Raw genomic sequence first — 57,823 nt, forward strand, 5'->3', positions numbered from 1 at the left:
TCTCAGAAAAAACAAAAACAAAAACAAAACAAAACAAAAGAGTCAACACATCTCAGTCTTCTGGAAGCATATACATAGAAGGGCCCCAAATTATATACAAAATGTACATTTGCATGTTTCTTTAGAAAGGAGGTCCCAAGTTTTCAACGATGGGCAAAGAGACCATGATGCCAATGGCAGCTCCTGACTTACCGGTCCCTGAGATAGAGGGCAGAGAGGAAGCATGACTCCCCTCAAGTAGTCTAACCTTCATAGCTCTGCATTCACCATCTTTCACCTCTGCCATTTGTTTCAGATACTTCCCTGGCCTTCACATTGCCCTCTTTAATCTAATTCCATTGCTTGCTCCGGAACAGGCAGCCTATTGCAGAGGTTCTAGTTCTAGGCCTAGATTAGATGGTAACAACATTATCACTAATAAACAGCTAAAATCAGAAATCTCAGCTGACAACCTGAGGAACCCAGATTTGGGCTTTTTACATTGCTGGGCCTCAGTTTCCCACGTGGAGAAGGTCTGAAATAGGATGAGGGGGGCCCTTATCAGAGTCATTTCCCTAGTTTTTTCCAGCTTCCCACTCATCATTCATATTTTGTGAAATTAAGAACCTGCCAGCAGTGGCTGGGCCTGGTGGCACAAGCCTTTAATCCCAGCACTGGGGAGGCAAAGGCAGTAGGCTGGAGGATTTCTGCATTCCAGGCCAGCATGATCTACAGAGTGAGTTCCAGGATAGCCAGGGCTACACTTAGAAACCCTGTCTCAAAAAAAGAAAAAAACAGAAAGAACAACAAAATAAACCTACCAGAGTGAGAGCAGAGATGACTAGTCCTAAACTCACTTAAGCATAGCAAGGTGGGAGCAGGCAGAACCCTAGGAGAGGTTATCCTCAAGTCCTAAACTGCTGAGTCTTTTTTTTCCCTTTGTCTTTTCTCTCTCTCTCTCTCTCTCTCTCTCTCTCTCTCTCTCTCTCTCTCTTCTTTTTTTTTTTTTTTTTTTTTTTTTTTGGTTTTTCAAGACAGGGTTTCTCTGTGTAGCTTTGGAGCCTGTCCTGTAACTCACTCTTGTAGACCAGGCTGGCCTCGAACTCACAGAGATTCTCCCACCTCTGCTTCCTGAGTGCTGGGATTACAGGCATGCGCCACCACCGCTCGGCACCGCTGAGTCTTAAATCAGGGCATCTACCTGAAGTTCATTTAGGCAGATGCCAAGCCCTGCATGATGGCTATTCTTGGTTGTCAACTTGGCTACATCTGGTATTAACTGAAACCCAAGTGGCTGGGTACACCTTTCTTAATTAAACCATGTGAAGTGAGAAGACCCACTTTTTTTTTTTTTTTTTTTTTTTTTTTTTGCGACAGGGCTTCTCTGTGTAGCTTGGCCTGTGGTGAAACTCAGTTAGTAAACCAGGCTGGCCTTGAACTTAGAGATCTGCCTGTCTTTGCTCCCACATAGTGGGATTAAAGGCTTGCACCACCACACCCAGCAGACCCACTTTTAATCTGGATCTTCTGAGGTGGGAAGACCTGCTGTTGATGGCAGCCTATGTAAAGGACATGGATGAAGGAAGCTTGCTCTCTTCCCCTGCTTGCCCTCACTCTCCTTAGCAAGTTAATTCCTTCACTGGCATTAGAGCCTACTTATTCAGGATTTGGGTATATACTGAAGACCAGCTGAGACATCAGGCCTCCTGGACTGAACAACCTACTGGATTCTTGAACTTTATGTTGATAGACAGCCATTGTTGGACTAGCTGGACCACAGCTTGTAAGCCGTTCTAATACCCCCATCTATATGTGTGTGTATAATATATAATATAATATATGTGCATATAATATGAATGTAATATTATACATACACACACACACACACACACACACACACACACACGAGAGAGAGAGAGAGAGAGAGAGAGAGAGAGAGAGAGAGATACTTTGGGTCTCAGAACTCTTGGTGTCAGGACTGCCCAGTACAATTCCAGGGTTTTTTCTTAACATAAGCCATCAAGAAAGCCCCTCATGATTCTGGAAACTAAAAATAACTCCAGATATTGTAAAAAATCTCCTCAGGACAAAACCATAAAAATTGAAAATCACTGCCACAGGTGGGGAGAGAGTTAACATGGGTCACAAGGACTGATAGATACTCTAGTCCCTTCCCCTGACTCTAGTCCAAAAGGGACATTGGGAAGTCCTTTTAAAAATACTTATTTTTACGTGTGTGTGTGTGTGTGTGTGTGTGTGTGTGTAAATGTGTGCTGGTGCCTGCAGTTGCCAGAAGAGGGCATCAGATCCCTCAGAGCTGGAGTTACAGGTGGTTGTGAGTTGTCTGATGTGAGTGTTGGGAACTGAACTCTGATCCCCTTCAAGAGCTGTGGGCTCTCTTAACAGCAGGTACTTGAGCAAGTCCTTCCTCCTCTCTGAGCTTCCTTCTTTTTTCTTTTTAAATACTGGTCTTTAGAATGGACTCTGTTTGTAAGTTGCTTAGCCTCATTCCTCACCATCTGACATTCCTGGATCTGGTTCAGAGTAGATAGGAGGTACCATCAAAGACAAAGAAGGGTGAGAAGGAGCAGATGCTGTAGAGGAGTGGACAGGCAGAGGACAGGAGGAGCATCTTAGGTACAGGGAACTACTGGAGCGGCCCCAGCTTCCTAGAGGTTCACCCCTTCCAGGCCTACGCAGCATAGATATAGACCTAGAAGGTCCAGATCCCCAAGGCCCCGCCCACCACAAGACCACGCCCACCAGTCCCCGCCCCGTCCGCTAACCCCTCCCACCAACCTGAGGCCCCGCCCCTGGCAGGGCCCTCTTCGCCTCCCGCCAGCCGTGGCTCTGGCTTTGCACCCGGCAGCGACTGAGAACTGTGGCGGCAGCAGCAGCGCAGGCGGGCGAAGCGGAGCTGTCCGGCCCGGTGGCGGGCGATGCCCCCGTGAGTCTCTGTCGCTGCCCGTCCCCGCCCCGCGTCCCTACCCCTTCGGAGTCCGCGCCCGCCAGGAGCCGGGCCGCGCCTACCGCCGGGTCCGCGGGGCGGGGTCCCGGGGCAGCACCTGCCTCGCCTTGCGGAGCCACTCCGCCAGCAGAGCCCCGCTCCCGGCGTGGACCCCGGCCCCACCTCGGGGTAAGTCAGCAGGCCTTGCGCGCCTGCGAGTGGGCGTGGGGAGAGGGCTGCGGTCAGGGGACCACGCCGGGGAGGGGGGTTCAGGCGGGCCGCCGAGCGCTACGTAGGGATGTGTGCCAGGTCTGGGGGGCGGGGGCCCGCGATGCGCACCGCCTGGGATGACTGTGGGGCGGGGGCTGAGCCGGGGAAAGCCTGGAAAATGGGGTAGGAACCCCAGAATCTGGAGTACTTTGCTGACGCTCAGGGCTCACCTGGGGCCCTGGTCTCCAACAGCATTGCTTCGCATGGCATTTTTTGGAAAGTGCTTAAAATCCCTCCTGGAAAGGCAGCCTGTCTTCCTCCCTCCTGCCTGTACCCTGGTTGGGAAGCGGCCACTTTTTCCTCCCGACGTGACACCATTGTACCCAGAGAAAACACCCCCCTCCTCAGGAAAGGAGAGAGGTGGTGCTCACGCAGTCTCAGGGTGGGAAGAGGGGGCTTCTGGGAAGCTGGGGAAAAGTGGTCAGGGGAATGAAGGGTTGCCCAGGGCTTCCGGGAAGCTTGGCAAGACCCTTCATGAGCCGTTCTGGCATCTTCTTGTTCGATTGGGAGGACAGGTCCCCCTGGCTGGCCTCCTGGCTGCCTGCATCCCAGGCCCCTATCACTTTGAACACCCCAGCCTCAAGGAGTGGGTCTCCTCCTAGTGCCTCAGAAGCTTAGGAAGGGTTCATAGCCCTTGTGGTCCCAGGCTGAGATGAGAAATGCTATACCTAAGGCCAGAGAAACAAGGGGCTCTAGCTGGCAATGCCACCACGGGCCTTCAGGGCTTGGGCCTGGGGGAATGGCTGTGTCCAACCCTGTCTCTAAGGGTGAGGTCTGTGAGTGAGAAAGACTCGGCTGCTGCTTTTCCTATTGTCCTGTTCTCTGCTGGTGATGATTTCTCACTTGGCTTTGGGGCCTGAATGGTGGAAAGAGGGTCTTTCCCCAAGAGGCTAACAAACCATTTCCACAGTTGCTTCCAGTCACCAATTAGTCCATAATCACAGTCTCGCAGCTGGCAACTGTCCCTACAGGCAAGTGAAAAGGGTAGCCTAACGGGACATTCTCAGGACAGGGGCCTGCTGGGGAGGGGTCCATGCAGCTTGTGCTTAAACAGGTATTCAGGGGTTCCCTAGAGTTCTGCAGACATCTGGCCATTTACAAGGGGTAAAGCCCAGAGCTGATTAAACTTGTCTTCAAACCCTGGCTCTGATACTTTCTGTCTTCATACCCTGGCTCTGATACTTTCTGGCAATGTGATATTAAAGAAATCACTTGCCTTCTCTGAGCCTCTTCCAGCGAAACAGACCTACGTTTTAGGAGGAGTAAATACGGTGGTAGGTTTGAACAGCTTATTCCTGTGTCTAGCCCTCATCAGCTCAGGGACTAACTACTAAACTATAAGCAACACTGTGCCAAGTACTTGCTGGGGCAGGCATGCGGGAGCCAGGAGCTGAAGACTCAGCAGGGACCTTGTTCCCTTCCTCCAGGGGATGTGGTCCCTGTTACTGTCTTAACCGTTCTCTCTCACTTCTTGCCACTCTAGTATCTGGACAGTGATTGGGTTTACTCTTTGGAGCCCAGGCCTGACACTGCAGGCTCTCGGGGCCCCTCCTCTCCCTGAGCTGAGCTCTGGGGGGGGGGGTGCTGTCAGGGGTCTGGGTGATGTCTGTCCATAGTTATAGTAGTGGCTGGCCCTTTAAGGAGTGAAGAAAACAATTATCAGGCTGGGCATTGCATCAGCTGGAGCCTGGAGGGTCCCAGGGGAGGGGGGTAGGCTGGTGGTTGATTTCATTAGTGCCCTGTGAGAACTCCCACCTGAATCTGCCCCACTCCCCAGCTGAAGCCTTTCCCCCTCAGGCAACAGCCACCCCAGGGCTCTCTGACCCTAGGAACCCTACTTTAGAGGGCTTTTCTGTGTACCCCGGTCTTGTCATGAGCCCAGGCTCGGGGGTGTAGGGAAGTGCCTCTCCCATAGCCATTTGCTGACCTGGCAGTGACTCTGCCCGCTAGCATTCTGCTGACTTGGGGTGCAGAGTGTATCTCCTTCAGCAACATTCGGATGATAAGAAATACCCCCATATGTGTTTGGCTGACATGGGGGTATTTCTTTCACAGTGGGTACAGATCACTTGGCTACTGGTCTCTTTTCACGATAGGGCTGTGTTCCACAGAGATGTCTGTGACCGGACATAGGAGCTCCATGGCCTGGGATGTGCTCTGTGGGTGAGATGGATTAGTTGTGAATGAGCGGTAAGTCACAAGGGTATGGGGCCAGAGGCAGAGAGGAGGCAAGGCACTTGGGTATCAGACAGAGCGTGGTTCATGTCCTACACCCGTGATTACTACAGGTGTCCATCTTGACTCCTTTGCCTTCGTTGGCTCTGGAAGCAAGAATGATTGTCAGGCTTAGTGGTTCCTGCCTGTATACCTCGTACTTAGGAAGGCAGGGAGTTGGGGATTTAGCTCAGTGGTAGAGAGCTTGCCTAGCAAGTGCAAGGCCCTGGGTTTGATCCTCAGCTCCACATACCAAAAAAAAAAAAAAAAAGGAAGGCAGAGGCAGTACAATTATTGCAAGCCTCGTCTACGTAGCAAGATCCAGTCAGAGTACAGAATGTGACCTTATTTCAAAAATCCAAGCCCAAACCAGGTATCCTTTGTATCCAAACTGGCCCACCCGCCCAGCAGGTACTACTGGATTAAGTGTGTAGTGGACTATGCAGGCAGCCTAGGGCAGGTGGGGCCTTCTCTGATAATTCCCATCCCTTGCAAGTTTGGACTCTTCACACTTTGAGCTCAAGATAGCTGAATAAAAGCTGAATATGACAGTATACTCTGCAATCCCAGCCAATGGCAAGTAGGTCAGGAACTCAAGGCTAACCTGAGCTATATAACAAGTTTGAGGCCAGCCTGGGCTCCATGAGACCCTGTCTCAAAAACAAAACAAAACCCCAAGACACCATTCAAGGCCATTGCATGAGGAACAAGAAAAGGAGGCAGGCAAGGAGAGGGAGCAGGGAGGGAGGGTCTGTATCGCCTCTGTTGCAGGAGGGCAATCAGTCACTCAGTACCGCTGGCACAGCAAGCTCTGGGAACCATGGAGCCCACTCTCTAGAAGGGTCATGGTCTAGAACAGGTGATTATATATGTGATGTGTGTTGAAAGTAAGGGTTCACAGACCTATCACTCAGGTTGCTCCCCTACCTTCTGGGGTTCAGGAAGGGCTTCAGGAGAGAGTGACCTCTTAGCTGAGACATGGGGGATGCCAAGTAGTCAAGGAGGCAGAGAAGCAAGAGTTTAGGGCCCCTGGTGGCGTGGGAACATCCTGGTGATATAGCCGAGGGGTATGTGGCAGGCTAGGGGACAGCCAAGCTCCACAACCCTGGGCTAGCAGTATACCAGAGATGTGGAGGCTTATTCTGAAGCCAGTGGCAACCCCTGAAAGGTTTTAAGGAGAGGAGACAGGGCCAGACGCCCAGGTATGTGTGCTGAGGCCCACAAGGGAGCCTCCTTGCGAGTGACCTTTTGCCCTCTCTTAGCCCTTCCCCTGAGTAATAGCAGAGATGGTACCCAGGGAGACCTTGTTTATGTGGCTCTTCTCAGGAGAAGGCGTCTTCAGATTCCTCTCTGTGGGCTAAGCCACATCTCAGCCCTGTTGACTGAGCTCTGGCTTTGGGGCCAGGTTTTCCCAGCCTCTGGGGGAGCCAGAGATGTAGAGCTTTGATACTAACCAGTTCTGTGTTCAAATCCTAACTCAGCAGTTCATGAGCAGAGCATGCCCGTGTCTAAACTTGAATGTTGTCAACTATAAAATGGGAAGAAGAAAGGGAAATTCTAGCTGGAGATTGTAAGGCCCTATGTCAGGTGGCCTTTTTCCTACCTCATGGGAGGGCTAGCATGGGAAGTTGGCTCGAAGTAGGGGCAGAACCCTGTGCTTAGTGGGACTCTACGCTTTAATTTTCCTCCGCCGCCACTGTCTGGAAAGAATTGTTTTGAACAAGGGCCTGGGCTTTCATTTAGCACTGGGCTTTTCGTATTATCTAGTTCATAATCCAGAAAGGGGGACAGTCTTGAAAATAGCTCCTGAGGGGAGGCCATCAAAGGTAGGGCCCTGATTATCTGTCCAAAGGTGAGTGGGGCATTAGTCACAGTAAGGCTTAGGTGGTGATTACCCTGCGGTTTCTCTGCTAAGCACTTTGCACACTCATTTTCACCAGTGAGGGGAAGATGATCATCGTCTCCATGGTATAGATGAGGGAAGCGGGGTTATTTGACCACAGCCCCACAGTTATCAAGAGAAAGGTCCAAGATTCAAAGACAGGGTGACTGGTAGCAAGACAGCAGGCGTGGGCTGGGAAGTCTTCGTGTAGGTGAGGGGCTGCCTGAGCTGAGCCTGGGAGAAAGTGGCATTCATTCCTTCATTCACTCACTCACTCACTCACTCGCTCAACTCACGGGATCTTACTGTGTAGCTCTGGCTTGCCTGGTTGCTACTTCGAGCTTGTGGCAATTCTCCTGTCTCAGCTCCTTAAGCATTGGAATTATAGACATGCAGTGTCATGCTTGGAAGGGAGAACTTGGCTTTGCCCAGAGGGATGAAGGGATACAGGGAAAGGAAAAGCTTTTATCTGGGCACAGTCTAAACCCAGGGTATGTTCCTTGGCTGGGAGAGGGAGATTCAAGGCCAGATGCCTTCAGGGTCTGAAGGGAGGATAAGCTTTGGCTTCGTGCTTCTGACTGTCTAAGCCCAGAATCTCTGCCACTCTGCCCCCAGGTCCTGCTGTTGCCATGGCTCCTCAGAGTTAAACTGACCCCTCTTCTCCCTGTACCACCCCCTTGCCCATCCTCCCAGGTTATCTCACTTACTATTCTGAATTTAGCTATCTCTTCTGGGTTCAGTACCTATCGGTCCTATCGCTTCCTAGACACAGGCTTAGGATCAAACCAAGGTCCCTAGCTCCACCCACCTGCACCTGCTCTGCTTCCAGGGTCCCTGGCTTGTCTCTATCACCGTCACCATCACCCACCCACTTGCTCAAGCTGGAAGCTGGAAATTCTCCTGGACACCTCCCTGCCTTCGCCCCCACAGCCTACAGCCAAGCCTAGGAAGCCTTGTTCTTCAGCATTCCTCTCTGGGGTCAGGTCTGTGGCCCCTCTTCCTGCCCACACCCCACTCCAGAACATGACTGTCTGTCATCCAGACACCCTTGACAGCCTTGACCTGGACCCCTTACACTCCCGTGCGTCTACATCTCATTTTGTAGATGTAGCCAGCACCATCTTCTAAAGATAAATGTTTGGTTGTGTCACTTCCCTGCTTAAAACTTCCAGGACTTCTCAGAATAAAATCCAGATTTACTGACGCAGTCTCCAAGGCCCTGTGTGATCTGGTCCTTACCTCCCTATTACATCATCTTCTACCATTCTTTCTTACCTCCCCCCCCCTCGCAGGTCATTTACACGTTGTCCCTGATGCACACCCCCTCCTGGGAGCCCTGCTGACTCCTCCTGTTCCTAGACACCAACACAAGTGTCATGTCAGCAGAGAAGTCTAAAAGCCAAGAGCTAAATACTCCACTCCTCCTCTTCCTCTCCCTCCTCCTGTGTATGTGGTATGGTTCATGCACATGAGTGTAGGGGTACACATATCCATGAGCACAATGTCTTCCTCTGCTCCTTTCCTTGTTGCCTTGACATATGGTCTCTCACTGAACCGGAAGCTCATGGTCTTGGCTCTAGGCTGGCAGGCTAGCAAGATTCTCCCATTTCTGTCCCCTCATCCTGAATTAAAACACACGCACAGTCTTACCTGGCTTTTTACAGGGGTGCTAGGATTCAAACTCAGGTCTTTATGATTACACAGAAACTGCTTAAACCAAACCCCAGCCCCAGGACCTTGTACTTCTTCATGATGCTTGGTACCCTTTACCATCATCTCTTTTCTGACCTGTGAAATGGGTCTGGAGCCTGTGTTGCCTAGCCCTGACACATAGTAGGTATACAGTGAGTTGGCTGGTGCATAAAAGAGCAGGTCCCTCATCCTGCAGCATCCTCGGTGGCCTCCTTGCCTCCAGGCCTGCCGTTTTCAGCCTTTTCTTCACACATCCCCAGAGTGATCTTTCCAAAACACAGAACTGACCCCATCACCCCCTGCTACTTAAAATACTTCAATAGCTCCCCATCGCTGACAGGAAAAGGCTTCAGCTTCTTAGCATGGTATTCAAAGCTCTTTATGATCTGTACCCAGATCTCTGTCCATCCCCAGCTCTCCTGCTTCCGCAGCACACTTTGAACACCTGGCAGTTCCTCCAGCAGGCCAGGCTGTTTTGTGCCTCTGTGTACCTACACTCGCTCTTTCCTTTGCTTGTCATGCTTCGCCCACCCCTAGCCTGCTTCTAGAGAATGTCTCTCACTCTTTAAAACCATCTCGGCCCCTACCTACACTGTGAAGCTTGTATAGGAGCCTTTGCCCATCCAGTATGGGTAGCCCACCCTGCCCTTGCCATATCAGTGCCAACTCTGCATCTCTACCTCTGGAGGTTCATCATTTTATCTCCAATCCCCAGCTCCTGTCTTAATTAGGAAAATCAAGGCAAACCAGCTTTGGTAATAAAGGTGTGTTAGGAGGAAGGTTTGTTACAGGGAGCAGGGCTGTGGGGAGAGGCGGGTGGAGGAGGACTAGTCTAGGGAGGCAGCACCTGGAAGGCCAGAGAATTTGAATCTTCATTCTCCGCACCCTGCTGGAAGCCTTTGCCTATCTGTCCCCTCCAACAGGATTCTAGTATTGTGACCCTGAATTCCAGTCACATTCAGAACTCCCATCTTGGATTTGGCAGATCTAAGCCCAAATTCCCAGGAGAAGATCTGATTGGCTCTGAGGGAATCAGGTGCCATCCTGGGCAACACACCCATAACCTGCTGGGAGGGATCATAGAGTCAGACATGAACATGGCTTCTGGAACCTACCTAGTGTGTGTGTGTGTGTGTGTGTGTGTGTGTGTGTGTGTGTGTGTGTGTGTGTGTATGTGTGTGGTGTGTGTGTGTGTGGGTGTCATTGTTAGCTGGACAAGTGCTTCAGAAGACATCTGCTCAGTATTTAAGGTGCCAGGTGGAGCAGGGAGGTGGGCGAAGTGCCAGCCTTCCATGCAGACAGCACCTGGAGAAAGGGGGCCTGGAACTGTGACTTAAAGGGGACTCTTCCTAGGGTAACAGTGGCCAGGACAGGCACTGAAGACCTGGTCACCTGTCATTCGGGACCCAAGTAGAGAGAGACCGGGTGGGATGATGAATTTCTCCACTTTTCTTTAGAATGAGGTGAGAGAGGGCCTGAGTGGTTAGAACTGCATTCCACCATATTCCCCCTCCAGTGCCAGAGATTAATTCTAGGGCATTGCACGTGCTCAGCCAGCAGTCATCCACCAGACTGCATCCTTAGTCTTGGAATTTTTGAGACACCATCTCACCATTAGCTCAAGTTGGCTTCACACTCACGTTCATCCTGCTCCTGCCTCCCGGATGCTAAGATGACAGGTATTGAACCACCACACCAACCAGAATTATCTTCCCTCTCAATGGTACTCATCCTCTAAGGCTGAAAACATCAGTGATAGCACATGCCTGTAATCCCAGCACTCGGGAGGCAGAGGCAGGTGGATCTCTGTGAGTTCAAGGCCAGCCTAGTCTATGGAGTGAGTTCCAGAACAAGGGCTACCTAAAGAAACCCTGTCCAAAAAAAAAGGTAATTTCCTTCCTCAGCAAAGAACCATCTCATGCCTGTCTCAGCAAGCAGCCAGTCATTCTTGACCTGTGTTGATTCTGTTCTTGCTTCCCTAGTAATAAATAAACCCTTTTTGCCTCTATACGAGGCACCAGGCATGTAATTCCATTTAACCCTTGTCTTAAAGGTGTGCTATTATTTTGCCCATTTTAAAAGCATAGAAACTGAGGTTCAGAGAGGTGGTGTTGATAACCCAGAAACATGCAATGGTGTAACTCCTGAATAAACTCTTCATATTGGCTTCTTACTCACCTGCCTATTTGCTCTTTGGGGCTATGAGAGCCTTATAAGCCTACACCAGGTAACCAGCCTTCTGCTTTCCCCACTGTCCAACCCAGGATCACCCAGAGTGAGGGTTCCTGCTATCTGTGTGGAAGTCAATCTCCTCCTAGTGGATCTGCCTCATAGAGCTGTGTGAACTGTGGGCAAGTCTCTTGACCTATCTGGGCCTTTTCTCATGTCAAAGAGGAAGATTACAATCCCTTCTGTGAGTTTCAGATTAGATGGAGGACTATAGAAACAGTTGTAAATAGGAAACAAACCCTGAGCAGTTTCTTTCCTTCCTTTCTCCCTCCCTCCCTCCCTCCCTCCCTCCCTCCCTCCCTCCCTCCCTCTCCTCCTCTCTCCCTCCTTTCCTTTCCTTTCCTTTTCTTTTCTTTTTTTTTTTTTTTTTTTTGGTTTTTTCGAGACAGGGTTTCTCTGTGTAGCTTTGCACCTTTCCTGGATCTCGCTTTGTAGACCAGGCTGGCCTCGAACTCACAGAGATCCACCTGCCTCTGCATCCCGAGTGCTGGGATTAAAGGCATGTGCCACCAATGCCTGGCCAGTTTCTTTTTTAAAATGTGTATTTGTGTGTGTATGTATGTATGTATGTACACGTGTGTACGTGTGTGTGTGTGTGTGTGTGTACACACGTGTGTGCATCTGTGTGTGTACATGTGGGCATGCCATAACACATGTAGAGGTCAAAGGACAACTTGAGGAAGTTCTCTCTGCCTTCCACCATATGGGTCCTGGGGATCAAACTCAGGTCACTAGGCTTGGTGGCAGGGACCTTTACCTGCTGATGAGTTATCTCATCAGCTCTGAGTGGAGCAATTCCTATGAAGTGGTTATTCCAGAATGGGTGGCTGCTGTGCTCAGCTCCTTTAAATGGAAGGCAAGGTGGGTGGGCTTCCCAGAAGGTGGAATGGCACCTTCAGTGGGACCCCAGATGGTGCTCAGGGCCTTCCAGATCTGCCATGGCGTAACATCAACTTACATAGTGAGAACTTTGGTTTCATCTCAACTCTAGCAAGTCCGGGGTCACCCCAGGGAGGACAAGTTTGTATAGTTATGGATGTCTTTCAAAACTTCCAACCCCCTGCTCCCTCTCTGCAGCAATCTCAGACTGGGCTGTGCACTCTGGTTAGCAACTCCGTGTGCTGAACTGTAACAGGAGAGCTTTGTGTTTGTGTGTTTGACAGAGGGTCTCACACTCTCCTAGGCTGATCTGGAACTTACTGTGAAACTCAGGCTGCCCTCAAACTTCTGGCATTTATGCTGTCTCAGCCTCTCCAGGGCTGGAGTTACAGTGTGAACTGCCATGTCTGTAAAATTACATTTATTTCTTTTGAGTGGGTATGTGGGTGAGTGGGCACACACCACTGTGTCTGAGTGGAAATCAGAGGACAATTTGTGGGAGTCGATTCTCTTCTACCCACCATGTGAGTCCCCAAAATTGAACTTCAGTCATCAGGGTTGGAGGCAATCCCCTTGACCCACTGAGCCATCCCACCAGCTTATAACTTTGTTGTTTTACTGTACTTATTTTTACAGTCTTTTTCTATTTATTAAAAGTGATATTGACATTCTATTTATAGTTGCAAGAGAATTGCTATTTAAAATAGTTCATTTAAGTTTTGAAAGTGTCAATTAAAGAAAATAATGTACAGGAGACTGGAATTTGGCAGAAACCATCAATGTGGCTCACTAATGTGTGGACAATGCAAAAATTATGGCTGGGAATGTCAGAGATGTGACCCTATACCTACCTAATCTTGAAGTTGCCTCTTCATCTACCTAAAAAATTAAAGTTTCTCCCTGCTATATTGGCCTGCTCTCCTTTGCTGGTTCTATGCTCAGGCTCTCCTCTTTTTCCTCCACACCTCCCCTTCCTCAGTTTGTTTCATTTTGTGGTGCTGAGGATCAAGCACAGGGCCTCACAGCCTGTGTTTCTCAGTCGGCCACCAGCCTGGCTTGGGCTGGTCTTTGTTTTGTTTTGTTTTGCTTTGAGACTCTTGCAAACAGGAGAATTCGTGTGTGGTCCCCACAATCTGTTTGAGAGGGGCTGTGGTGTTGAGATGTCTGGATGGAGGCAGGAGATGCTCTCACTCCAGGCCAGGACTTGAGATGTAGTGTGGAAGGACAGACCTCAGACCTGATGGTCCTCCTGTCTTCATACACAACACAGACTTCAGAGCTCCCTAGAAGCCTGGGGCCCCAGGCGGCCCGAGGCTTTGGGAGTTGTGGGTAAGGGAAGCAGTCCTTGGAGCTTTGTGTCCTAGAGCTTGGGGCCCTAGAACAACAGAGCTAAGGGGCTTTGGACTCTCTAGGGTCCCCGTTTCCCAACTCCCTCCTCTAACCACCTCTTTGTGCCTCTGTTTGTCCCTAAGGCCTGGGCAGCAGCTACCTCAGAGGCTAGGTTTCTCCACAGGGCTCAAATCCAGAACAGACATGGCAGAAAAGGAGGGAAGGAGAGAGATCTGTTTGTCTCCTGCATAGTCACATTCACAGTATGTGCACATTGCCCTGGGCACCAGGAAATTGGGAGCCTGGGCAGAGTGTGGGTGTGTGCTGTGTATCCATAGTGAGAGAGGGTCACTGCCAAGACGTATTATGTGTGTATGTTAATATAGTGTGTCTGCAGCTCACTGACCCCTCATGTGATATGTCTCAGGTTCTCTGAGGGAGTTTTCATGAAGCATTTGAGTGTGTGTGTGTGTGTGTGTGTGTGTGTGTGTGTGTTGGGGAGATCTCATGTGTGCAATGTATATGTGGGTCTGTGGTCATTGCATCTCTATAATGTGTGTCTGTTCATGTATGTGCACTGTGCATGCTCATACTTCATGCCTGAGTGCCCTGTTCAGGTTGCTTGGTGTCTGTGTGTGTGGCCTTCTGTGTTCAGTGTGTCTCTAGTTCTGGGCGAAGGTGTATCACTAGCCTGGAAGAGACCTAGGGATGGAGGAATGGATGCCATTCCTGTCTGTGTCCAGGTCAGCTGAAGCTGTGCTGGATATGAAAGGAAGGTCCCCTGGGCGGGCAGTGGGCACGGCAGCGGCGCCTTCCGGCTTGGCTCAGGGCTGGTAATTGGAGCCCCTTCCCTTCATGAAATATTGATTGGCCTGGAAGGCAGCCCTGACCAGGGGAGGGGCCGGCAGGCATGAGCACCGGCCGCTGTCCTTGGTGCTGTCGATGCTGCCAGCTGTCTTGAGCTCAAGTGAGAGGCTCTGAGCCTAACACCATTAACAGGTCCCCACTGGCAGGATGAGTTTACCTGTCCCTGCCCGGACACTCTGAGAGTTTCTTCACTCCATCTAGGAAGGGGCAGCAGGGGAAGCAGGTGGGTGTCCTACTGAAATCCAGTCTCTCAGGGCTGGGGTGACCACAAAGCTCTGGGTTTGCCTGGGTTGGTCCTAGTTTACAAATTTGTCTACAGTCCTCATAGGTCTGTTAGTAGTGCTCCTACTCACTCTCCCAGGGGGCCTGGTGGATAATAAATGATGTTCTTACCTGCTGTAAGATTGATCCAAAGACCTATTCCCCTGTATCTCTGCTCTGCATGGGGGTTCTGTAGCCATGTGGTATGCTTTACATGTGTTTGGGATGCAGTAATTGTTCTTCCTGTCCCGGGCTGAGCTGGACTAAATGTTTGGGAGCCCCATGGACTTTGGGATCCTACTGCAGCCCAGGCCTTCACCTGGAGTATCCAGACCCTTCTCATCAATCTAAATTCTACCTTTCCTACCTGATATGTTGGTACCCAACTGTAATCCCAGGGGGTCAGGTGAGTTTGAGACCAGCCTGGTCTACATAGCAAAAGCCTATCCATCCAATCAATCCATCAATTAGTGCTCCTTTGTTTGTTTTGTTTTTATTGAGATAGGGTTTCTCTGTATAGCTTTGGTGCCTGTCCTGGATTTTGCTCTGTAGACCAGGCTGGCCTCAAACTCACAGAGATCTACTTGGCTATGCCTCCCGAGTGCTGGGATTAAAGGTGTGCGCCACCACTGCCTCCCAACTAGTGCTCATTTTGTTTGTTTGTTTGTTTGTTTGGTTGGTTGGTTGGTTTTGGTTTTGGAGCCTGTCCTGGAACTTGCTTTGTAGACCAGGCTGGCCTCGAACTCACAGAGATCCACCTATCTCTGCACACCCCACCCCACTCCCGCCCCCAGTGCTGGGATTACCGCCCGGCAAGTGCTCGTTTTGTCCTGCTCCTGGGGAAGACCTCCCTGTGGTCCACAGTGAGGTGAAATGTGATTGTCCATATGTATTCTTATAGCATCCTCTCTTAGGGTCTTCTACTTTTTTTTTTTTTTTTGAGACAAGGATTCACAGCCAAGTGTTGTGGTGCATGTCTTTAATCCCAGCACCCAGGAGGCAGAGGCAGGTGGATCTCCAAGTTCTAGGCCACTCCTGATTTACAGGGCAAGTTCCAGGACAGCCAGAGATAAATAAAACAAAGAACAAGCAAATAACAACAACAACAACAAAAAGACCTGGGCTCTGTAGCCCAGGTTAGCCTTGAACTCATGGAGTTCCTTGAACCTAAGGCTCCCAAATGTTGGAATTACAGGCCTGAAACACCATGCCAGCTCCTCCTCTTAGAACTGCCCATTCTCCCGTGTGCAAGTCCCTTTCTCCTGCCAGTCACTGTGGGTGTTACACCTCTTGCCCTGGGCTCGCCTATACTATCCTTGGAATGTCCCACATCTTTCTACACCTCTCTTCTCTGGGAACACACCCATTCCTGCCTACTCCTGTAGGTCTCCTGAGCTCAGGGGATCTGCTTCCTGCCCAGTGGCTCCACCTATAGACTGCAGGGCTAGTTAGACTCCTTGTGACTAACATGGGTACTCATTTTCCTCCTTGGCCAGGTTTGTCTTCAAGGACCCCTCAGGCTCTGTTGATGGCATCTCACATTCCTGTCTTCCTTCTAAATCAGCTTGGATTCCATTTACTCCTTTCTCCCAAATTTGTCTCTTCATCCCCTCTAGGGAGTCCCGAACCACATCCCTTCCCTCTTCTTACATGCAGGACAGCTGTGCAGCCCTCCCAACATGTATGGAGCAGCCGTTCCAACCTCTATCAGCTTCTTTCTGATTCTGCATGCAGTGCTGGATTGACCTGGAAAGCACCATGCCTAAACCTTGTTAGATTTCACTCCTGCGGGATTAAAGACAGGCCTCTTAGCTCTGCGGGCAGGGACGCTCGTTGACGGCCTGTAACCTCTCTCCAGTCCCTCTTCCACAGCTGCACTTGCCTTCTGCTCCTCTGCCGTGCTCTGTTCGTGAGCCTCACAACAGGCTGTTCTGGAGACCTTCCTAGTGGTCCCCACTGCTTCCCCATCCAGTGGCCTCCATCCCCCATTCCCACCTTTCTTCCACTCAGCACCACTCTGTACTTCTTCCTGATGCCATCTCTGGTGCCCCACAGCCTATGGTGTTCTTTCTTTTTACACAACAGAGTGTTTTCCCTTGGCATTCTCAGATCCATGAGTGGTCCATGGGCCAACAGCAAGGACATCATCTGGGAGCTGGTGGAAAACAGACAGACAAACAACCAGAACCCCAGGCTCCACCGGGGAGCCCTAGGGTCAGAATTGCACTTCAGCATGATCCCTAGGTGGTTTGTGTGCACATCAGAGTTGGAGGAGTGCTGGGCAGTGTGTTCACTGTGTACCCTGCTTGTTTTGGTACACAGCCTTTTGCCAGGATGTGGGGGCTAATCTGAGATGCCAAGTTTAGCACCATCAAGTGATGGCTGCCATGTTGGCCAGATTCCACAGTCTATGGTGGAGGAGTAGATAGTGGAGATGGCCAAGAAGATTGTGTACCCTTCCCACCTCCCGGGCCCCAGAGCTCAGACTCTGTAACTCCAATGCAGAAAGTGCTCTGGAAACCCAAGGAGGAATCAATTAATCAATAGAAAGCAGTCATCAAGCATGTGGCAGAGTTTGTCCCTGCTCACAGAACACACACGGTGGAAATGTCTGTTATTTTAGCATATGTTTTAGAAAGGAAAATATTTATTTTTTCCCTTTATTATAGCATTAATACAGTTTCTAAAGTAGTAGCTTTAGAAAACACAATATGTCCCATGAAGAAAATAAAACTGACTCATGGTTCCTCTCTCCATTGGTGTTCATTTGGTACTTTGGGTTGCCATTCATTCTCTCAATAAATATTTACAGAGCCCTGCTACATTGCCAGACCCATGCCAGGTACCAGGGATTTAAAGTGAAGAACACAGTTCCTATTTTTAAGCAGCTCACAGCCTGGGGCTGGGTGTGGGAGACAGGCACTGCACAAGTTACAAACGGCAGTTTGTTCATGTCCCAGGGCTGCTGGAACGAAGTACCACAAAAGAGGTGGCTCAGAGAAGTCTGAATCTGTTCTCCCAAAGCTCTGGAGGTTGGAAGTTTGAAATCAAGGAGTCTGGAAGGATTGACTTCTGTGCGATCCTCGGTGATCCTCGGCAGTCCTCAGCAGTCCTCGGCTTGGTGCTCCAGTCTGGACTTGCATACCGTCTTCCCTTTTCTCTAGTCAGTGCTGTCTTCCTGAAGGGACACTAATTGGCATAGGGACAACTTCGACCCCCCACCTTTCGGGATGACTTTAATCACATTTGCAAAGGTCACATTTTCAATGAAGGCCGCACTGTAGATACAGGGTATCAGGACTTTACCCCATAACACTCAAGGACAGTACAGAGTTCTGGAGGAGCAAGAGAGGAGACTTTCTTTGCCCAGGAAGATTGTCAGGAAATGACCTTCACAGGGGTACTGAGAAGAACTGGAGTCAGGGAGGCCAAGGTGGAGGGATAGACAAGCATTCAGTCCTTGGAGCGTGGCAGAAGGGGCAAGCTGTCCCAGCTAGACAGGAGACACGGTGGCACTTGTGAGGAATGAAAAGGTGGGCAAGAAGCCAGGGCATTGTGGGACCTAGGGGAGGAAGTCCATCAAGGACTGGAGGCCAGGTGAAGCAAAGGAGGTGGCAAGCGGCGTGCAAGGGGGTGGGGGCAATTTCATCCTGGGTAAAGCCCGGCTCTCCCTGGGACTGATTATCCTGGACCTTGGGTTTCTCTAAGTCGCTGGTTCTGAGGGAATACAGAGCCATGTCCTCAGGAGTCTCTGGCTGGGAGAAGAAACGTGTTAGCTCTGTACCCAGAAGAAAGCAGGAGATGGGCCTTTCATTCCGTAAGTCTTCTCTGCACAGGAGACAGGGCTCCTCTAGCCCAGAGTCTGCTGGCCTGAGGGAATGCTGAGTCTGGGACATTGGCCGGGATATGATCACAGCACCTGCATTACTGTGAGGGCTGTGACGAGGGCTGTGACCCAGACGATGGCAGAAGACAGATCACTCAGGAACGTATTTTCAGTGTTCTTCTCTTGTCAGGGACTATCTGGAGCCTGGTGCCTTCCTTCATAGGACCCAGCCTAACTGGGTCTCAGCTCATCCCTTGCCACACCCTTAGAGGGTTGTTCCTTTGCTGCGTGTGATGGGAGAGGGCCCACCTTGCCCAAAACTGCTGTAACCGCCTTGCCTGGGCTGGGTGGGCCAGCTTGGGTGGAGAAGTGGGTCAGCTGGTAGCCATGGTGACAGCAGCTGCTCCCTGCCAGCCTTCCCATCTCTTCACCACAAACCTCACTGGATGAGCTTCTTTGTATGGTCCAGCAGAGATGGGAGCCAAGAGGATGGGGCTAGGGTGTGGAGTGTGTGAGTGTGTATGTGTTCCAGCTCACACAAGGGTCTGCTCCAAGCTGGCGTGTGAGCCCCAGCCTAGGGAGCCAGGCTCCAGGTAAGACTCCTCTCCCTTTCCTGCCAGTAGGAGCAAGGGGCTTCACGATTGCTCCTCTGGCTGGGCAGGGCCAACGGGAGGAGACATTGCATGTGACCGCGTGAAGCTGTGTGGCCGCATCTGTGTGTCTTTGTGTGGGTGAACATGTGCATATCTGTGAACTCATGTGCTTGTGTCTTTAAAATGTGGGTAGCGGCTTTGTGGGTCTGTGTGATGTGATCACATTTGAAATTATGTGCTCTGTCTCTTGCTCTGTCTCTGTCTGTCTGCCTGCCTCTCTGTCTCTGTCTCTGTGTCTCTGTCTGTCTCTGTCTCTGTCTCTCTCTCTCTGTGTGTGTGTGTGTGTGTGTGTGTGTGTGTGTGTGTGTGTGTGTGTGTGTTGGGGGGTATTGTCTGGAAAGATAAGAGGTCTCCACATTAGGAGAGTAGGTGAGATATCATGCTCCACTCCCCACACTGGCAGCCTCTGTTGTCTTGGCCTAGCCTGCCTCCCTCACCACATACCAACCCCTGCCACCCTCTCACCTCTCCCTAAGTAGAGGAAGAAGAGGCTAGACTTAAGGGCTCTACCAGGGTTTGAGACAGGGTTCTCGGGTGCCAGACCCAGCATCCAGCCAGGGCTCCAGAGTGGTACTGAGGCAGCCTTCCCAGCTACCTCCCATCACAATTGAGAGGTGCATTCTTACCCCACACACCTAGAGCAGTGGTGGTACATGGAGCTGCCCCTGAACAGGCTGCTTATGGTGGGCAGGAGCTGATGTCTGGGAAAGTGTCTACCTCGTACCAGGCACCATCATTCACAGTAAGTAGGTAATTGTCTAACTGGGCAGTGAGCACGTACCGATCTTGTTTTGTAATCGTTTACCTAATACTCCTAATGCACACGTGGTCATCCCAGTTTAGGAAAGAAGAGCCATGTGCTGGGGGTTGTGGGTAGAAGCCTTCTAACTCTGCTCAGGAGTGGCAGGCCTGGGTGTCACACGGCCCGCTCCAGAGCACATGCTCCCCCCTCCCCCGTGCATCTGCTCCTGTTGACCCATATGATCCATAGGCAGCTGGGAAAGCTGGCCATCAGACTCTTTGTTGTTGGTGTAATTTTTTGTTTGTTTGTTTCTTGTTTTTGTTTTTGTTGTTTTTGAGACAAGGTTTCTTTGTGTAGCCCTGGTTGTTTGGAACTAGATCTATAAACCAGGCTGGCCTCAAACTCACAGAGACCCACCTGCCTCTGCCTCCCAAGTACTAGGATTATAGGCGTGCATCACTACCGCTCCATCAGACTCTTAGAGAAGAAGAGATGGAAGTTTAGAGACTCTGGGTGACTTTCTCAGGGTTAGCGCCTCCTACCCTGACTGCTGGGCAGTGGTTCTCAACCTGTTGATCATAACCCCTTTCACAGGGGTCACTGAAGACCGTAGGAAAACACAGATGTTTACATTGCAATTCATAACAGTAGCAACTTTACAGTTATGAAGTATCAACAAAATAATCTTGTGATTGGGGGTCATCACAACATAGGGAACCATATTAAAGGGCCACAACATTAGGGAGGTTGGGAACCACTGATCTAGGGGGGACACAGAGAGAGCAGATAGAGGAAGAAAGGGTGGGGCCCAGAGCTCCTGAGCATTCTGGCCTGGGTGAGCCCTTCATGTATCAGAGAATGTTATTTGTTTTGCTTTAATACAGGTATAGTGGCACATACCTGCCATCCTGCACTTTGGAGGTAGAGGCAGGAAGATCAGGAGGTCAAGATTATCCTCAACTGGACTGGGGAGATGGCTCAACAGTTAAGAGCACTGTTTGCTCTTCCAGAGGTCCTGAGTTCAATTCCTAGCAACCACATGGTGGCTCACAACCATCTATGATGAGATCTGGTGCCCTCTTCTGGCCTGCAGGCATGAATGTAGGCAGAACACAGTATACATAATAAATAAATCTTTTTTTTTTTTCTGGAACTGAGGACCGAACCCAGGGCCTAGCGCTTGCTAGGCAAGCGCTCTACCACTGAGCTAAATCCCCAACCCCAATATCTTTAAAAAAAAAAAAAAAAAAAAAAAAAGATTATCCTCAACTGTATAATGAGCTGGAGGTCAGCCTGGGCTACTTGAGACCATGTCTCTAATTAAGCTGCTGCTTCTTTTTTTTTCCTCCGCCTGGGCCTGGGGATGGACTTCAGGGTCAGCCTAGCATGTGCAGGTACACATTCCCATCCTTTAAAAAAAAAATCTTGGGCTGGAGAGATGGCTCAGAGGTTAAGAGCACTGACTGCTCTTCCAGAGGTCCTGAGTTCAATTTCCAGCAACCACATGGTGGCTCACAACCATCTGTAATGAGATCTGGTGCCCTCTTCTGGCCTGCAGCCATACAAGCTGTATACAAAATAAATAAATAAATAAATAAAGATCTTAAAGCTCCTGGGCTTCGGCAGTTTGACGTTGAAGTGCCTAAAGGCAGATTAGGAGTTTTCAAGGAGGAGACAGTAGCAGCCACACACCTTTGATCCCAGCCCTCAGGAGGCAGAGGCAGGCAGAGCTCTGAGTTCAAGGCCTTGAGAAACAAAACCAAAAAAAGGAGGAAACAAAATCTGAAAACTAGAATGACTTTCTCAGTGTCCCACAGCTGTCCCCAAAGCCTGTGTTTTTCCTCCAGCAGCTGCTAGAATTCCCTGGGGACAGAGGCCTTAACTCACTTTCTCGTGTGCTCGACTCTTGCAGACCCTGTCATCATATTTCCTCCTCCTGGAAGCCTGCCCTGATTGCCTTTATCTCCTTTCCTGAAAATTGGTATCTCTGTGGAAGTAAGGCACCGTGCAGATGCTCTAGGGCTGTGCTGTGGAGAGGGCACGGCCCCCTGTGATGCGGAACACTACACTCAGACTCATCAGCTCGGTGAGCTTACCTTTCCTCCAGGTGGGAGGGAGGGAGGGTGGACGAGAACCTGGGGTGTGTATCTCTTTTCCGTTGGAGGCCTCGCTGTCTGGCTCTGTGGTTGAAAGGCAGGAGTAGGGAGGATGTGTCAGTTTGGGCTCAGGAGCTGCTTTCCCGAGCTGGCGCCGGAGCACTGTTGAGGGGCTCCTGAGGTCAGGCTGGCCTCTGGGAACAAGGTGGACTAGAGATGCTGCTGCTGTAGGCAGATGACGGAGAAAGGTGGACGAGCCTCGCTCACTTGCTGTCCTCTCCGGCCTCACAGTGCAGGCACCCTGGGGTGAGGTCTTTGTAAAAGTGGGTGGCTAAGTTCATCTTGGGCTTTGGGGTCCTTCATTGACTGCCAAGAAAAGCTGTTTGGCTTGTCAGTCACATAGTCAAAGGGATGGAAGGCTGCAGGGGGCTTGGCAGGGCCTTGAGGCCTGCTCCAGGAATTGTAGCGTCTCTAGGGTAGCAAGACCCCACGTAGAGGGTCCCCTCTGAGGGCAGAAAAGGAAACACCAGGCCCATCCCTGGGTATCTCCCAAGGGCACATCAGAACCATTTCCTCTGCTCCTGTGTAGTAGGTGGGAGCCAGCACAGAGCACTGCCAAGTGAGGGTTCTGTAACTCAGGGCATCACAAGAGGATCACGACCTTGATGTGTCATGAACTGGTCAGGGAAAGGGCCCTGCTCAAGCAGGGGAATATGATGTGACCTTCATGGAAAGGACATTATGTAGTTCATTCGGCAATCGTTGAGCCCTCAGTATGTGGCATGCTGTGTTCCGGGTTCTCACTATATATCATGTCTCTGCTTCCTCCCTTTCCACATCCCTGTGATCTGATGGCTCAGGGTTGCTATGCAATGAACTTCCTTCCTCTGGGGCTCAGTGTGATTGATCCCTGTGCCTCTGGCATCCCTGCAGAGAAGACTTAGAGACATGGTTATTGTTGTTGTCCTCTGCCCACCATCCCTCCCTTGTTTTGCAACAGGGTCTGATGTAACCGTGGCTTGCTCTGAACTCGTTATGTAACCAAGGATGACCTTGAACTTCGGTCCTACTGTCTCTGTACCCCCAGTGCTGAGATTACAGGTGTGCCAGCTAGACAAGCACCCTACCTACTGAGTTATACCTCAGCCCCAAGAATCCCAGTTCTGAGCCTTCCACCGAAGCATATGGTCCCAGACACAGCTCCCTTGATGAAAGGACTTTTCCAGAGCACCTAATTTGACCCCTTCCATTTAACACAAAGATGAGGAAACCAAGACCCAGAAAAGAGCACAGGAGGAATCAACTTATGTTCCCATCCACATCCCGATACCCAAGCCTCCCAGGTTTCTGTGCCCAGGACCTCAGGCCTACTGCTTTGGCGCTCCTACCTTCTTGGGGAGTGGCCTGCAGGCTGGGGTCACCCAAGCACTCCTCAGTTCTTCAGGTGCTTGAAGATGAGAGCATGGCTCAGTATGGTACAAAGTCCTGCTTGTCCGTCTGTTTATTATTCATGAGGAAACACGAGCTCCCAGGTTGGCAGGGTCTGGAATTCTGTCCCTTCTCACCCATCAAGTGTCCTGGAGGCTCACCAGGGAACTATGTGCTTTTCTAGCTGTGGTGTAGGGTTTCTCCCCTTAAATGCTCTCACCAGCTTGGGGAACTTGGGTCACAAAGGGTTTTCTCATCATAGATACTTGCCTTGCAGTTTTCTCAAAGAACCCAGAGACTCAGGGTGACACCTGCCCTGGAGGGGTAGGCCCCCACCTTTGGATGAGGTCTGGACTGAGGGGTACGGGCTATCGAGCATGTCGGCCTCTTTGTAGATGCAGGAGACCTGGGTTCGAATCCAAGCCTTGCCACTTCCTAGCAGAGTAGGACAAGCTTGTCTTCTGCTTCTCTGAGACTCACTGTTCTCATCTGCCCTGAAGAGATAATGAGGCACCTCTCAGAACTACTGTAGTGGGCAAATTATACTCACACTGTGGCAGATTCACAACATCAGATAAGCCCTGTCCCATCTTCCACCAGAAGACCGTACAGATATCCCCAAACCCTCACAGACTGGCACAAGAAATGGAAACTAAACAGAAGAGATCATCACAGGCCACAGGGACTTTCCATTAGCGCTAAGGTTGATGGAGGATGGAGAAATACAACCCTAGACTCTGCACCACCACAGGGGGAAAGCAGTCCACAGCCCCAAAGAGGGCAGAAGGAGACCTTGACTCACCCCCTCTATTCAGCCTTAGTTCACTGGTCTAGCAGGGGCCACGCTCACAGGACAAGTAGCCGTTCTCAGCAGTGTGGGGACTGTCTTTCTTGGCAGCCAGAAAAAAGCCACCCCTCCACCTTCATTTCCCTCCCCATCTCCTACATCCTCTCAAAAGTCAGACTCCCTCAAGCAAAATGTCCTGACCCCTGGGATGCCCAGCTAGCCCAGGAAGAGACTGGGTGCCAACGTAGAACAAAGAGGGTGCAGAGAATGAAGGGGTGATTGTCTTACTGTGCCTGAGCAGAGCCAGCTGATGCGGCTGTGGACCTAACAGCCAAGTCATAGCTAGAACTTTGTAGCTGGAGACCACGGTTCTGGGGCTGGAGAGACAGTTAAGTGGTTTAAGGACTGGCTGGGCAGACATGAGTGAGGGCTGGATTCCAGCTCCCCGGCTGGTCTAGCCAAGTGATTGAGCTCCATGTACAGTAAGAGACCCTGTCTTAGAAAACAAGGTGGAGATTGATGATTGAGGGAGACTCAATATCAGCCTGTGGCCTCCACACATGCACACACAAAGAGACCCCACCTCTGTGTAAGACAGGGCCACTGACGCCTGCCATCCCCTCCCCCAGAGTGTTCTCGGAGTCCTCTGTCCTCCTCTTCCCTGGCTCTTATCGTAACCACCATTAAATATTTAATGGTATAATTAGTTATTTACTGTCTGTCTCCCCTCCTGGACTGGAGGTCTTGGGAGGGCAGGACCAAGTGGACCTGGCTCACTGCTGTATCCCTGGCACTCAGCCCTGGCCTTGGAATTTTAGGAAATTAAACATTTGTTGAATGCAGTTAATGAGGACAGTAAATTTTTATACTTTGGAAAGGGATTTGGCAATATAATCCAAGGATGATTTTTTTTTAAATTCCTAATATCAGGCAGAAAGCTTTTAGATATAATGAAGAACACCGATTCACACTGGCCTAAGCAATAGAAAACACATTCTTTCTGAACTGAAACCAGAGAAAAGCGGACTCCAGGTATGGCCCAATGTTCTCCGTGCTGTGTGCTGTGGTCCTCGGCATCGCTGGCCTGCATTTGGGCTGTAGCTGGAGGGGTATGGATTGGGAGGGAGCAGGCCTCTACCACTCCTAAAGTGAGCTGTTTGAGCATTGGTCAGATGCCCTCCTCCTGAACAAATGACTTGCTGAGGAGAAAGCCATTCACCATTCACCAGTGACTTTAAGCTAATCAGTGTCTGCCTCAGAAACAAGACATGGTAGCAGCTGGCCAAAACCATTGTCTGCCAGCCAGCTGCGGGGGGGGGGGGGGGGGGGCTAGGAATTTGGGACACCCCCCATCATTCTCACCCCCCGTCACCCGCCAATCCGTTTCTAAGGAAATCATAACCAGTTCAGAAAGATGTTCATCTCAGTGTTTGCTTGTTTTGAGACAGGATCTCACGTCGCCTAATCTGGTGACCTTGAACTCCTGATCCTCCTGCCTCCACCTCCCAAGTGCTAGAGTCACAGGTGTGAACTACCACGCCTGGCTTCAATGTTTATTTAAAAGAGAGGATCGAGAAACTTGGATCAGATTCAGGAGGTAACTGCACTGAAATATTTAAGTCAATTATGTGCCGTCTGTACAAGGGACGATTACAGTGGCATTAAAACATTTATACAAAGTGTTAATGACATTGGGAAATGCTACGATGTGATGTCGGATGAAAAATCCCAGATTTTAAAATCATATTTACAGTATGAGTCCAATTATTTTTTAAACGCACAGAACAGAGCTGGGTTAAATGTTGACGGCGAGGCCTGTCTGAAGTATAGGAGACTGTGATTCTCGACTCCACTTTAGGCTTTTCCGGGCCAGCTCTTCTGTCCCCCTCTGCACAGACTTCTGTTCCTGCCCTTGTCACTCACTGTGAGCGCAGCCTGCCTTGGCGCGGTTCTTCACATTCTACACACAGTCCCTAATTTAACCCTTAAAGCCAGCCTGTGAAGGGAAGGGGCTTTGGTGGTTTTGTTGTTTGTTGTTGTTTTGCTAAGGCATTTGTGGAAACTGCAACATGTCTGGTCACGGTTACCCAGCTAGTGGATGGAAGCCTTTGGAGTTCCACCCCAAGCCTGTCTCTACTGCCAAACGAAGTCGTCTGCTGCTTGCCCAGAGCCAGGCTCTAAAAGTTCCATTTTTGTTCTCTGGGGGTTTTGTTTTATTTGGTATACTACAATTTTTAAATTACATTTATTTATTTAGTGTGGGGGTTAGTGCGCATGTGCCACAGTTTGGGTGGGAAGGTTAGAGGTCAACTTTTAGCAGTTGAGATCCCTAGGACTATGCAAGTTCCAGGAGTAGAACTGAGGTCAGGCTTGGCAGCAAGCACCTTACCCACAGAGCCAGGTCAGGCCTTGGTTCTGATTGTTGTAAGGCTGGGAGGACGGTTGGGGGGTTGGGGTGGGCTCACACCCCAGGCCTCATACACAGGAGACAAGTGACAGTGCCCACATTTTATTGAGTCAGACTTGGAGATTTATTCGTTCATTTCATCCTTACCACCTCAGAGAGACCTGGTGAATGACCCAAAGTCACATAACCAGGAAGTGGGGGAGTAGCAGGAGAGTCACAGGGATGTGATGTGGACTCCCTTTTTCTCCCACCCACCTTCAGAACTGCCTGAAGGCCTGCCGCCCCGAGGACCATGTTTAACGGGGAGCCTGGTCCAGCCTCAGCTGGGGCCTCTAGGAACGTGGTACGGAGCTCCAGCATCAGCGGCGAGATCTGTGGATCCCAGCAAGCTGGGGGTGGGGCCGGGACCTCCACGGCCAAGAAACGACGCAGCAGCCTGGGTGCCAAGATGGTGGCTATCGTCGGCCTGACCCAGTGGAGCAAAAGCACACTGCAGCTCCCCCAGCCTGGTGAGGGGTGTGGGCACCAGGGAGGGGGGCAGGAGGGAGGGAAAGGGAAGTGGGGTGGTGTTGAGTCTCCATCAACTAAAGGTAGATGCACACTTTGTGGGTGCTTTATGGGCCGGTGTGTGTGACATTCTGTAGTCCTCACTGGCAGGCAGGAACAGCCCAGAGAGGGAAAGTCAAGTGCTCCAGACTGCACAGCTTAGGGTGGTGGAGTCCAGACTCAAGCCCTAGTTGTCCTTCCTAGTTCCGGCTCTTCACATGCTGCCGCCTCCACATACTGACTGGTGCATTTATCAGATGTTGTTTGAAACAGCCGTGCTAAGGGACCCCACACTTTTGTAGACGGACATCCTCACAAGCCTGTCCTAGTTGTCATCCCTCAGTCCCCTAAGGACAAATAGCCCTACAAATATAGTCACACATAGGTACTGTCACAAGAGAGACACACATACATGGCTGCTGCAGTGACAGATCCAGAGTGTTCGTTTGCTCATTACACTGTCCATGGCTGCAAATGAACTCTAAATACAGTTCTCTGAACACAGACAAAAAGATCCACATCACTTAGATGCACATGTGCCTCACAAAGCTACACATGTGCCTTAGCCAATACATTCTCACATATAGGGTATGCATTTTCAGACATCTGGCTACAGAATTCCAGTTATGTGATTCAGACTTGGGGGGAACCCACCTTGTCTCACACAGCCACATGTGGCCCCCACATCACAGAGGAGCCCTCCTCTCTACCCAGACCTCCATTTGTGGCATTGGTCCAGACACCAGCTGGCTTTGTTTTAAAATCTCTTCCTGCTTATTTTGCTCAGAGTAACAACTTCCCCCAAAAACCTTCAAGTAGGCAGCTGGACGGGGGTGGGGAAGGGTAGAATGCTGGAGCATCCAGGGAGGATGCTCATCAAGACGCCCCATTGGGGCTGGTATTTGGGGGTGCTTCTCCGGACCTTAAAATAGATTTTTACAAAGCTGTCTACAGGAACACGGGGGATGGTCTTTTCCAGCGCTCAGGCTCCCGTGTGCTTTCTGCTCAGGGAAAGATGAGATGGGGGAGGTCTTGAGGTCATTAGTACTTTTGGGTGGGCAGTGTAGGCTTGAGAGCAGAGAGCAGGAAGATGGGAAGTTGGACTGGGACAAAACCAACCTGGGGGAATTAAGATTAGAAAGGTCCTGGAGGAGCTGGGTGGTGGTGGCAGATGCCTTTAATCTCAGCACTCGGGAAGCAGAGCGAGGCAGATCTCTGAGTTCAAGGCCAACCTGGTCTACAGAGATCCAGGGCAGGCACCAAAGCTACACAGAGGGACCCTGTCTCAGGAAAAAAAAAAAAAAAAAAAAGGTCCTGGAGGTGTTGGAACCTAGAGGTCTGTGTCTGGTAGTATAAGCACCAGAATCCTGCTCCAGCCCCAAAGATGTCTTGTATGCAAAGTGACTGGGAGAGACAGTCTCCAAGGCCTGAGTCACTGGGAGTCATTGCAGGGATCTGCTGTTGCTTCAGACAGCAGCAGGCTGGGATGGGAGCAGATGCCAGGAAGACCTGCTACCTTGGGGAGAGACGAATGATGCTAGGGCCTCTGGATGCCTTGTCTTTGTGGTATGTAAGGGCATGACTAAAGGCCTAGAGTCTGGGGCCAGAGGAATTGCCCAGATGCCTTTCCTAGTGCAGGTCCCTGTGAATCATCTAATCACTGAATGTCATAGCAGGAAGGGCCCTCGAGGTCATCCAGTCTGATGTACTCATTTATCTATGAGACTTCCAGAGCCTGAGGAGAAGGCACTTCCCTGGGGAATGACCTCAGGCTGGCCTTTGCAGCCACACCCCAACGTTTACTAACTGGACAGTTCAGGCAAGCTGCTTCCCTTCTCTGAGCCCGCTGTTTGTTTGTTGAAGACAAAATATATGCTTTATAGATCTATCCAGGGATTAAATGAGATAGATGTGCAAAGGTACCCAGCCTCTCATGAATGGCACATGAGAGACACTCAGCAAAGTGTTGATATTAAAAAAAATGTACTTTTATTATTTTTAATTGTGTGCATGCAAGCTTTGAGTATGCCAGTGGTTCAGCTTGGAGCATCATCCTGGCTGGGAGACTCTGGGACTACAGGCAAGTATGTAGTGAACTCACCAGGGATTGCCGCTCTGAGAAAAGACCCCAGAAGGGTGCCCCTGTTGCCCCAGTGGAAGACTTGATTCCCTGTAGGGCTGGGCTATGGGGAGTCAGGAAGAATTCCTCTCCTAGGCCTAGCCCTTGGAGCTAGATCTTTTTTTTTCCCCTAAGAACCCCGCCCTGCTAGTTCATAGACACTTTAGTCTTGGTTCCTTTGCCCCAGTTCACACAGTGCAATGTCTAGTCGGTAACACCCTCCTCCCTCTAGTCCCGTGCCTGTCTGCACTCCCTCAGTTTGCCATCATTCTGCCCTAGTGCAGACCTCCAAAATCTCACCCTGTGCTTTAGAAGGCTTATTCTGGCTTCATAGATCTCCATGGAACTGCCAGAAAGTCACTGTCTGGTCGGGACTCAGCTTCTTCTTCTGTAAAGTGGAGCTAACGATGCTCTCTCCCAACTTCCTTTGAGATCTATCAGTTCTCTAAATTGTGGGAGCAATAAAGGGTGAGATCAGAGTTTTGGGGTCCTAGGACCTAAGTAAAATCTGGCCTGGCATTAATTACGCTGAGCCTGCCAGGGGGTCATGCTTGGTGGAAGCAGACTTCTGGACATCGAGTACCAAGGACAGAGCCCTTCCCTTCTGAGCCAAAGAGAGTGTTGCTTCAGGCCATGACTGCCCCTCCTTTGTATGTGACAGGACAGATGGAATGGCTTCTGGAGTCTTTCTCTGAGGAACACTGGATTATTGCAACCACATAGATCAGTCAGTTCTCTAGAGAGAAACACCATAAAGTTATTCCCTGGGTCAGCTGGGGGGGATTTCTCACTTGATTTTGTAAGACCTTTCCCCCAGCACTGAATACACACAGGAGTTTAATCTCTGCTGAGTCACACCTCCAAGAGAGGCAGCATCTAGAAGGGGAAGTGTCATGTCAGGCAGGGAGTCTGAGGGCCTGGTGGCTAGCCAGCTCTTTGGCATCCAAACCCTGGACTCTTCATCTGTGAAATGGTGGAGGGGCCTGGAGAAGTACCTCTGACCTTTCAGGGTTCTGCGCATTTCTCACTCATGGCCGCTCACACTGGGTTGGGCAAATCTTATCTAAGAAGGTAATTTCACTTCCAAATGGGCCAGAGCTTTCCCAGGCTCTAAAAGAGCGTGTGTTGAGGGGGTGAGGATGTGAGGGGGAGGCAGGGTGACTTTCAGTCCCACCACCCCACGGCCATCTGTCTTCTAACTGGGTTAGAGGGGATGAGGCAGTTAGGAGCCACGGACAGAGAGAGTCTCATGGTAGGTCACATACCATGTGTGGGTGGACATCACTATGCGTGGTGAGTAGATAACCTGTTTGACAGTGTACACTGTATCCATGTGAGCCTGGAGGGCATGTGTGACTTTGTATAGACAGACACATGGTATCATACATGAGGTTATTGTATTCATATATGTGATAGTCAGCACTCCTGTGTGTGTGTCTTATGCATGTGTAAGAGAAATATGCCTGAACTAAACTAAAATGTCGTGTGTGTGTGTGTGTGTGTGTGTGTGTGTGTGTGTGTGTGTGTGAGAGAGAGAGAGAGAGAGAGAGAGAGAGAGAGAGAGAGAGAGAGACCCAGATATGCTGGCTATTCTGATAGCTTGCGCTGAGTTTAGAGAACACATCTTTTTGTATGTTGCCCCTGTTCCCGTCACCTCCCCTCTACCACCTTATCTGCTGGCATTTGCCCTCCTGACCGTCTGTCATCCAGTGGGGACTTCCTGAAGGGTAAGTGGGGCAAAATAGGAAGGACAGAGGCCTTCTTTCCCCAGCCTCCTATTGGCTGCCTCAGGGATAAGTGTGCAGTCACCCTGCCCTAGGCACCCTTGCAGGCCATTCAACTAACCATTTTCTCGGGCCTGTAACTGGTGGCAACAAATGGCCCCTTTGGTACAGACTCTGTCCGAGTGCCATTTTCCTCCCCATCAAGTTGCTCAGCAATCAAGCTTTAGCAGGGGAGTCCCTGCAAAACCCCAGCCTGGCTCCCCCCACCCACCCCCGCCCAGGAGGAGAGCTGTCTGGAGGGACCACACTGCAATGCTAAGGAGGTTGCCATGGAAACCCAGGCAGGCTGGCATGCTACTCAGAGAGGGAAAGTGCCCTGTGTTTCCTGCAGGGCTGAGGAGGGGGCTGGGGGTCCCTGAATAGAAGGTGCAGAGACAGGGAAGGGGTTCTGCTGTGGACCTTCTCAAATCCAACTTAAGCTAGCCGCGCAATCTTGCCTTCCAAGGTCCAGCTTGACGCTTGAGATGCTCTCCTTTTTAGACTTACCTTGAGAAGGCCAGTTTCAAATGGTCAGGCTTCCTTCCAATGGGCGTTTTTCTAGGGCAGCAGAGGTGGGTTTTGGGGTCTGGTAGGAATCCAAAAGAGGGAAAGTAAATCTGGAAATCCCAGAACAGACAAACTTTCCAGAAGTGAGAGGCAAGAGCAGCTCTTAAGTTTGGGGGCTGAGGCTGAGCAGAATGGGAAGGCATTACCCTGTGCCAGGACAGGGGTCAGCTCGGCAGTGTCCCAGCCTCGGCAGATGCCCGCCTGCTTCTCTGTCCAGAGCAGCATGTTGGTAGCACTCTTTGAGAAGCCTACACCACGTTTTGACCTTGTTCCCTCTCTCTTCTTGGGTTGGGGACCCCAGAAGGGGCCACTAAGAAGCTGCGCAGTAACATCCGCCGGAGCACGGAGACTGGCATTGCAGTGGAGATGCGGAGCCGGGTCACGCGCCAGGGCAGCCGGGAGTCTACCGATGGGAGTACCAACAGCAACAGCTCCGAGAGCACGTGCGTGCACCTGCCAATTTGGTTTCCAGCCAAGATGTCTGCTTACCTCCCTGCCCCAGCTTCCCCTTCCCTCCCCTAGCTGTCTGGGCCCTGGGCCCAGGTCTTCCCATGGCTCCCAACAGAACACATCAGAGGACCTGGAGCACATCATCGGTTCTTTTATTTCAGGAAGGATCTTGGGTTTCCTGCCTCCCATCTCCCACCCTACCCCTGCTCCAGAGGAGACGAGCAGAAAGGAAAATGTGACCCTAAATTCCTTTTAAGCCTAAACTCATTTTCATGGCTTGGTTGTGCGAAATTATAAATCTTTATAAATCACCTTGCTTGGAGATTAAGGAAGAAAATTGGAGTAGATCCATGTTTTTAGAACAGTCACATCTTACCTTGTGACTCATAGGCAGGAAATAAGATCGCTGTAGTGGGTCAAAAGCAGCATTCGAGAAAGAAATAGAAAACACAGGTGTAGCTGGTGCAGCAGGGTGCTTTCAGGATGTGCATAGGTCAGCAGTAGGCTGCAGTGTTGGCAGGCCCTTTGCTTTTTGCACGTGAGTTGGAGTAAGCATTTGAAAGTCACTGCTTAGATACCCTCCAGATCTGTTCTAAATTGGAGTTGGTAGATTTTCTGCTTCTCTTTTATCAAGGCCCTATAATTTCCAGTCTCAGGATCCTGTGGCTTATTTAGTATTCAGTGATTGTCCTTACTACTGTACAGGGAACTTTTGGCATCACTGTGGGATTGGTTCCAAACCTCCCATGGATCTAAAACCCACAGCTTCTTGAATCCCTTAAGTACACTGGTACTGTGTTTGCATACTCCCTGTACCCATCCTCCTGTATAATGAGGTCCTCTTTTGGTCACCTGTAACACCCAGTCAAAGCTAAATGCAATAGTGATACTTGTTATACGGGTCTCACTATAAAGCTCAGGCTGGCCTTAAATTCCGAATCCTCCTGCCTCAACCGCCTAAGCACTGGTATTATAGGTGTACACCCCAATTCCCAGCCTAGGCTGTATTGTTTAAGGAATAATGATAAGAAGAAAATCTGTGCTCAGTACAGACAACCCTTTTCTTCATACTTTCAATCTGTGGTTGATTGAATCCACAGATGCAAAACCCATGGATACAGATGGCCAGCTGAACCTTCTAACATGGAAACAAGTAGCCATTAGCATTTACTACCTCCTGCCTTGTACGGAGCATTGATGGGTACCTTAGGCTAGTGAGCCCCCTCTCTGGAAGCCATGTGATCATTTAACTCTTGTGCACAATCTGAGTGAATTTGGAAACCACCCACGTCTCCATACAATGAGGGAACCGAGGCTACTGAATGGCAGGGGCTCTCTACCCACAGGCACAATTCTTAAGACACAGGCCATTGTTTACACTGAGGTCACTTGATTCCATAACCTTTATTCATAATCTCCACACTGTACACCAGTCACACACACACACACACACACACACACACACACACACACACACACACCCCACGTGCCCTAGTTCTGAGACTTTGAGTCTACATCTCTTTTTTCTTCTGCGGTCTCATTGTCATAAGAATGTGACACCAGGGATGGGTGGGGTGGTGCACACCTATGATCCAGCACTTGAGAAGCAGAGGCAAGACCAAGAGTTTAAGGTCAGAGACTTAACTACATAGTGAGTTCCAAACTGGCCTGGACTACAAGAGGCATTATGTTAATCAAAGAGGGGTGGGTGGAGAGAGGAGGAAGGCCAAGAAATGAGAGGGCTGGGGAGACAGCTCAGTCTTGCTGTACATGCATGAGAACCGGAATGGGGGTCTCCAGCACCCATGTAAAAAGGCTGGATGTAAGTGTGCACATGCCTATGACCCCATTATTGCAGAGACAGGGATAGGAGGATCCCTAGCACTTGCTAGCAGCCAGTCTCTCCAAATCTACAAACTCTAGGTTCAGTGAAAGATTGTCTAAACAGTTAAGATAGAAAGTGATTGAGAAGGCACCCAATGATGACCTCTGGCCTTGAAGTCTCCTCTTGAGGGTGGAAGATGAGGCTTGTAAGAGAAATGAAGGTTCTGTCCCACAAACCTATTGCCCCCCACTGCCCATCACTAACCACTGGAGCCCCCACTCCAAACTGTCCATCAGGGATTCTTCTCTGACCCACCTCTCATGGCTGCCACTAAAAGATCTGCATATTCGATTTCACTGTGGCCCCTAAGCAAGCTGTCCCTGTTGGCCGTACCCAGAACATCTGGGGCTGAGAACATGATGGCAGCCGCAGAGGCAGAAGTAAAATCCATTGCCATTTGTTGTACCTCATGTGTCTAGATCGTTTCCCCCCACCAGCCCCCGGTGAGCCAGGTGTCATCCATGTTGCAGACAAGGCCAGTCTCTTACCTCTTGGAAACGTCTTTCATCTGTGAAATTGGATAATGGTTCCTACCACACAGCCTGGTTGTAAGGATTAATGATGGAAGGCACGTGGACGTTCAATGCGCTGCTGGCGGCGGGCCCGCTTTCAATCCCTGTCAGTTTTTCTTGTTACTATTTCCAGCCCCTCCCCTCCAGTCACGGACCACCCACGATTACCTGCTATTCATCTCGACCTTAACATCGTTAAGTTATTTTGGTCTCAGCTGCCGTTTTGAGAACCACCTTACCTTATTGATTTGGATTTTAAATTTCTGGTTTAAAAAAAAATAATCAAACCTCAGTTCTTGGAACTTATTCCAGGCAGTAAGAGTCCATCCAGCTTGTCTCTCGTTCTTGGCTTTGGCATGCTCTCATGAGGATGCCCTGCCCTCTAACAATTGCTTCAGAAATCTCTGGGGCTTGGGCTGGGTTGTAGCTCAGTTGGTAGCATGTCTGTCCAGCAAGCATGAAGCTCTGGGGTCCGTCCCTAGCACTGCATAAGCTGGGCATACTGGTACATGCCTGTAATCCCAGAAGGCAGAGAGGTATGATGATCAGGAATTCCAGGCCAACCTTGGCTACATCATGAGTCTGAAGTCAGGTTGCAATGCCCAAGTCCTTGTCTCAAGAAATAAATAATAAAAATAAGGATCTAATGCCTTAAATATCTTCATTAGTCTCTTTAGTAATATTAAAGTATCTTTTTCCATGCCAGATACTGTAGGACCTGCTTGTTACCCACTTGGGAGACTGAGGCAGGAGGATTGTCATGAATCTGAGGCCAGTCTGGGCTACATAGTGAATTCTAGGTTAGCCAGAAGTTAGACAGTGGGACTGTCTAAAACACAAAGTCTGAAATATTTTCCTTCAATATGCAGAAATGAGCAAGTGTTCACTCCCAGTTAGAGTAACCTAGTCACAGTGTGCAGGCGAGAAATGGAGGCACAGCTCCCCAGATGCAGGGCCTCTGCATCCATCCCCACCGCTAACTCCCCTGCTACCCTCACATACCCTGTGCTCCCTTCTGCAGGTTTATTTTCCCCACACGGCTTGGAGCTGAAAGCCAGTTCAGTGATTTTCTGGATGGCCTGGGACCAGCCCAGATTGTGGGGCGACAAACATTGGCCACACCCCCCATGGGTAAGTCTTGGAAGGACAATCAAGGTGTGGGGGACCCAGCAGTGGGGCCCTGTGCATGGTAGGGTAGGCAGCAGGAGGGGCCGGTGTCCCAGCCTTCCTCTCCTCACCGTTCAGCAGCAACTTTCCCAGCCTGCCCCCTGCCCCCGTCCCAGTCACCCTCCCCTGCTATGTAGACACTGTTCGCTCCGCTCCTGTTGATTTACCTTCTCTGACCTTGGAAAAGTAAGTCACAACCCTTCTTTGAGCCTCGATTTCCTCATCAGGAAAATGGAATCAGTAATTCCTGCTTTAGTTCTCCAATCTCACCACCCTTTCTGAGCTCCTGTTAGATACTTTCTATAAAGCATTTTAATGTTCTCCTTAGGAACTGTGGCTAATTGGACTTGGTACTCCCAACAGCGTCTGGCACCAAGGGACCTTTAGTTATTTTCTCATCTCTTTCTGGCTGCTAGGAAGCTCCTCTCAAAGCCCACATCGGGTCCTCAAGCCTTGCCCTCCCCCGTCATGTTCAGGCAGGCTTCCCCATCAGCCTGGCCTGAGCTTTGCCTGATCCAGGTGTCTCTACTCAACCCCATCCTGATGGTTCTTGACCTTTGACCCTCACAGCAGAAGGGGGAAATGAATGCAGACAATGGAGCTGGGATTCAGTGCCACATACAGAGTCCGAAACAGGCACAATCCTTCCTTCCTTGGAAGAGGGGTCCACAAGACCCTCAGAGTCAAGGTCCACTCTCTTCTGGTCCTGGGTATTGGATTTGTTTAATTCTGAGATTTTGGTTGGTACTGGAGCCTGCTCATTATCTCAACCCCTTATCCCTACACATACTGAGAAGTGCCAGCCACTTCCGTAATCTTTACTGACCCATCAGAACCTAGAATATTTTGTGTGTGGTGCCCCCTTGTGTTCCAAACCAGGAAAGACAAGTGTACATTCCCGTTAGGCATGTGATAGATTGAGACCCGTTGGTCTCCTTGCCAAGGTTGGGAATCACTGGAGGGAGGAGGAGGAATTTCAAGGTGTCTCTGAACATGGTGAATGCCTGCCCCCAAAGTATATCAATGCCAATAGTAACATGATGGTTGAATGAACTCAAAGTCTTATTTAATTTTCTTTTGGGGAGGGTGGAGATCAAGTTTATAATTCTACACCCATTTGAAGAGTGTTCCAAACAACCACTATATAGTTCTAAACTTAGCTCCCCCACAATGAGAAAGCTAAGAGCCCCTGGAAGTTAGCATGACTGAAGCCCATACCTTTTTGTATAAGTTGTGAGCTCTTGGCTTTCAGCACAAAGGTGCTGGGGGCCCGCCCTGCTCCCTTTGTCCAGGGTCAGAGAGGTCCTGGCAGGCTCATAGCTTGGCATCTCTTTGCGTGGACACTCTCTTGGTATCTGCTTGGCATATACTAAAGAGACTGGCTGAGGGCTGCTGTGTAGGCTCCGCCTCCCAGACTTGCCTCTTCTATGTAGCGAAGCAGAAGCCCCTAGTCCACCAGACATAGGTGAGAGTTTGGTAGCCCTTAGTCATGACCTGAGCATGTGTCCCTTGAGGGCCATTCCCCCACAGCCTATCACACTGTTTCTTAGTCCCTTTGAAGTGATCTTTTTTGGTTGTTTTGTTTTGTTTTTCGAGACAGGGTTCCCTGTGTAGCTTTGGAGCCTGTCCTGGAACTCACTCTGTAGCCCAGGCTGGCCTCAGATTCACAAAGATCTGCCTGCCTCTGCCTCCCGCGTGCTGGGATTGAAGGTGTGCGCCACCACCGCCCGGCTTGAAGTGATCTCTTGAGAGCAGTTTCAACATGTGCAGCTTGCTCTGTCATAGTCCCTTTTCAGGGACCCACCCCCAAGGTTGGTGGTCTCCGGTTCATCTTCCAGCCTGCCCCATCTGACCTCACCTGGACTTCCGTTCTTTTCCCTTGCAGGAGATGTGCACATTGCCATCATGGACCGGAGTGGCCAGCTGGAGGTGGAAGTGATTGAAGCTCGGGGCCTGACCCCCAAACCAGGCTCCAAATCCCTCCCAGGTGAGGCTGAGCAGCTGGGAGATGTGAGGAAGGGTCTTGGCAGGGATGGGGTACTAACTAGCAAGTCCTCAGCTCATCACTGGTGCCCTACAGCAGTGTTGTGGACAGTGATTCACACCTTGCCTGGATGGAAGGTTGGTGAGCAAGCTGGGCCAGCTCACACCCACCCCCCAGAACCACCTGGAGGGTGGGGGCAGGCTATGGCATCTCTCCCAACCATGCTCCTTCATTTTTAGCCACCTATATCAAGGCTTACCTGCTGGAGAACGGGGCATGTGTAGCCAAGAAAAAAACGAAGGTGGCCAAGAAGACTTGTGATCCCTTGTACCAGCAGGCTCTGCTCTTTGACGAGGGGCCCCAAGGCAAGGTTCTGCAGGTCAGTGTTCACAGGGTAGACGCTACAGTTCAGGCCAAGCATTGAACCCGGTGCATTCATTTACATCGCCTCTTCTTTATCATCGTGGGGGTGGGTACCCGTACATTTGGGAGGCATACATGTAGAGGGGGGTCAGTTCTCTTTCAACTTGACGTGGCTTCCGGGGATTGAACTGAGGTCCTTCAGCTTCTGTGGAAAGCACTTCACCTGCTGGGCCATCTCACCAGCCCCCTTTTTCTCTCTCTTCCCACTTCCTTCCCTCCCTCTTCCTGGTCCTCTCTGTGTTTTAATTTCACAGCCCATGCTTTTGTTCCCCAACAATTCATAGGGTTTTGAACAATTGTGAAATGGCTCCTCATCCTCCCAGCTGGGCAGGAGAACCAGGCTTTATTTGCTGGCCGTCTCCATTTCCCTGCCTCTCCCCCCTGTGCCTTGTCCCTCACTGGGTGCTGGGTGTTGCTAGGCACTTTCTAGAATGAGTTATGTCTTCCTCAGATATGATCCTGGAAAGGAGGTGTGGTTTCCCCATCTTGCAAACGAGGAGGCAGGGTCTCAGAAAGACGAAGGGACTACTCAGTTGAGCAATGAGCCGAACTGAGCCGAAGTCTGGGTGACTCTCAGGCCATCCAGCTCCTTGAGAATGAAACAATGTATGGGTGGCTTTTCCTGAGGAGCAGGAGGGAGGGGTGTTGCCTCATTGCACCCCTTCAGTAGATGAACCTGAGTTCACACGGGCCTACCTGACTTTCTTGGCTCAACTGCTTGACACTCATTGTGGTTAGGACATGCAGAGAAGAGATGGCCCAGAGGTCAAGAGCATGCACCACTATTGTAGAAGACAGTTCCTGTCACTGATGTCAGGGTGACTCACAGCTGCCTCTAGCACCGGCTCCAGGAGGTCCCAGTGCCTCTGGCCCCTGTGGGAACCTTCACTCACATTTAAGAGTTTGCACGTAGGCAGACACTCCCCCAGTTAAAAGTGGTGGTGGCTTGCCTTGTCTGAAGCCTGGCTTGCTTATTTGTAACAAACACCCAAGATTCATTTTAAAGGAGAAAAGATTACTCTGGGTGAGGTTTGGAGACTCAAGTCCACTGCCAGTTGGGGCTGTGGAGACAGCTGCTCACCCCGGGGCACTTGGAAAGCTGAGGAAGAGCCTGGAATCCCATAATCCCCTTTCAGGAATCCACCTGTGATGTTTTTAAGCCTCCAGCTTGTCCAACTCACAGCAGGCTGTTCCTTGGAGCTGTGATGGGGTTCTGTCCTAAGGGCCCATGGGGCAACAAGCCAAAGAGCTGCAGAACCCTGGGATTCTGGGGCAGAGGCCCAACATCAGATGTCTGTTTTTAAAAATGTTTGAGAAAAGCATTGAGCTAATCTCTTCCTGCTTGAATCCCAGATGGAGACAGTCAGGGCAAGGGGCTTATTCAGGCCCACAGCAGCCAGCAGCAGGGCTGTGGCTATGACCCAGGCCCTGGACACGTCTGTGGAGAGAGCTGCTGTTGGGGGTGCTGGGAGGTCTGGAACCAGACCCACCCAGGATCTAATCCCAGATCACTGTTGGGCATTGTGTTGGTTAGTTAAACCGCTGAGCCACAGGGGAACAAAAATACTTGAAATAACAGTTGAGATGATGCATGGCCCCCATAGGACAGTCAAAGTACATGCCCATATTGTTTTTAATTCTGACTCTCCCATCTGTGCCCCCAGGAAGCTGGTAGGTCCTGGGCCCACTACCCAGTCCTGGAGGTTCAGTGCCTCACCCGTCCCCCTTCTCCTGCCAGGTGATCGTCTGGGGAGACTATGGCCGTATGGACCACAAGTGCTTCATGGGCATGGCCCAGATCATGCTGGACGAGTTGGACCTAAGTGCCGCTGTCACGGGCTGGTACAAACTCTTCCCCACATCCTCTGTGGCTGACTCCACACTCGGATCCCTTACCAGGCGCCTGTCCCAGTCCTCTTTGGAGAGTGCCACCAGCCCCTCCCCCTCATGCTCCTAAGGACCTCACTGAGGACAAGAGGCCAGGGGCTGGTGGGGGAAAGGAGCCTGCTGGTCACACCGCCCCCCGCCCCTGTACATAGTTTCCACGTCTTTCTGGACCCCTCACCCTGCTGCATGCCTGTTGGCCGCTGGGCTTGTCCCAGCTGGCAGTGGAGACTGTAGTGTGTGTCTGTGTGTGTGTGTGTGTGTGACCACATTTATATTTGTCCATTTGTCTGGGTACAGTCAGTCCTGGTGACCACATGGACTGCAGTCCACACCTCTGTATCTTGCTGGAAAGAATCCAAAGGGACATCATGTGGACACATCTTATCCCTGGAGTCTCCAGGGGTGGAAGTACGGGATGTGGCCACTGGTGCCCTTGCTTAGTCCCAGCCTGGTTCTTGTCTTCTGGTCTCCACTTGGTTTCCCGTCCTGTCTTTTGTCTCCTTGCCTCTCCCAGCATTGCTGCTCTTTTTTGAGGAATGTAGCATCCATTGCAGCTGACCATACCTGGTGCCCTCTAGGAATCCAGTCTCTTCTCCCGACCCCGGCCGTGCTGGTCATCATCCCATTGAATGCACTCCACAAGCATGTGGCATGCTCACTCATTGCCCAGCCCCCAGGAAGACAGGATATCTGGGGAGGATGGGCCTTGAGAATGTTTCTCCCTGGAGCTGGTACCTTCTTACAGGCCAAGCACAGGAGAGCTGAGTTCCAGGGTGCTGGCCAGACACACTAAAGAACGTGCTGTGGCCTGTCCTCCCCTCTGCTGGAATGCACTCCAGCATGCCAAAGGAGCTCCCCCAGTGGGCCCAGGGGGGTTCCTATCAAATCAGATGGCCTTCTCAGGCATCAAGGATGGACCTGACCCCTTTTGGACTTATCCTTGAGGGAGCATGGCTTGGTAAGAGGTGTCATGGGTAGGGCTGCTTGCTGAAGTCAGGAGGGCTAAGGCTGAAAATGGTTTTGAGCCACTGTCAAGAACCCTGTCTGGCCTGGGGATTAGCTGCATGAAGCATTCTTCCAGAGTTCTGCTTTCTTTGCTCATCTCTAGACACCAGTCCCCAGCTGGGGTTCTGACACCCCAGGGCCCCAGCCTCCTAGCTCCATGAGCAGCCTGGCTCTGCACTGGAGAGTGCCTCTGTCACCAGCTCTGTACCAGCAATACTTACCCCTCACCTCCCTGCCTTTCTTGAGTGGCCCTTGCTCCTCTGCACAGTGGCCTGCACTAGGCGCCCCAGCTGCCTCCGCTTTACTCCCCCATTCCCTTGTCCGGTTGGGGCTCCTCCCAACCACTGAAAACCCTGTTGGAGGGACTAGTGCCTGGACTTGAGCCTGAGATGGCTGTTAATACTAAAGGCTAGCTCTGGAACGCCGTGCACGTTCCTCTCCTCTTTAGCTATAGGGTGGAATTGGAGGCTGTCTGGGAGATGGCAAAGCCGCCCGGGTCCATGTCCAGTAGGAGGGAGGAGGGGTGGGGGGGAGAGGAGGGGAAGGCTCTCTTTCTGCCTCTCTTCTAGCCCATCTCCAAGTGTGGCCATGCCTCTAGCCCAAGTACCTAGGCAGGGAGAGCTACCAGGGTAACTGTGAAAAATCCTTGGCCTGTGTGTGAATTCTATTTGTACCGAAGCTGGGGTACATAAAGCCATCCCAGCCCAAAAGACCTCCCTGTAGTCAGAGTCCTGCACCCTCCTTGCAAAGAAAGATAGTGAAGAAGCCCCCACACAAACTGAGGGTGAGGCGGAAGACAGTGAACAGGACTGAGGATGTCTGTGCAGGCAGGTGAGTGGGGTAGTGGCCAGTGACATTCTCTTGCCAGCCTTGCTGGCTGGGATTGTATGTATCTCCCAGGTCACTAGACACGAGGCAAAGTGCTCTGGCCTCTGAGCCTTAACGGGTAGCGGGCAAGGAGGAAACTGGCTTGCAAAGGGCTTTTTTCATCTTGCTTGTGGTGTGTGTACCTGTAAAGCAGTTATTCTCTGGGTGGTGTGAAAGCCATCTGGAGTGGAGGAGGCTCAGTAACCCACTGACAGCATAGACCTTTGCTGAGGTAGCACTGAGTCACCTCCAGAAGTGGGAACTGCCAGCAGAGGGGCTTCCGGCCTTGGAGTTTCTCATTTAGGCGGCTTAGCAAGGGGATGATGATGTGCTGGGAGCTTATGCTGACCTGCCTGCCTACAGTCGGTGGCTGTAAACTGCCTAGGAGATGACTTGGCTGTCCCACCCCTCTCATGGAAGGTAACCCTCTCCCCTCAGTTGATCTTGAATTCACTCTTTTTAACACTAAAGAAGTAACCCCACCTCGATTCTTGCCCACACATGTGGGTTGTGTAAGGCTAGTACGTACATGTGACAGCGGGGCTGGATTTAAAGGTCTGTTTCTCAGCACCCTGGCTGCAGGGCTCCACTGGGATGCCATTTTAGAGATAGCCCTGTCTCAGAAGAGGAGCGTGACTTGCCTGGGCTAGGAGCGATCTACCCTTTGAGGAAAGGACAATGGGTCAAGAAGTAACTGGGTCCTTGTGACTTCCCTTCCCAGCGGGCCACCTCACATGACCCCTTGCCCCAGGTGGTCACAGGAGTGGAACTCAGTTGTCCCATCTCCTCTAGGCAGGCCAGATTCATCAGCACTGTGGCTGAGACGGGTTAACTGTGCAGCCAGCGCTGCTGGGCTGTGGGCAGTGGTAAATGACTCAGAGCATGTGGCTCTGTATTTCTGCCCTGCTCAGCCTGTCCCACTTTTTAACAGATTCCTTCCCTACAAGGAAGTCAGAGATGGGACTCTGTGATGGGCAACATTCTCTAGGAAATGGGCCAAGTCTTGGTTTGACAAGAGGATATTTGGTCCTTTGGGGAAGAATCCATTCCAAAGGCTCTCATCCAGTCTCTCCTCCCACCCAGCTCTACTGAGGATCATCTATTCAGCAGGTCCTGGGCCGTGCCAGCATGCCATTGGGTAGAGGGAAGACCAAGGAAAGCTCTGGGGAGGCAGGGGTGGTGGTGCCTGGTGGTCCTGCACTGGGGTCAAGCTAACTCTCCCAGGGGCTTGACCCCCACCAAGGAAGCATGCCAGCTCTTCCTTTACTGCCAGCCTGGGGGAGACCAGCAGCCTCTGTTTTGTTTTGTTTTTTAAAGACAATTGAGCCCTCCCAGGGCATTTCTTTGGAAATGAAATGTAGCACAATCCTCAACTGTGTTCCCAGGAGCCCTGTCATACCCAGGGGCCTCACACTGCAGATTCTGCTTCCCCGGGGACCCAGAGCTCCTGATACCTCATGTTCTCCATCACCCTTGCCCTAGGAAGCAGTGGCACCCCAGCAAGGCTGCTCTTCTGTGTTTCTCCAATTGCATCCAGCACTGTGCAAACTCTTTAAGAAGTTGCTGCCTTTGACCGAGGTTGTTCTCCACAGTGTGGGGAGATGTGGTACTTCAGGTGGGGCCTGAAATCTTGTCCAGCAGCATTTCCATAGTGGCCACGGGGAGGTGGACCAGAAGAGGCCTGCTTCCCTACCACCTCCTCTTCTCTCCTGCTCCTCAGTTGTCTCCAATGTCCTGACACATAGACATTCTTTTGACTGTGCCCCCTCTCCTGCATCATCTTCTGCTGGATGATCAGAGAGGAGATGGAAATGTAGACCCTTTCCCTGCCTTCTCCCTCCAGTCTGCTCTGCTTCTAGCCCAGGTCCAAAGAGGCTGAGGAGATTAACCACCATCAGAGAGCAGGGGAGCCCCATCCAATCAAGTGTGGCTCGATGGTGGCCAGATCAGCCTGGCCAGGCTGGGAAAGGGTCATTTTGAGAGTGCCTGAGCATCTCAGAGCAATGTCAGTGATGCCAAAGAGAGCAACTTGGCCTCCTTGGGCACCAGCTCTGTCGGTGGAGCTGGACAAACACAGGTCAGACGTTGGCATGCCCAAGGGAAGGTCCTTGTTCTCTGACACAAAAGGGCTTAATCTTTAATGTAGCAAAGCAACTCCCCTCCCCCAACCCTGAGTGTGGGCTTCTGTGGGCCCAGCATGGCTGTGCCTGTAAGAAAAGCCCTGTGAATGAGAGACCTTGTCTTCTCCCTGGGGCCTAGTCTATCTCAGCAGGTGCTCCTTGAAAAGCCTGAGTGCTGCTTTGGAGAAACTGGCTCTGGCTGGACACTAGCCAACAGGGACAGGGCCTGCCAGGAAGTCCATACTGATGCCAGGAAGGGTCCCTGGACCTGAGAATACCAGGGACAACTGAGCATCTGCCCCATTAGCCAATGACCTGGACAGGGATGGCTGTTCTTTACCCCTTTTTTTTCCCCTCTTTTTGCCAGAAACTGTGACCTTATGTGAGACTCCTCACCGGGCCTTGGCATCCTCATCTGTAAATCAGAGCATTAGCTAGTTGCTCCATGGCTTCCCCCATGCTTCAAGAGTCATGGCTTGGAGTTGATGAGGGTGGTGAGAGGCCAGGTTCATCTCCCTTGGTTCTCATGCTGGGAGCAGGTCCTCCCTCATTTGGGCCATGCTCAGATACTGCTCCTGACAAGAGAACCCCAGAGCCTGACAAGTGTGGCTTCACCTCTTTGTGATTTGTCCACCACCACCCCCTTCTGCCACTCTCTGGTCTTGGTGAGAAATGACTGTTTCCAAGGTGCCGTAATGTCACCACCTCAGCTGAATCCTGAGTAGGGCCAGTCCTCATTCTGCTTCTAGATGACAGCCCAGGAAGAGTGGACACTCAGAGCCTTTTAAAGGAATTCTCTCGGATGGGACGAGAGACGGAACTTCCACGTATTTGGCTTTTTAAAACCGCCTCTCCCCAGATGTCTTCTCCCAAACGTTATCTCAGAAGGCAGAGTGGTTGCTTCCTCAGGGAAAGCAGACCCAAGACTTCTAGCAAGTCCTGTAGCATGGAAACTCACAGAAGGCAGGAACCCCTTTTTTAGAATTTCCAAATGCATCCTGCGAAGAGCGAGTGCGAGCGCTGTTAGGGACTGACAAGCACACTGTTTAGATAAGAAGTAATTAGCCTTTTATACCTGAGCGCTCCGCACTTTCTGTGTGCAGCGTCTTTCCAACCTGTGGCTCCTGGGTGGCAGGTGGACAGCTGGGAGGGAATGCCGGCTGTCTCATGTGACGTCCTTGCCAATCCCCTTGAGGAGAAAATTCTTCACACGGCTTCTGCATGTACAGTATTTGGGCAGCAAAAAAAAAAAAAAAAAAAAAAAAAAAAAAAAAAAAAAAAAAAAAATTAAAGTTCATTTGAAATTGGTTTCATGTGTGGCTTTCTGAGGCTGGGCTTTATTTTGGGAAAGAAAATGGTTCTGAGTAATTAAAGAGAAGGAGGATGCTGCCTTGGCTGAGAGGAAGAAAAAGGCAGAACCTGGGTCTGTGACCTCTGCCTGGGAGCTTGGTTGCCACAGTGATACTCCTGAGCCATGGGATCAGACTGGCCAATTGGCTTCCCAGTGTGGTCTCCCAGGGACCCTTGCTTACTGGCCCTCAAAGCTTTCTGTCTCCACGGACGCTCAGGGCACAAATAGAGTGGACAGGAGAGAGAGGCATAAGGCTGACTCTGCCACACCTGATAGAAACAACAACCAGAAGTCAGGCTCTAGACTGGGCTTTCAGTAATCACTGCCTTCTCCAGCACCTCTGCCCCCCCCCCCAGCCTCTAAAAGATGTGAAAATCCTAAATATAAACTGTGAATTCCAACAATTCCTAAAACGTAGTACGACATAATTAAGCAGTGTTTATCATGGGCATGCAAGATGTTTCATTATTATTAGAAAAAATCATTTCTGTGATTAAAGGAGAAAAGTGTTTATCCTAATGTAGAAAAGGCATTTTATAAGGTTTTATCCTACTTTTTTTTTTTTTTTTTTTTGAGCTGAGGATCGAACCCAGGGCCTTGCGCTTGCTAGGCAAGCGCTCTACCACTGAGCTAAATCCCCAACCCTTTGTCCTACTTAGAATAAGGAAAAATTCCTAGCAAACAAGGTAACTTTCTTAATTTGATAATCATATATCAAAAAACAAAAGCAGGGCTTTAGAGTCCATGGCTCACTGGTTCAGAGTACCTGGCGCTCTCCCAGAGGACCAAGGTTTTGTTCCTCACTCTCACGCCAGGCAACTCACAACTGCCTCTAACCCTCTCTGGCTTTCACCAGTGCACACACACAGCACACATATAGACAAGTACGTATACACTTAAATTTTAAAACTACGTTTGCTGGCTGATGTGGCATGTGCCTTTAATCCCAGCACTGGAGAAGCAGAAGCAAGTGGATCTCTGAGTTTGAGACCATCCTGTTTTATATAGGGAATTCTAGGTCATCCAGAGTCCTTCAAGAAGGAAATATAAGTTTAAAGGGATGTGCTACAGATGTGGTTGGAAGGGTTGTGTCCTGTGAATACCAGTCCCTGGGTTTGATCCTCAGCATTAAAAAAAAGCAAAGCTGGCTGGGCGGTGGTGGCACACACCTTTAATCCCAGCACTAGGGAGGCAGAGGCAGGCAGATCTCTGTGAGTTCGAGGCCAGCTTGGGCTACCAATTGAGTTCCAGGAAAGGCTCAAAGCTACACAGAGAAACCCTGTCTCAGGGAAAAAACAAAACAAAAAAGCTGATAACTATTTACTGTGGAGCAGAAAACTTACATAGACACAAAAATAGAGGAAAACCACAGAACAAAGAGTAGGAAGGGGAACTGGTGGTACTGTGTAAACTTTGCACAGTATACTTGATGTAGGATACCATTGGAAGGTAGACTGATTAAAGATGCATACACACTAGCTTAAAAAAGAAGATAGTGAAGCATTAAACAACCAGATAATACAGAGTGGAGATAGGATCCATTATTGTCCTGGCTGGTTTTGTGTGTCAACTTGACACAAGCTGGAGTCACCAGAGAGGAAGGAGCCGCAGTTGAGGAAATGCCTCCAAGAGATCCAGCTGTAAGGCATTTTCTCAGTAAGAGATCAGTGAGGGAGGGTCCAGCCCATGGTGGGTGGAGCCATCCCTGGGCTGGTGGTCCTGAGTTTTATAAGAAAGCAGGCTGAGCAAGCCATAGGAAGCAAGCCATTAAGCAGCTCTACTCCATGGCTTCTGCATCAGCTCCTGCCTACAGATTCCTGCCCTGTTTGAGTTCTTATCCTGACTTCCTTCAATAATGAACAGCAATGTTGAAGTGTGAGCCAAATAAACCCTTCTCTCCCTAACTTGCTTTCTGACCATGGTGTTTCTTCCCCGGGATAGAAACCCTAAGACAATTACTAACAGTACACAAAAGAAGCAGGGAAAGGAAGAAAAAGGAACAAAGAATGGCTGGGTAAATAAGAAAGAGAAAATCATATTTCATCTCAATAGACACATAGAAAGAATCTGAATCTGCAGAGCTGTCTTGGGTGCAAGCCTGATCATCCATGTGCAAAGCCCTGTGTGGTGGTGGTGGTGGTGGTGGTGGTGGTGGTGGTGGTGGTGGTGGTGGTGGTGGTGTGTGCGCGCGCGCATCTGTAACATCAGGGCTGGGGGAAGAAAACAGAACCCTGGGGCTCTCTGGCCAATTAGCCTAGTCAAATTCGTGAGCTCTAGATTCAGTGAGAGACCCATCTCAAAACATATGATGGGTGGGGCTGGAGAGATGGCTCAGAGGTCAAGAGCACTGACTGCTCTTCCAGAGGACCTGAGTTTGACTTCCCAGAACCCACATGGCAGCTCACAACCATCTGTAACTCCAGTTCCAGGGAACCCAACCCAACACCCTCTTCTGGTCTCTGCAGGCACTGAATGCATGTAGTGCACAAGGCAAAACACCCACACTTATAAAATACAAATAAGTAAATTTTGAAAAAAATTAAAGGAAGACACCTGTTATCCGCCTCTAGATTCCATGTGTATGCTCACACATGCATAAGTGTACCCACATATCCGTGTGAACACACAAAGAATTTGACGATTCAAAACTCATAATTTTTTTAAGAAAATCTCAAAATTAGGAATACAAAGGAATGTCCTTTTAAAGATTTATTTGTCATATATACTGTGTTCTGCCTGCATGTATGTCTACACACCAGAAGAGGGCGCCAAATCTCATTACAGATAGTTATGAGCCACCATGTGGTTGCTGAGAATTGAACTCGGGACTTCTAGAAGAGCAGCTCTTATATAATATTAGAGGGACCAGCCTTAATATTATACATCCCGGGGGCTCAGGAGAGAGAACTACTAATGGCGAGGACTATTTTTGGGAAATAGAATCTCAGCACACCGAGCTCTATAGTCCACTTGCTTTAATTCCCCTGGTATAACATCCTATGTACACAGCTTCAGTTCTGTTCTCATGCCTAGTTCCTTTCTTGCCTGATTTCTCTCTGTTTATCTGCTGCCTCCTCTTAAGTTCTATCTTAATTCTCTCATCTTAATTCTGCCTCATCTAGGTCCTTTTCACCTTGTTCTTACCCAGCTAGGACTTCCCCATCTGACTCTTCCTCATCTTCCATCACGTCCACACGTACTCTCTGGTCAAAATCCTCCTTATCTTCTCTGTTCTCCGTCTCTAAGTTCTTCACCTTCCTCCTAAGTCTCCCAGGAATCCAGTTATAAACCCAAGCAATAGCAAGCTCCTGGTTGAGCAAGGTCACCAGGCTTGAATGCTACAGGGTCATAAAGGCAGGTAAGAATTTTCCTCAGGCAATGACCACCAGGCTTCCAGGGTCAAATGGAGGGGTGATAAGAATCACATAGAGGGTTGGTAATTGTTAATTATCATTTGCAACCCAAAAGGGAAATGACTAATGAATTAACTAAAGCCTAAATTTGGGTAATATCTAAGAAGAGAGATCTTATGTACTCAGCTATAATCTTTGGTAGAAAATGTTAAGAATCTATAACTTGCTAGGTCAATGGGAGAAAATAAAACTGCCTTCTTTTTTCCTGTGGCTCCTATCTGTCCAAGCTATCTGCCATTTTTTTCTGCAGGGTGGGGGAAAGTGTGCTCTGTTGCTAGGCAACCTGTGTACAGCTAGATGCCTCTGGTGATAGTTAAAGGCAGATCTGGAACTAGAGGTAAGATTTGGGAAAGGAGGAAATTAGGCTTAATTGGCACATTCATCAAGCCTTCTCAAACAGGTAGCCTGGATGCTTAAATCTGTTTTTAGAGAGTACAGAGGTGTCTCTGATAAGGTACTTTCCTCCATCTGGGGATGGACCTGGCCAGATGCCGCCAATGACGATAATTACAGGGAGGCTTGAACTGGGGTTCTGGCTGTGCATAGCTGTCAGCACACAAGGTTATCTAAATATTCCTTTAGTAGAGGGGAAATGGTGTACAATAAATGATGGAAAAGCTACAATAGCACACAAGAAACTCATAGCAGGAAGCTGATAATCAAAAGCCAAATATCACCCAGGCTCCTTGAGCCTCAGCTTGACCTCTGGAAGGCCCTTGGCTTCTTCCAGGTGTTAGCTTTGTCATAACCAGCTGAAATCCTGCTTTGTATATGTTTGCGGCTTGCAGCCAGTGCTCTTAACCTCTGAGTCATCTCTCCAGCCCACAGAGGAATGTCGTTAACTTTATAAAATGAATTTATGAAAAACTAAAGTGTTAAATCCAAAGCCATGTATGGTTGACAAATGCCTGTAATCTCTGCATTTGGAAAACAGAGTTGGGAGGGTCAGGAGTTCCAAGCAGCCTGGGCTACATAAATATAGCAATACCTGATCTTGAAACTAAAATAAATAAAGCATGATGGCTGAACCAGCACTAGGGAGACTTTGGCAGGAGTGTTGGAAATTCAAGGACATCCTGGGCTATATAGTGGTTCTAGGCCAGCCTAAGCTATAGAGTGAGAGCCTATCCGAAAGCACCAAACTAGGGCCAACAAGATGGTTCAGTGGGTTAGAGTGCTTGCTGCTAAGTCTGATAACTCAAGTTCAATCCCCAGGATCCAAGGATAAAACACCCATACATAAAATAAAAATAAGTGACTCTTTTTAAAAAAAAGATGTCAGTTATTCTCAAATTAATCTCTAGATTTGGTGTACTCTGGACAGAAATAAAAGGAGGGTTTTGTAGAAATAGAAAGTGCAAAGGATCTTGGGTAGTTGAAGCAATTTTGAAAAAGAATGCAGTTAGGAGAAATTCTTTTTTTTTTTTTAATTTTATGTGCGTTGGTATGAAGGTGTCAGATCCCCTGGAACTGGAGTTAGAGACAGTTGTGAGCTGCCATGTGGGTGCTGGGAATTGAACCCAGGTCCTCTGAGAGAGCAGCCAGTGCTCTCAAACGCTGAGCCATCTCTCTAGCCCCCGAGAAATTCCTTTTTAAATTCAGTGTATAATGTATGTGTATGATGGATGGGGACCCATGCCACAGCACATATGGAGGGAAGATGGCGGCTGTGCAGAGTCAGTCCTCTCCTGCCTTTATGTGGGGATCTGATTGGGTTGCCAGGCCTGGGTGGCATCTGAAGCATTGCCCAGGCCAAGGAGAGGTGTTATGCTTTCAGAATGAGAAGCTGGATGGGATACTTGGCCCTCAGCTGGTGGCCAAGTTTTGAAGGTTGTGTAGGAGGTAGAGCCTTGCTGGAGGAAGGTGGTGGGCTTATGGTCAAAGCCTACCCAGTTTCTGTTGAACTCTGTTTCCTGATCAGAACTATATAACAAGCAGTTGCCAACCTGCTTTCCCACACCCCCACCACCATGTGCCCATCCTCTGCCATACCTGTGACAGACAATATAGGTCCTCAACCAGAAACCAAAGTAACCCTTTCCCGATTGAAGTTGCTTCTTACAGATTGTCTTCTTTTTAAATGTATGAGTGTTTTACCTGGGTGTATTTCTGTGCACCACGTGCTTACAGTACCAAGAGAGGCCAGAAGAGGGCACCAGATCTGAAGGACTGAAGTGACAGAGGTTGTGACCATGTGGGTACTGTCAATCAAAGCCATGTCTGTCCTTTGGGAGACCAACCAGAGTTCCTAAGCACTGAGCCGTCCCTCCAGCCCTCTTGCAGGGTCTTATCCCAGTGGAAGAATGGTAACTAGCAGGGTGCTTGTGCTTCAAGGCAGAGACTGTGTTCTAAGTCTAGATACAAGGTCTGTGGAAGAAACCTATACAAGATCAGGTTTTGAAATTGATAGAAGAAATGTATACAAGATTCATTTTTGACAAAATTCCACGTAATTCAGGGTTTTGTTTGTTTTTCAATAAATGGTGCTACAAATGTGAGAAGTTGGCCAACTGGATCTGTGATTCTAACTCATCCACAGAGTTAGTCAATCATGGGGGGAAAGTATTTTTTAAAAACTTCTATCTCCACGGGGCAGTGGTGGCACACACCTTTAGGCTAAGCACTCAGGAAGCAGAGGCAGGCAGATCTGTAGATGTAACCGTCTTGTTAAATAAGAAACACAGAGCCAAATACAGAGTTAAAAGCCAAGAGGTCAGAGCAATAGCTGAGAGCTGAAAACCTTACCCTTCACTGCTGCTTGTCTTTCCTCTTATAAGGCCAGATTTCTGCCTCTGGAATGCTAGGATTAAAGGTGTGAGCTACCACTGCCTATCCTCATGTTTACTATTGTGGCTGTTCTGTCTTTGACCCCAGATAAGTTTATTAGGGTGCACAATATTTTGGGGAACACAATACCACCACACAGATCTCTGTGTGTTCCAGGACAGCCAGGGCTATTACACAGAGAAACCCTGTCTCAAAAAAAAAAAAAAAAAAAAAAAACCAAAACAAAACAAAACAAACAAACAAAAAACAAACAAACAAAAAACCCCAAAGTAAAACAAAACAAAAACACTTCTATCTCCACTGTCCATAGAAAGACTTTTACCCCTAGCCATTATCCTGTAAACAATCCAGCTGCTCCTCATCTAGCATGTACAGTGTAATAGATATTACAAAGATAAACAGGAGGATGTATGTAGGGTACAAGCAAATACTATGTCATTTTATATAAAAGACGGGCAGTGGTGGTGCATGCCTTTAATCCCAGCACTCATGAGGCAGAGTCAGGCAGATCTCTGTGAGTTCGAGGCCAGCCTGGTCTACAGAGCAAGATCCAGGACAGGCACCAAAAACTACACAGAGAAACCCTGTCTCGGAAAAGAAAGAAAGAAAGAAAGAAAGAAAGAAAGAAAGAACATCTGAATCTTCAGATTTCTCCAGATTTCGGTGTCTGAGGTATCCTGGAAGCAACCACCCAAAGATATCCAGACTGGAAAAATATAAACCTTTCCTAGAACTAGAAAAGCCTGATGTAGTTCAGTGGTAGTGGGCTTGCCTAGTATACACAATGCCCTGAGTTCAATCCAAAGATGATCCTAAAGCTGAGGGAAGGCACCCAAAGAAACAAACTGGAAGAGATGACCCTTTTCCGGATGCTAGGATGTAAACCTGTTGGAAAACATGTATGATAATATAAGAAGTATGCTGGAAGCTGGGCAGTGGTGGCACATGCCTTTAATCCCAGTACTTAGAAGACAGAGGCATGTCTGGTCTATAGAGTAAGTTTCAGGACAGCCAAGGCTACACAGGGAAACCCTGTCTCAAAACAAAACAAAACAAAAAAACAAAAAAAACAACCAATCAATAAAATAATAAAGAAGTAGCAGCAGCTCAAAAAAGAAAAAGAAAAAGAAAGGAAGGAAGAAAGGAAGGAGAAGAAGAAGAAGAAGAACCAGTGTGCTGGGCCTCCCAGGCTGGACTTGGTAGCAGAAACACCCAAGTCCAGGCAGGTGACAGCTAGCAGAAGTACACAGAAGAGTCATGAACCTACTTTCAGATGGAGTGGTGCAAGGCCTGATGTCCACACTGGGAGAGATGCTGGAAACACCCTCCAGGGAGCTGGTTAGCAGAAGCTGGGAGCTGGCACCCAGGACTCAAAGCCAGCTGGGCTGAGCAAGACCTGAGGTAGGCAGTGTCCTCAGTGGGAGCACTGTTGGAGGTGGCCCTGGGCTAAGGCTGTGTTTTTGTGGGCGTTAATGTGATGAGGACACATAGCCAGGTAAGACACTAACAGACAGCTCCCGTGCCTTCGTGTGCCTCTGGCGGCCGAGGAAGGCGAGTCAAACTCAGCAGAACCAGAAAGGGAAATCAAGTTGCTACCTGGCTCTGCAGCACCATCTACTGACCAAACCTCATGCTCTCACTGAAAGAAACCCTTAAAGCAGAGGTTCTCAACCCATGGGTCACGGCCCCTATGGGTGTTAACTGGTCTTTTCCCAGGAATCATCTAAGACCATCAGAAAACACAGCTACTTACATCCCAATTCATAACAGCAGCAAAAATTAAAGTTATGAAGTCGCAACAAAATAATTTTATGGTTGGGGTCACAACCACATGAGGAACTACATGAAGGGGGTCACGGCATTAGGGAGGTGGAGAACCACTGCCTTAAAGGAACTACGCCACCATGGAGGAACAGGTAATGGAGGGTAGATTGGAAGAAGCAACAGATGTGTAACGGCCATGTGTACCCATAGGTACGACGGGACAGCCACCTGTGGCATATTGATTCAGTCAACTGTTTAACACGGCTGTTTACAAGCAACAGCAAAGATGACTGCCAAAACAAAAGAACAACAAACCCGCAGGAAAGAAACACACAGGGTAAACACCATAGGTTAAATTCTAGAACATTCCAGGCTAGTCTGCAGGGGAAATATCAGTTAGTAAACTACAGGTAGTGTCTTAGGCTTGTAATTCCAGCACTTGGGGAGCTGAAGCAGGAGGACCAAGTGTTCAAGGGTGATCTGGGTTACGAAGCCACACCCTATCCCCCCCAAACAAAACAAGAAAGAATGCATTGTGTCTTCTGTAATTATACCTCCATAACGCCTATTTTCAAAATGGCATCTGAAAATAGGAGTCTATGGTGTAGGGTGGAGACTGTCATCTTTTCCAAACCCTGCTCCCAGGGAATTCCTGGTCAGGAGCCATTTGAAAGGACTGGAGCTTTGGTGAGAACATTGGAAACTTATCTTTACCCAGGAAGTAGAATGTAAAAGTGGGAATGTCTTCAAGGCCAAAGTGACTGACTCTAGATCATTCCCAGGATACAGCTGAGATGGTATGCCTGCTCAGGAAACTTAAGCCATGGTTGGGCATAAAACATGGGAGCCTACATTCTTCTCATCTAGTGTATAAGTTCGCTTTCCACAGCTGTGATAAATACTATGGCCAAAAGCAACTTGGAGATGAAAGGCTTTAGTTCCTCTTACAGTCTGTAGTCCATCATGCAAGAAGTCAAGGCAGGAACTTGGAGACCGGAGCTGAAGCAGAGGCCAGGTAAGAACACTGCCTACTGGCTTGCTCTCCATGGCTTGCTCATCTCTTCTACACCCCAGGACCACCTGCCAGGGGTGCCACTGCCAAAGTGGGTGAGGCCTTCCCACATCAATCACCAATCAAAAAAATGAACTACAGGCTAATCTGATGGAGGCATCTCCTCAGTGGAGGTTCCTCTTCCCAGATGACTCTAGCTGTGTCAAGCTGACAAAAAAACCAAAACAAACCAAAAAACCCTTACCAGCACATTTAGCCATCACTAGTTAACAGTTTCCATAGTTAGCCACAGGCCCAGGTGGTGTGAGGAGGGGACAGTGACAAAAGACTGGCTGATCAAGGCTAGATGTTGTGACTCATGCCTTTAATCCCAACACTCGGGAGGCAGAGGCAGGTGAATCTCTGGGAGTTTGAAGTCAGCCTGGTCTACACATAGTGAGTTCCGTCAGCCGGGGCTACATAGTGAAACTCTGTTTCAAAGCCAACTGCCTGATTAAGCATGCAGGGAAAGTTCAGTGGGTAGGTTGGAGCAGCCTGCCGAAGAAAAGGCATCGCTGAAGATTCCACGGGCTTCCGAAAGTTAGTCACTGAGAACTGGCACAGAAGAACAAGGCCCGTGCCAATAATAACTATGTGAGCGAGTTAAGAGGCTGCAGAAGTGTGGGAGCAGCCCCTTTATAAATAAAGCCTAACAATGGCTCGCTGGCTAATGCCTCTCGTATGAGTGGTAGAATTGAGGTCCACAGTCTTGATTTTTTTTTTTTTTTAATGTCTGTATATATTTGCCTCCTAACTTCATAGATTGGTAAAGAATATCTTCCCGGATCCAGGAATGAAAATGTAGGCTAGTTCTAAAAATATTAGCCAGGTGTGGTGGGACATGCCTTTAATCCCACCACTCTGGAGAGAGAGGCAGAGTCTCTGTGAGTTCAAGGCCAGCCAGGACTACCTAGTGAGATCCTGTATCAAAAATAATAATAGGTAATAGTAGTAACAATAATATCATCCCCCTCTGATTGAGTATGGTAGTGCACACCTGTAATCCCATCACTCTGGAGGTAGAGGCTAGAAGATCATTGCTATATTCAGCTGCATAGAAGGTTCGACTTAGCCTGGGCTATGTAAGGCTCTGTTTTTTCAAAAAGTAATCATCCCCTCAAAAAACCTTCATCTCTCTTATGGGTTTTATAAAATTATCTCTTGTGGTTAGGGATGTAGCTTAATGGTAGAACACTTGCCTAGCATATGCAAAGCCCTGGGTTTGATCTCCAACCATGCAAAATGAGTGCATGAATGAATGGCATTAATAAACAAATACTGTAGATAAAAAGTCCCTTCATTTCCTGGGTCTAAGACATGTCAGTGATCCAGAGGGATCTCTGAACTGATCTTAGGGTGAATATGCATTGAATGGTTTTTCATCCTAGTGAGAATGCTTTTATTTTGTATGATGGAAGATTAAACTAACAGCCCATAATCTCATGGGTACTATCTTGAAGATTTTTTTTTAAATTATGTGTGAGTATTTTGGCTGCATCTATACCTGTGTACCACATGCTTTACTGGCGCCTTTGGAGCCAGAAGAGGGTAATGGACCCTGGAGAACTGGAGTTTAGGGCAGTTGTGAGCTGCCATGTGGGAGTGGGGAATCAAACCCGGGTTCTCTATAAGAGCAGCCAGTCTCTTAACTGCTGAGCCATCTCTCCAGGCCCCTTAGAGATCTTTTAAAAACTTTTTACATTTATGTGTTTATTTGTATGTGTAGGTTTGGGGGGCAGCACATGTGCCACACTGTGTGTGAGGAGGCTGGAGCTTTCTGGTCAGCCAGTGAACTCCAGGTTCAGTAAGGGACCCTGTCTCAAGAGAATAAAATGGAGCTGGGTGTGGTTGTGCATGCCTTTAATCCTAGCACTCAGGAGGCAGAGGCTGGTGGATCTCTGTGAGTTTGAGGCCAGCCTGGTCTACAGAATAAGTTCCTTGTCAGCCAGGGCTACATAGTGAAACTCTATCTCAAAATAAATAGTAAGATCTTATCTCAAACAAACAAAAAACAATGGTACACAAATAGGGTAATACTTTCACCAATGCAAAGGTGCCCAAACATATCTAATTATTAAGGCAATGTAAATCAAAACTACAGTGAGATACTACCTCATACCTCACAGCCACTGTCAATGCACAGAAGACAATAAACATTCCAAGGCCTAAAGGAAATTGGAACTCTGGTGCCTTCAGGGTAGGATTTTTTTTTTTTTTTTTTTTTTTTTTTTTTGAGCTGAGGATCAAACCCAGGGCCTTGCGCTTGCTAGGCAAGCGCTCTACCTCTGAGCTAAATCCCCAACCCCAGGGTAGGAATTTTAAAAAGGAAAAGAGTATGGCCGACAGGTTCCCAGAATATTAAGAATGCTATTACTAGGGGGTCGGTCCAGCAGTTCTTTTTTTCTGGGCATATACTCAAAAGAATTGAAAATGAGGTCTCAAGGAGATATTTGCACACTCAAGTTCTACAGTAGACTCACTCACAATATATAAAACATGGACAAAATCCAAGTGTCCATTGATAGGTGAATGGATAAGCCAGATGTGGGGATGTCCACAGAACAGTTGTGAAACAGGAAGTTCTGACACATTTGATTGTGCAAATGAGATGTAAAGATGTTCTGTAAAGCGAAATAAGCAGCAACCAAAAGACAACAATGTAACTCCACTAAGTGAGATATGTAGAGTAGCGGTTGCTAGGATCTGGGAGGAGAGGGAACAGCCAGTGATGCCATAGCGGGAGGGAGCTTCAGACTGTGAGATGAAAAGGTTACAGACAGAGTGTTGCACACCAGCACCGTAGACTGGACACTGAGAATGGTTAAGATGGCAGATTTTGCCAGGCGATGGTGTTGCCCGTCTTCAATCCTAGCCCTTGGAGACGGGGAAAAAAGAAAAAGATGGCAGATTTTACACTATATCCATTTCAACCATAAGAGAAATATTTTTAAAATGAAGAATGCAAGTAAAATAAGCAACATTTATAGCCACATAGCCTGAAACTGCTTTCACGTGGGTGAAGTGGTTAATCTGGAGCTGGGATTTATATATCAAATAATTCTTTGGACAGTCTAAACACTTGCATTCTGTGACTTGTTTTATTTTATTTTATTTTATTTTATTTTATTTTATTTTATTTTATTTTATTTTATTTTATTTTATTTCATTTTGAGACAGGGTCTTATGTAGTCCAGGCTGGCTCCAGCTCTTTATTAAGCCAACGATGGCCTTGCATTTCTGGTCTCTGCCTCCCCAGTACTGACACCACAGTGCTTGATTTTTCCATGATGCTGGAACTGAACCCGGGGCTTCATGCATGGCTAACCACGTACCTACCAACTGAGCCCCATCTCCAGTCCCTCCCAGGGCCTCTCTAAGAGAACAGAAATAAGCTGTTTTCTATCCTACACCAAAGAATTACACAGAGCTCAAGGAACTGCGTTCGATGGCTTTCTGACACTGTGATAGAACACTGAGCTCTTCCATTTTAAAGAAGAAATGGTTTGTTTTGGCCCTCTGCATCAGAGGTCTCAGTCCCAGAGCTCTCGGCTCTGCTGCCTTGGAACCTCGGCTTAGGCTGCATAACTGGCAGAGAACCCGTGGCAGTCAGTAAGCAATCAGAGAGGAAAGGGTTGGTGTCCCTCATATCCCCTCTAAGTGAGGTTCTCTTACCC

At 49.4% G+C, this 57,823-nt stretch overlaps 1 protein-coding gene across 2 annotated transcripts; it reads left to right on the top strand.

The window, feature by feature from the left end:
• Window positions 1-2,782: 2,782 nt before the first annotated feature.
• Window positions 2,783-43,041, top strand: Rims3 (regulating synaptic membrane exocytosis 3). Of its 2 annotated transcripts, none has more exons than XM_036177775.1 (8): window positions 2,783-3,115; window positions 21,683-21,856; window positions 26,750-26,997; window positions 31,785-31,926; window positions 35,352-35,461; window positions 37,383-37,484; window positions 37,721-37,860; window positions 39,643-43,041. In XM_036177775.1, the coding sequence occupies exons 3-8, from the start codon at window positions 26,781-26,783 to the stop codon at window positions 39,859-39,861; spliced, it is 930 nt and encodes a 309-aa protein (XP_036033668.1). In that variant the 5' UTR covers window positions 2,783-3,115; window positions 21,683-21,856; window positions 26,750-26,780; the 3' UTR covers window positions 39,862-43,041. The 2 variants fall into 2 exon arrangements, with proteins under 2 accessions (XP_036033668.1, XP_036033669.1); XM_036177776.1 differs by lacking the exon at window positions 2,783-3,115 and adding an exon at window positions 18,790-18,968.
• The last annotated feature ends 14,782 nt before the right edge of the window (window positions 43,042-57,823 follow it).

The sequence above is a fragment of the Onychomys torridus genome, chromosome 2, assembly GCF_903995425.1.
Source record: "Onychomys torridus chromosome 2, mOncTor1.1, whole genome shotgun sequence".
In the NCBI taxonomy this organism is placed as follows: Eukaryota; Metazoa; Chordata; class Mammalia; order Rodentia; family Cricetidae; genus Onychomys; species Onychomys torridus.

Coding starts and splice junctions, on each gene's coding strand:
- Rims3 (XM_036177775.1), top strand. CDS start 26,781: ATGTTTAACGGGGAGCCTGGTCCAGCCTCAGCTGGGGCCTCTAGGAAC. Junction 26,998..31,784: donor ACTGCAGCTCCCCCAGCCTG/GTGAGGGGTGTG, acceptor TGGGGACCCCAG/AAGGGGCCACTAAGAAGCTG. Junction 35,462..37,382: donor ATTGGCCACACCCCCCATGG/GTAAGTCTTGGA, acceptor TTTCCCTTGCAG/GAGATGTGCACATTGCCATC.